This window comes from Adiantum capillus-veneris, chromosome 20, assembly GCF_014529385.1.
Source record: "Adiantum capillus-veneris isolate H3 chromosome 20, ASM1452938v2, whole genome shotgun sequence".
NCBI classification, from domain to species: Eukaryota; Viridiplantae; Streptophyta; class Polypodiopsida; order Polypodiales; family Pteridaceae; genus Adiantum; species Adiantum capillus-veneris.
Genome location: NC_140950.1, coordinates 59891927 through 59964015, shown reverse-complemented (window position 1 = coordinate 59964015; position 72089 = coordinate 59891927).

The following is a 72089-nucleotide window of genomic DNA, read 5'->3' as shown; positions in this document are numbered from 1 at the left end:
GCCTTCGAAAACATAAGTAAGACCGTGCTTCTCAACAGCAGCTTTTTGCCTTTGTTGAGAGATGGATATAGCCTCCTTAATCTTTTGAAAATATTCTTGCAGGTCACGGCTATACTCATCGGCAGCGAAGATCTTCCCATTACTTTGAGTAATAAGGGACTTTTAGGTCTTCCCTCAATGATCTCAAAAGGTACTTTTCCCATAGAAGTATGTACAGTATTGTTGTAGGCATACTCTACAAGAGGTAAGTACTTTTCCCGTTGTGAGAGTTGATCTACTTCTGTAACATAAGTCTGTAGTAGATCGAGTATCGTAAGATTGGCTATCTCGCTTTGGTCATCTGTTTGTGGGTAATAGGCCAAAGAGAAATTCAATCTTGTTACTAGATTTTCAAAGAGACCTTTCTACAAATTACTGGTCATTCTAGGATCTCTATCTGACATGATGGATGTTGGTAATCCATGGTGTTTGAAAATCTATGATATGAAGAGAGTTGCCATTTGGTGTGCCTTAATAGTCTTTTTGGCAGGAATAAAGTGTGCTTGCTCACTAAACCTATGGACTATTGTCCATCTTCCCATATTCCCATGGATAGACTTGAGTAATCCAAAGATGAAATCCATGGATATACTCTCCCATGGTGAATTTGGGATAGACAATGGCTAGAGTAATCCAGGTTGCTTTCCTCTATCATGCTTGGTATTTTGGCATACTACACATTTTGAAACATACTCTTGTATGTCCACTTTCATGGTAGGCCAATAGAAATACGTCTCTACTCCTCGGAGAGTAGGTTGAATGCCTCTATGCCCTACATAGGGAGGAGCAAGGTATTCATACATAACTTTCTCACAAAGGGAATGCGTAACACATAGCCTATTGCCATGGAGAAGATAACCATCCTACAAGGTAAATGGTTACTCTTTCTTCCCCAAAGCAAGGGTTGACATTATGTCTCTAAAGTCAAGGTCAGTATCATACTCATCTATCATAGAACATAGATCATTGTGAGTAGCTATAGACACCACATTAACTTTTGGCCGTCGTGAAAGCGCATCGGCCACTTGATTGTGCTTACCAGCAATGTGAGCAATTTGGAAATTAAATTGTGAAAGAAATTTACCCATGTCATTTTTTTGTCAGAAAGCTTGGTTTGTGTCATGAAATACTTGAGACTTTGGTGGTCGGTTCATAGAATAAATGGTGTCCCCAATAAGTAGTGTTTCCATGTGTCTAGGGTATGTAGAACAGCTAAAAGCTCTTTCATAAATGCCCAAGACTCGTTCATCCGTATTGAGCCTTCGGCTCTCATATACTATGGCATGCCCTTCTTGAAGAAAAACTTCTCCAAGGCAATCACCACAAGAATCACATTGGACCTCAAATGGATTTGAGAGATCCGGAAGCATGAGCACTAGTTGGGAAGTAAGCTTCTCTTTGAGCTTATCAAAAGCATTTTTCTCCTTAGCAGTCCATACATACTTAACGTTATTCTTAGTTAAGTCATGTAGTGGTCCTGCTATTTGAGAGAATTTTGCTCTGAAGCATCTATAATATGCGCACATACCAATAAAGTTTCTTAGCTCATGCAGATTCCTTGGATTAGGCCATGCTTTTATTGCCTCTAACTTTGATGGATCCATATGGATACCATCTTGAGAGATGATATGACCTAGGTGATGAATCTCTTGAAGGAAAAATTCGCTTTTCTTTTGGTTGAGAAAAGGCTTGTTCTCCCTCAATGCTTGAAAAATCACTTGGAGATGTTGCTTATGTTCCTCCAAAGACTTGGACTAGATGATGATATCGTTAAAAAACACTCCAGTGAATTTGCGGTAGGGTCTAAAACTTTTCTCCACTAGACGGTTGAACGTGGCCGGTGCATTAGTCAAGCCAAAAGGCATGACTAGATATTCATAAAGACCAAATGTTGTGGGAAACGCGGTCTTTAGGATATCTTCATCCACCATCCTTATTTGATGATAGCCACTTTTAAGGTCAATCCTACTGAAGTAGGTAGAGCCTTGTAGCTTATCAAACAGATCTTCTACCCGAGGCACGGGAAATCTATTTTTGATAGTGATATGATTTAGTGCTCGATAGTCCACACACATACAGTATGTACAATCTTTCTTTTGCACTAAAAGGATTGAAGAACAAAAGGGAGAGGATCTAGGCATCACCATCCCTTTGTCTACCAGTTCTTGTACTTGCCTCATGATCTCCTCTTGTTGAGCTAGAGAAACTTGATAAGGAGGCTTGTAAGGCGGTGAGCTTCTTGGAAGGAGCTCAATTCAATGGTCATCATCCCCTCGTTTTGGAGGTAAGTCCATAGGGATATCATCGATGAACACATCTTGGAATCCCTTTAGAAAATTAGACAAGTCTAACTCTTCTTGATTCCTACCATTTACATTTGATGAAACATTAGGGTCTTTTAGGGATTCTTTGACAAAAATCATGTACGCAGAAATTGAGCTCTTCATTGATTTATCAAAAGCAGGAGGATTTACAAGTGGTATAGTACGACCACACTCACTAGCATCTATATACATGTTCTTTCCCCTGTAGGTGAAGTACATTCTCCTTTCAGGGAACTTCATATTGGCAGCCATGCGATCAAACCATGGCACCCTTAGGATAGCATCCTCGTGTTGGAGAGGAGAGATGAAAAATTCTTCTTTGTCGATATAGCTTTGGACATGAAGCCTCAACTTCCCAATCAAGGGAGTAACGAAGGCTTGCTGTCCCTTGAAAGGGTGTCATCCATTACAATATCTCCCATCTCGAAAACTTGAATGCCCAACTCCGTTGATATGAAGTTGTGAGTAGAGCCAAGGTCAAACAAGATGAAGGCATCATGCTATCTTACCTTTCCCCAAGCATAGGAGAGTGATGATCCTTTGCAATGAGCATCCTCTTTGGAGCTTTGATGGTGGAAGCCCTTGGAGTCTCATTGCGAGTATTTTTCTTCGGGCAAGAATGATACCCATTTCCTTGCTCCCGACACTTAAAACACTTATGGTCCTTGAGAAAAGATTCAAGATCTTCATGAGAAAGTTTGTTTTTGCCTTTGTAAACTCCCTTCTCCTTGGACCGATGGTTGTTGTTATTGTTGGAAGTGCCTTGGGAAGAATTTTGGGCATTGGTTTTCCCCTTTGCATCATTTTTATCTTTGTTTTCCATGGGCTTGACATTTCTTCTAGACCCTTGTTGCAAATTGATGTGTGAACCAACCATGGTGTGATGGATTACTTCAGTGATAGAACCAGGCCATTGAGAGTTGACATATTTGACCATCTCTTCAGGTAATCCTGCACATAATTGCTGCTCTTGCTCGGTGAAGTCTATCTTTTGGAAGACAGTAGCCTTGAGATGTAAATCCCAAACCTTGTCTACATATTTGTGGATAGACTCATGAGGGAGAAGCTTCAAACTGCACCATTGGGTGAGCACTTTGTGCTTTGCATTTCTTGCAAGGAATTGCTCCATGATGGAAACTCGTAGAGTTTTTCCATGTCTTTAGGGCTTCGCCGTTGCCACCACTAAGGCTAGTCCACCATTGATGAGCTGATTTCTGGAAATGCATAGCTACATGGTGTAGCTTGGAGGACTCCGTAAAGCTCTCTTCTCCAAAGGCCACATCAAATTGTTGAATGAAGGTCAACACTTTGTCGTGGTAGCACCAAAGGTGCCATCGTGAGAAAAGAGATACTCTTTCCTCCCTCTTTGAACTTCTTTAGCTTTTGTGACCTTTGCCATACAGGGTATGATTTATGATGTCCTCCCATCCTGTATTCTCTAGGAGAATAGCCATAGATTTCATCGGAAGAGGAGGAAGGTGAAGAAGAAGGAAAAGAGGGTGACCTCTTTCTTTCCCTTTTCTTCCTTTGTTTCCTCTCTTCCCTTTTGAAGTGACGAGGAGAAGGACTGTGTGTTGATCTTTTCCTCTTGGGAGGAGTTGGCAATTGTCTAGACCGCCGTCTTCGTGGAGCCATATCTTTAGAGGAACTTAAAGTTTCATTGCTTTCTTGATCTTTGGATTCCTCCTCTCGTATGCGAGAGAGTCTTCTTTTGGGGGTCCCTCAAGACGCCTTCTAAGCTCTCTCTCCTCTTGGAGAGGAAGGTAAATCCCATAAGCACAAAGTTGTTGAGTAACTTCGGCTTGCAAAGCAGGGTTGCCCATAGCTTGCTGCAACCTAGTAACGAGATAATTGACAAACATGGGGGCATCATAATTAGCATCTTCATGTGCAGAATCAAAGCTATCAATGTTCATTCTACTCTCTTGGCTATTGTCATCCATGTTAACAAAATTTGTGTACGTACTTAGTGTATGCTTTGGCAATTCAAAAGCTTAGTTGCCACTCCTCTTAGCCTTTGAAAATTGGCTCTTAAGTATCTACACCCACGGATCGAAGTGGTTAATTATAGAGAGTAGTGGAGTGGGTCTAATATTGTAGAATTGCCGAGGGCTAGCTCCTTTTGGACTTCTTATGGCTCAATAGTGGTAAAGCCGTAGGCAAGTCTAAAAAAACTCCATTATTAAGTCCAAATCTCCCGAGGTGTGCACCATATCCCACATAGTGGGCTCAACAAAACTGATAATAGATCCCAGTCCCACTTACCCTAATATAATTAACAAAATCAACCATTTATAGGCTACTTAAGGACCTCTCTTCTTAAGCAAGAAAAGAGAAACCAAATGCTCTGATACCAATGTAATGGAATTGGCCTATTAACTTGAGAGTAGCGGAAATTAGAGAGAGTACTTTTCTGAAATTACTTTGTGAGCATAGTGGGTGAACATAATTGACGATAGCAACACAAACATAGCATTTAGGTAAATTGGAATGAAAAATAATTTTTCAAGAGAGAGAGTTTAGAGAACATGACAGCAGTTGAGGACCTGATTTATGTGGAGCCGGTCCCCCCTCCAATAGCCATTTGTATTATAGCTTCTCCCATCAAGAGAGACTTTTTACAATACAATCTTTGTGTTCATTGTGACCTCGGTGATGCAATGAAGATGGAAAACTTCATGCATCACGAACATAACATAAATTTTTTGGAAAGCATTAACTATCCCAAGCTCATCCCAAGCCTCAGTCCCAAGACCTCAAACACCTTCGAAGGTGGAGAGAGCTAGCAAGGAATGAGGGTAAGGAAGAGGAAGAAGAAACATTTCATACGAGAAAGAATTAGTTCCTCACTTATCATCACTCTTATTGGTAGCATACATAATAGCATAGTAATGAATATAGAGAAGATAGCAAGCTTAAGCGTTGAAGCATGGCTCTTGGTTGGATTTGCTTTCCATAGCCAAGAGTGTTGGTGTAAGCTCTCAACCTCTGTACTTGCTTGGAGAAGGAGAGGGAGCTCTTGCACTTTGCACTTCACACAATGAGAGTGTGTGTGGTAGAGTATACCCCTCAAGCAGGCCCCCTACTTGCTTTGGCCGACCCCCCCTTATAGATCATGCTTGAAGCTCATTGGACCCCTCCAAGCCTAGCCAATCACAAGCAAGATTCATACCATGCAACAAGGGTAGCCTTGGGACAAGTGTACTCCTTTCCCTTTTGAGAGAGAGGGCTTGATAAATGCTAAATCAACCGCTAAATTATCATTGAACCCCTTGGGTGGCCAACCAATAGGCTTTAGGCACACCATGAGGGTAACCTAGCTAGGGGCTTGACATGTGTCCTACTTGCCTCTTGGGCAAGGGGTGCCCTTTGGGAGAGAGAGTGATCAAGAAACAACCCCCCCTTCTTGCATGGTTCGCCCCCTCCTTGTAGGGATTTTCTTTGAGTTTTGTGCCACCTCAAGCCCCTCAACCTTGGGCCTAGTTCTCACCATAAGCTTGGTCCTTAAGCCCCTCAATCTTGGGCTAGGTTCCCACCTCAAGTACAGCCCTAACATCTCAATCATGAAAAGCACCTCAAGCATCTCAATTATCAAGCACTTCAAGCATCTCAGTCATCAGGCATGACAAGCACCTCAAGCTTGGGCCGGGTTCCCACCTCAAGCACATCCCTAGCTTACCTAAGGTCAAAGGACCTTTAACACTAACTATTGGAGGTCCTCAATGAAGCTAACCCTAAGGTCTTTATGCTCCATTGGTTAGCCTTGCTCTTTGATAGACCATCTCTCATTTGGGCCCCTTTACCATTGTCCCCGTGTTGAGATAGATCTATAAGCGCATGTCTATATCCTAACCCTTGTTCCCATTTATTCTCCCACATTAAATGATCAGTTTAATATGAGAAAATAATTTGGGGTGGTTAGATATTAGATTTTATGACACCACTTGAGCATTTTCAATCACCAAAATTTTGAAGTTCTTTGATCAGGTCATGTTACAAATTGACTGATTGTGGTAACACTCATAGCCTTCCATTCTTGTACCATGGCCCCCACATAAAACATTTGAAATATCTGTAAGTCGAATAGACAATCCCATCATGTAAAAAATTATGGATCTAGAGATCCATTTGCTTCCTTAGTCTTTCGTTAAGTATCAGCAACTCAGTAGAATTCATATGATCAAACTCAGAGTCAAATTTTGGAATAACATGCTTTTCTTTTATGTTTGTTTGATGACTTTGAGCCGTCTGATGTGTAGCCAATTGCTAGTTTGTTGGTGGATTCTATTGCTAAGAGTCAACACCTTCATGTGGCATTTGATTTCCATTGTGTCCATCTTTTGCCTTATCTAAGCTCTGGCCTATAGTGGTTTTGTTGAGCTAGTTGAACCTAGATCATCATCATCATCGTCCTTTTGGTGATGATGGCATGCTTATCATCATCATCCTTATCATAATCCTCATATTCATTCTTCTGATTATTCAAAGATTCAAAAATGGCCTCATTGACTAGTGTGGTAGTGTACTCATTGGCTTTATCTTGCAAATTTGACTGGATGGAGTTGATGATTGTTTCTAGATCATTCAGGTTCAAGGTAATATTTCCAACCTTATCTACTAAAATGTTTATTTGTGTAAAAAACCCAGCCCGACACAACCTACATTCTCCTTGCTATCTTTCTCTTAACGAAAACTCTATCCTTACATAGTTAAATTCCGCTGAATTTAAAAGAAAGTATTAGAATCTTTGACATTGGTATCATAGCTACGGTTTCTCTTTTCTTTCCTAAGAAAAGAGGTCCTTGAGACATCTATGAAAGGTTGGAATTGTTCATTTTAATAGGGTAAGTGGGACTAGGATTTATTAACTTGGTTGGTATACTTGTTTACAAGGTATGCAGGATCTATGGTCTTAATAATGGAGTCTTTCGAGACTTGCCTATAGTTTAACCATTATTGAGCTATTACTTTGTCAATAGAAATGGTGCCAACCTCGCATTGTTAAACCCACTCCACTACTCTTTGCAATTAACAAAATTCTAAACCACGGATGTAGTCACTCGAGTGCTAATTTTCAAGGGATAAGAGGAGTGGTAGCCAAACTTTTGGAAGTTCCAAGGAAAGAGTTAGCATACACATATAACAAATTTAATCAAGGACCAACATACTCAAGAGAATGTAATTTATATTGACAACTTAGATCTGGCTCATGGTATAACATTTGATGATGGTTGTAGAGTTGTGAACTACCTTGTTGACAAGTTGCAAGAAGGAATGAAAACCCCTATTTTGCAAGAGGAGGTTCAAAGCCAAATTCAAGCCCTTTGAGGTCAAGTTTCTTCGAGTGTCCAAGAAGAGATAATTTATGTGAGGCATCCAAGTGACAACTCCAAAATAGGAATCTCTTTGGGTAAAGAAGAGGAGATACCAAAAAGGACCTCCATGGAAAATTGTTTGAGAAGAAGAAGTACAACCTAAGCTTTCAAAGGAGAGGTATGAAAGTGACACTCCACCTACCTCTAAAAGTGATGCTGCCCCAAGAGGACGGTGGGCACGATGATCACCTATTCCTCCCAAAAAGAAGAGTATGTCATCAACCAGACCCTCCCATGCTAATTCAAAGAAGGGAGAGAGAAATCCAAGCAAGAGGAAGCGGCAAAAGCGATCACTATCTTTGTCTTCTTCATCCTCTTCCTAATCATCATCATCACCATCTTTTGACACAGAGGACAATGAATTGCCAGCCAAGAGAGAGAAGAGAAGGGATAAATGGAGGAGCTATGCGGCATGGAAGAGATCACATAAGTTGAAGAAGTTCAAAGAGGGAGAGAAGAACATCATCTTTCTTACCTATGATGGAACCTCGGAGAAACTAATAAAGTATTGGCCTTTATCCAACAATTTGATTTGGCTTTTGGAGATGAAGACTTTTTGAAATCTTCAAAGCTCTAAAATGTTTCTATTCATTTATAAAAGTGAGCCCGTCAATGGTGGGCAAGCCTATATAGCCAAGGTGAATCTCCAAAGACTTGGAAAGCTTTGATGAGGATTGCTATTACAAAGCAATTTCTTCCCAAGTTATGCCAAAGATAAAGTCCTCAAAAATGGTGAAGCTTGAATATGGCCCCATACAAGTCTATCCCAAAGTATGTGGATAAGTTTTGGAAGTTACATCTCAAAGCCACTGTCTACAAAAAGATATACTTTGTGGAACAAAAGCAACAATTTTGTGCTAGCCTATCTGAGGAGATGAGTGAGTATGTCAACTCACAAAGACCTAAAAAACTATTATGAAGTTCATACATCAAACTATGATCACTTGAGGATTTGTTTCCACAAGGGACTAAGAAGATCTCCAAGCCAAAGGAAGCCAAGGAATCAACTGAGCCAATGGGGAAGAACAATGCGACATAGAATTCTCCGAAGGCTAACAACAACAACAACAACAAAGGAAAGGCAAAAGAAAAGGGCTACAAAGGCAAAAATAGACCTTCTCTTGAAGAGGTTGAATGTTATTGTAAAGATAACAAGTGTTTCAAGTGTGGAGAGCAAGGTCATGTTTCTCGAGCATGCCCTACGAGAAATGAATGTAATGACCCTCCTAAAGCCACCATGGTGGAAGCTCTAAAAGAGGAAGGTCATTTGCAAAGAAGCACCACTCTCTTATGCTTGGTGGGGAAAAGTAAGAGATCCTAATGCTTTCATATTGCTTAACCCTGGATCTACCCACAACTTCATTTCTATTGAGCTAGCTACCAAGCTAGGAATTCATGACTTTGAGATGGGAGATGTGGTACAAGCAGATGGGGCTTTTAAAGGGCAAGAGGCGTTAGTCACTTTGTTGATTGGGAATCTAAGGCTCCATGTGCAAAGTTATGTTGATAAAGAAAATTTCTTCATATCTCCACTCAAGCATGAAGATGTTATCCTAGGGGCACCATGGTTTGATCACATGGCTGCCACTATGAAGTTTCCAGAGAGAAAAGTGTGGGATGGGTGTCTAACCTCACTCCTATCTTATTGCAAACGTAACGAGAACCACGAATATAATTGTCAATCCATGGGACGAAGCTGATTCGACTAATGCATGGAGGCTACAAGAGGTTGTCAATCTCTTTGAAAACACAAACAACTCGCATCTAACTCAAACTACACTCAAATGACAAAATTCACCAAAGACTAGTCGCTCATCGGCAAACAAATCACATCCGTTACAGCATCAAATGACATCCAAACGTTACAAAACTTCTAGGACATGTTTATGAGACCATAAGCATGTGTGTTGTGCTTATGATCTCATACACATGTCCTAGAAGTTTCGTAACGTTTGGATGTCATTTGATGCTGTAACGGATGTGATTTGTTTGCCGATGAGCGACTAGCCTTTGGTGATTTTTTTCATTTGAGTGTAGTTTCAGTTAGATGGGAGTTGTTTGTTGTTTTCCAAGAGATTGACAACCTTTTGTAGACTCCATGCACTAGTCGAGTCAGCTTCGTCATATGGATTGACAATTATATTCGTAGTTGTTGCTACGTCCGCAATAAGATAGGAGTGAGGTTAGAGACCCATCCCACATTTGGCGCCATTGCCGAGGATCGAAGAGACCTAAACCAGGAAAAAACACGAGTGTCTTGTGAAGTTATCCTTTAACTTTCTCTAGGATCACCTAGAGTCAAAACTTTCTTTTTAAAACAGCATAGCTTAAGATTATCGTCTTTTGCTGTGTAGAAGTAGCTTGGAAGTAAGTTGTACTTGCTAGTACCTTTTAGGATTGTAGGATTATATTAGGATTTTGATAATGATTGATGGACAAGACAAGTCTTAAGATCAAGGCTCAAAAAACCATAAAAAACAAGAAAACAAGTCTTTGTGGACACTTTCCACAACCCCATTGCATAGAACCTAGGAGTAGGATAAGTAGAATCCGAGGTGGGATTTCAGAACATTGCTCTATCCAAAAGAATCAATTGTGAGTTGTTTATGTGAAGTTGTAAAAATTTAGGTCTACGGCTAAAAATAGCACCAGAAGACTGTCAAACACTGAATCCGACTGGAGAGTATGCTTTAAAAAATATATGAACCAGTGGGCAAGCTTAAGGACGCATTCGAGGTAAAATTTCAAGAGTTTGCAAAAACTCAGATTATTTATTTTTTCTTGACATTTTAGGCCAAATTAAGTTTTGACTTGACTTAGAGGCTTAAAATAGGTCATGAAAAGACTGTCCAATGAAAAAGTTCAAAAAAGTGCTCATTTTAGGCCTCAAGTAAATAATCGTGATTATTTACTTTCAGCTCAAAACTGACCAAACCAGAGACTCTATGCATAAGTACAAACATCTTTTGTAAAGGCGTATAGAATTTGGGTCACCAAACTGACCAAAAACTTGGTAAAAACTGAATTCTATACTGAGTTTCGAGAACTCGAGTGTAAAATTGGGAAACTTTTATTCAAACCAAGTGAAACTTAACTCATAGGCTTATATTGAGATGTTAAACAAGTGTACATGCTCAGTTGACCAAAAAGATGCAAAAAATTTCCAGAAGGAAATAATCACGATTATTTACTTTTGTCCTATTTTTCAACTTTTTGACCAACCCAGCATACCACCAGTTTTAGCATGTTATATTTAGCCCACAAACCAAACTTGGTAAGATTTGAATCATTGGGGTGAAAATTGTGGCCAAATTTGCAAAGTCAGTCTACAGACACAAAACTGTTGACCATTTGAACAGGAATTATCCAAACTTGATGAAACGTGGCTAGGGAGCTTAAGTTAAGCTGCTTAACAGATCTATGTCAAGATTGTGACAAAAACTTGTAAAAAAATAGCAGGAGTAAATAATCACAATTATTTACATCTGTGTAAAACTAGACATTTTTGCACATTTGAGTATACCACAAGGTCGGGCGTATCACGTAGACCACACAAATCAATTTTGATGAAATTTGGATCACAAAAGTGAGGCTTAAGCCAGATTCTTGAAAACCGAGTCTGTGAACACGAAACAGTTGATGACTTGAACAAATTTTATTCAAACTTAGTGAAACTTGTCCAGAGACCTTAACAAGTTGCATGCTTGGCAAATCAAGCCAAAAAGTGCAAAAAATTTGATAAAAGTAAATAATTGCGATTATTTAATACTGATACAAAGAGACAGACTTTTGACTGTTGAGCTTGTACAAGTGTTAGACCAACATAATACAAGGTCACCGGGAAATTTTGGGTTCAATCGGATCCAAATTAGTACATATTCGCTCAGTTTGTAGGTTACAAATTAGTCCCTTGGATTTTTGCAAAAGTCGAATCTGAAAGTCTCAATTGCTGACTCACTTAGCTTAAATTGAAGAGATACACATAAACGAGTCACAATAGTTAGCAAGAATTATATAGTCTTCATGAAAGATTAGCTAACTTGATTAAAATTGATACAGGAATCAGGTTGCAAACAAGGAATTGAAAGTTTGACAGAAGTTGACAACAAGTCAATCCGATGATAAGTACTCTATCCAGGGCTTCACAAGTCTATATGAACCTTAGATCTAGTCGTATACTAGCAAATCAAGGCATAATTGGAGAGACTGCTAGTAGAGTATTCACTGAGTGTGAACTAAGGAGATCACTTGGATGTGAACTAAGAAGATCACTTGGACACTATCTTTGTAGAAGTCTCAGACACTTTTTCAAAATCAACATCTGAAATGTCTTCCTATTCGACTCATTCAGAAATCGGAACAACATTGCGATATAAGCACATACTCTCCTTTTATAAGATTAATCACCATGGAGCTCAGCCTTACCTGGATCCTAATGAGGAGTATGCCATTCGCATTGAGATGACCATGACATAGAGTTTGAAGAGGAAATCGGGGCATTGAACAAACAAGGAAAAATGTACATGGATAAAAACCAAACTCATTATTTACAAGTTGAAAAATGTGACGTGATAGACAAATGGGGGTTAGAAGTAAATACCATAATGCTAGATATGGTAGCAAAAGAAGGACCACCGACTTTAGAATTCAAGGGATACGATCAAGTTAATTTGGAGTCTTTGAAACTGCTTAGCACAGATAATCCTAGGATTGGAGTCTATTGTTGGGAGGATAGAAACGTCAAAGATCTTCTATGGACTTCTCATGCCAAATCAGGGCAACTAACACCCATGAAGATCATCTATATCTTCAAAATCAAAGACAAGGGTTCAACAGATCTACCAACCTACTTGTTCAGGGATTGTTATAGTAATAACTTTGTTATGATGACTCCTGAGGAGGTGGAACAAGCCAAATACCAAGGGTACTCTACGAGGGATTGGATATTAGGCCAAGGACCAAAAACTATTCCAAGAGATGAACTCCGGGAGAGATCTTTTGAGAGTAATGTTAAGAAACCAGAAAGTACCTCATCACGAAGAAGATCGGGTGACACTAAAGCCAGTCCAGGGCTACATGAGTCTCTATTTCCAATAGACTGGCTTGAAGGACTAGAAACAGGACCAACTGCCAAGAGACCGGGAGTTGAACCAAATAGACGTGTCAGACCAGCTGATTTTCAAAAATGGGTCAAAAAATACAGTGGATCTGGGGATCCATATGAACACTTAGCAAGTTTTAAGCAAGTGCTAAGAGCAGAACGCATATTTGATTTTCATACTCAATTTGAGAGATTTGGAATGACATTAGAAGGAAAAGCACTGACATGGTTCCAAAACATTCCACCAAGGTCAGTCATGGACTTAAATACATTAGCTCAAGGATTTGTAGTTGCATGCCAAAACAGGGATCAAACATAATACGGTGGCTCAAATCTATAGCTTCAAACAGAAACAAGGTGAGTCTGTTAGGGATTGTGTAACTATAATGAAGCAATACATTGCAAGATGCCCAGAGCTGGAGATACCTACAGAAGAAAGACTAGTATCATTGTTTCTAGAGGGACTGCTAAACAAAGTACTTCAGGCTGTATTATATAGCAAGAAGCACATGACCCTAGAAGAGTGTGTATCAAATGCTATTGACTTAGGAGACAATTGTGATATTTTCAATGAAGAAGATGCCCCTAAGGATAACCTAAGCAAGAAAACAACATCCACCAAACTAGCACAAATGGGAATGGCTGCTGCAACACCGCTTATAGTCATAGAAGACATGCTCAAAAGGATGAATGAAATGATGAATAACATGCAAAAAAAGCACCTATGAGGGGACCAGGGCAAGGGAAACCTCAACAAGGACAACCAATTAGGCCGCAAAAATGGTGTGCAATCGAGGGTAAATGGACCAACCATGATACCAATGAGTGCTATTACTGACCAAAGTATGATGGGAATATTCGATATGTGCCTATGAGGCCACAAGGACAACCCATGTATAGATATTAGCCTAATATGGCCCTAGCTCAAAGACCACTGATGGGTATGGAAAGACCTCAACCTGTGTTGGGTCAAAAACCTCTATATCCTAAACATGATGCAGTACCTATAAAGTACATGCATTCAGAGGGAGTCATAGATGAACAAGCACTAGTGCATGTTATACCCTATGATGAACCTAGTCCATCTACAGTAATGGTAGAAGGAGATTGGTATAATTCACATCCACCACCAATGGAAGAACCTGTGACTTATGCTACACCCGAGCTTGCACCAATGTACTATGTAGCTAATCAAGATGTTAGACCTCCGATGGTAAGACCCATGATTAAGCCAAGAACTGGAAATTGTCATAATTGTGGTGCAGATGATCATTAGAAAAATGAATGCCCAGAGCCTGACAAGAACCTTAAGCCAGCTGAAGCTTATTGCATACAATGTTGCAAAAAGGAAGGACTCTTCTCTGAAGATTGTCCAAAAAATCCTTTAAACAAGGGTAACAGTAGTGAACGTAGTCCAAGTGATACCTAGTAGCTCATCTGAGACTGAACCGATTGTTCCAATCAAGGTAATCACCAGAGCCGTGGCTGAGAAAAAGAAACATAAATCCTCTGATGATTTGGAGAATACTAAAATTTCCTCTCAAAAGACCAAGAGAAGTAGAAGCAAAAGGTATGAGATGAGAAAACAGAAACAAAGGGCTGAAATCAAGGAGAAAGCAAAGAAACTCTTCTAGGAAAAAGTAAAAGAAACTGGAAGCGAAATCAAGGAAACCACTATGAAATCTCGAGGATCAATTTTGGTACACAAAATTTTTGAGCCAATTAATGCAGCCTTGGAAGCTTACCAAGCAGAACTTAAAGCAGGCCAAAACATGGAAAACAAATGTAAAAACTATCATTTTTCAGATATGGAAGCAGCTAAGCTTAAAGCTTATCAAAATTTGGTAAGAATTACTCAAGAGATGCTGGAAAAACAAAAACCCAAGCTCGAGAGTATGGAAAAACCTGAGGAGCTTCTGGTAGGAACCAGTAAAGAGAAATAAAAAGTGGTGGCAAAAACCCACCTTCAAACAAAAGAGCTAGAACTCATAGTGCCTGACAGTGAAGATGCCTTGGATGGAATTCCATTCATAGAAGAAGACTGGCCAGGACACTTATGGAAAAAAGTTAGAGAGATTAATGATGAGAGCCTAACTTTGTCAGCTCCTATAGAGAAAGTTTGGTTAGACGATCTACCTCTTGATATGGACATGGATGTACAATCCTTGTACGGGGATTGCAGCTCTGAAGCTTCAGGAATGTCTAAACTAATGACTCTGAAAACATTACCCTTGTACTTGGGAGATAACAAAGATGAATCCATAGTGTGTAAAATCACTCAGGTAAAGAGAGAAAAACAGACCCTAGAGATAGACAACATTCATTCAATCATGTCTACACCCATTCAATGCTCTCTTACTTTAGGAGAACTGTTGAAAATCGGACCATATTTATGGTCTACAGAAAACTCTAGAGAAGGTGGGGATAACAGGGCTAATTGTGAAAAATTTGGAAAAGTTGAAACTCGAAATAGATAACAAAGAGATTGGATCCGTTCCAATGAACAAAGTCGGAGAATACTACGAAGGGGAAGAAGGAAACACAACCCTTCTAGTGAGATATAATGATATAGAAACCATGGCAATACTGGATAGTGGGGCAGGCATAGCCATAGCAACAAAATCAATATGGGAATCATGGGAAAAACCAGCCATTAGACAAACTCGAATGAAATTGCAATTGGTTGATGGACATATTGAGAAACCCTTAGGACTGCTTGAAAAGGTGATAGTTAGTTCCTGTGGGATTGATTATCAACATACCTTTGTAATAGTAGACTTTGAAAAGAAACTCAATTATGAAATCATCTTGGGAAGACCTTTCATGCGACAAGTACAACTTATCCAGGATTGGGGAAACAATTATCTGTACTTGAAGCAAGTGGGATCCATAACAAGGGTCAATCTAAAAGATCACACTTATAGAGATGTCATGAAAACACTCATGCAAGAATTTGATTCAATCTCTTCGGTTGAAACTAAGTTTCCATTATGGTTGAATAAAGACACACCTATTTGGATGTGCGGAGCCTTAGGAAACGGGAGCTTAAAACGAGAAGAATGTATCTTAGAAAGGGATTGCACAGACGAAGCCTATGTACCTGAACCCTTTCCAGAACATTTGTTTGAGCCATTGGAGTGGACTCAAATTTTAGCAACAATGGATGTATGTGTAAATACGTCTATGCCTACTCAATTTTGCAATGAGGATGGCTATGACATAATTCCCATTCAAATGATCTCAACCCTTTACATTGAAGATGAAATTCAAGAATCCAAGGACTTAATGAAAGCTTAACAAGTCTTTTCAGACCTCTACTCTAATGCAACAGATGAGTTAGAAGAACATTCAACTATCTCAGATGATTCGAGGTCGGAAAAGGAACATGCGAGAGCTAAACTACTCATAAAAGGAGGGGAGGAAAAGTTTTTTGACTTTCCAAATCAAAAACCAAGAAGACAAACATGGTATAGAAGAAAAAGAGACACGAGAAACTTGAAAGTTAGACCTATGCCATCAGTCTCGAGTAGAACACAGTTTTTGATGCAAATAGATGCACATGATTGTGCCAAAGACAAAATCACTTCTAGATATCCTTTAAACAAAAAGCAGGAAATATCAAAAATATCGAGAAAAACAAGAAAGGAAACTCAAGAAAAACCTAAATACCATGACAAATATTCAACCATGACACGAGTTGAACGGAGAAAGAAGTATCAAGAGTTGAAGAAAGCTCTAGAGGAGATATATACAATGGAAATGGAAACCGCCGAGGAAGAAGGTAAAGATGTAATGAGTGTTCCATCCCATTACAAGAAATATACTCTCCAATACTGAAAAATCATAGTCAAACAACCTGTCAGGGAACTACAAAAACAAGGTGAGTCCTACGAAGGACCTAAAAATGCAAAAAAGATAGATCTTGCCAAACCAGGAGAAGAGCCTAGACCTACCTACATTGCAAACGACCTGACAAAAGAAAAAGAGGAGATTTTGTTAAGCTTACTGGAAGAATATCGAGATATCTTTGCTTGGTCTTATAAGGATCTCAAGGGTGTTGATCCAGAAATCTGTCAACATACCATAGCTATGAGAGATGATGTGAAACCAAGCAGACAAAGGTCATACACTTATAATGAGACATTTGTCAAAAAAATGTTGATCCAGAAATCTGTCAACATACCATAACTATGAGAGATAATGCGAAACCAAGCAGACAAAGGCCATACACTTATAATGAGACATTTGTCAAAAAGATCAAAGAAGAGATAAAAAAGATAAAGGAAGCTGAATTCATTTATGAAATTGAACACACTGATTGGGTGTCTCCAATTGTGGTAGTACCCAAGAAAAATGAAAAATTACGAGTGTGTGTCAATCTCAAGAAAGTGAATGCAGCTACCATTAGAGACAACTTTCCTCTTCCAGTCACTGAGCATGTTTAAAAACGAGTTGCAGGAAAAGAATCTTACAGCTTTTTAGATGGATTTTTGGGATACAATCAGCTTTTGGTTGACCCCAAAGATCAGCATAAAACTGTCTTTGCAATTGAATGGGGTATTTTTGCCTATCGGGTTATGCCTTTTGGGTTAACTAATGCTCCGGCCACCTTTCAAAGATTGATGAGCCATGCTTTTAAAGAATACCTTTGTAATTTCTCGGAAGTATATATGGATAATCTATGTGTACATTCCTCAATCCCTGCTGATCATTTTGAAAACCTCAAAAAGGTATTCGAAAAATGTAGACTTTATAGGATTTGCTTAAATCCTAAAAAGTGCACATTTATGGGTAGACAAGGAAAAATTCTTGGACATATAGTGTCTAAAAATGGCATAGCTACTGACATGGACAAAATTCACGTTATTTCTGATTTGCCTAGACCGACAACAATCAAAGGGGTTCAAGCTTTCATGGGACTTTGTGAATATTACAGACGATTCATTTACATGTACACTATAATTGCAAAACCCATGTATAGCTTGATTACACACTTTGGATTGATGAGTGTGAAGAATCCTTCATGAAGCTTAAGCAAGCTCTTACTTCAGCTCCAATATTGAAAGCACCAGATTGGAATAAGATGTTCCACATACATATAGATGCTTCTAATTTTGCCATTGGGTGTATCCTAGCTCAACAAGGAGATGGGAAAATTGATTTTCCTATTTCTTATGCTAGTCGATATTTGAATATGGCAGAGAAAAACTATACAACCACCTAAAGGGAAGGATTAGGAATGATCTATGCCATAAAAAAGTATAGACATTACCTATTAGCTAACAAATTTGTGTTCTTTGTGGACCACCAAGCCTTGTTGTACTTGGTCAACAAGCCATGCAACACATGAAGAATAGTGAGATGGTTCATCATTCTTTTGGAATTTGATTTCACTGTAGTTGTGAAAAAGGGCACCACTCATCAAAGAGTAGATCATTTGTCAAGGATTGTTTCAAGAGAACCACCCAAGGGAGTAGACAATGATCTACCATATACATATCTGTTCTCCGTGGAAATGATACCTCGTTGGTCGGAAAATATGGTATTATTGATGACCATAGCTCAAGTGGATTCGCAAATATCACTTACTATTACAATCGGATTAATTGAGCAATTGGCTATGTATCAATTACTAGATAGAAGGTTGTACACAAGAAATCGAGATGAATATTGCTTTTATACATAATCCTGAGGAGAAAACCCGATACCTAAGTCAAGCACATAGTACCATAGTAGGACTTCACTTTGCATAAGACCAAACTATGCAAGGGATCTTGAGACTTGGTGTATTTTGGCCAACTATGAGGAGAGATATTCACTCATTTGTGAAAAATTGTCCTCAATGCCAGAAACAAGCACCAATACCTCATGTGACATTGTTCCAAATATCACTTATTCCTAAGTGGGGTAACTATCTAGTTACTTATCGAGTCAAAGACTTCCTGAGGATATGAGTAAATGCCGCCAAAGAGCAATTGAAGCAAGGGACTATGCTCTTATTGGAAACCAATTGTATCGGAGAGGTAAAGATCAACATTTGCATCTTTATGCAAATGAAGACGAATATATTCCCATTATAGAAGAAGCACATGTTGGATTAGCTGGAGGTTACTTTTCTAGTGAGACCACCACAAGAGCAATCTTAATGGCAGGTATATGGTGGCCAACACTTTTTGCATATACCAAAGAATATGTTCGAAGGTGTGATGCATGCCAACGAGCAAAAATACCAACCTATGTTGATAGCATACCCTTACGACCAATGATGGGGGCTAGAGCTTTTGCAAAATGGGGTATAGACTTTGTTGGGCCAATACAGCCACCTGCTTATAGAACCCAAGCTCAATATATTATTGTAGCTACGAACTATTTGACCAAATGGGCCGAGGCTAAAGCAACTCAAAAGAATGATGTCAGAACTACAACCATATTCTTATATGAGAATGTGTTCACAAGATATGGACTACCAATAGAAATTGTCAGTGATAGGGGAACTCATTTCTTCAATGAGGTAATTGAGTATCTACTTACTGAATTTATGGTCATTCATAACAAATCGGCTCCCTATCACCCACAAGAAAAGGGACAAGCTGAGCATACGAATAAAATTCGTAGCTCGGAACTAACTAAAGTAGTTAGTTCAAGACGAACAGATTAGGAAATGAATCTCCATGCCACTCTATAGGCTTATAGAGTTTCATTCAAAACTGCTTTAGATGCTACACCCTTTAACCTTGTTTATGGTCTTGATGCCATGCTGCCGATAGAATTTCTATTGCCGACACTAAGGGTAGCAAAGGATCTTGAGTGGACTGGACATGAATTGTCAGAGAGGCTTGAAGATCTATAAAATCTTGATGAGCAAAATCTAACAGTTGTAGCTCACATCTATGCACAAAAGCGGAAACAAAAACAGTTTTTTGATTCCCATCTAGTTACAAAAATATTCAAAAAAGGAGACTTAGTTTTAGTCTATTTCCTTAAGAAACACATTCCCAAGTTTAAGAAAAGAGAAAGGGACCTTTTATCATTGAAGATGTATCTTCAAGTGGAGCAGTTAAGTTGTCCACCCTAGATGGTGAACCAATGGCTAATTGGATTAGTGAGAAGTACAATTTGCCGCTAACCAATGAATTGCTAGAAAAGATGCATGCAACAAAAAGCAAAGAAACATAAAACGACAGCAGGTTATTGATGAAGCCCAAGAGGAAGCTCGGCTTCGGGTACTCAAAGGGAAAGCTGCTCTCAAAAATTAACAAATACCTATTCCCATCAACACTTTGAAACTAGATGACTGACTATGGGAATTACAGAAATATGCAATGTCAACAGATGATGAATGGTTAGATGGAATGGAACTTCGTATCAAAGTACAGTTGAACACTCATAGCACAAATGCATTGGTTGATACATGAGCTTGGGTAAATGTAGTCAAGTATTCCACGTACAAGAAAGAAACAAGTTAGTCCTTGACAACAGGAATATCTACTATTAAGGGATGCAACAAGAACCCAACACCGACATTGGGAGTAGTGAACTTAAATGTGATAGTACATGGATGTTCATGCCCTCATCAATTTGTATGCTTACCGGATGAACACATGAATGAAACAATGATTCTTGGAATCTCATGGATGCGCATGTACAAGGCAGTACCAGATTGGAATACCAATCAGCTCAAGCTATCACCTAAAGGTGGACAACTCATTGTTCCAATTGCACCAAGCAAAGAGGAATGGAAAGAAGGTTACCAGCAGAGCAAACCACAAAGTAATCAATCTTCTCTATCGTATAGACAAGCAAATGCTACAAGTAGCATGCAAGGAGTCAGGCAAATTTGGGTACCAAAAGCACAACTTAAGGACAAACCGATTCAAATTTGGGTGCCCAAAACATCATGTACTATACCAAAGAAGGTTCCAAAGTTCAAAACACAAAGAGGAGCATCTTCGAGCAGGGAACCTAAAACAAAATGGATTTGGAAGAAAAAAGAGCAGTTATCTATTCGGACCAAAGCAAACCAAGATACCAATGGCGGGTAAAAGCTCGACAACCACTCAAGAAAGCAGTGTGCCAATGCATCCTGATGGTACAATAAAGCAAAGAGCACACAAGCTACAAGATTTGCTCTTTGGAAGACAGCAAAAGAAAACCTCGACGTCAAAACCCTTGAGTTAATAACTCAAGACCCAACTCTTGCATAGCATAATGGTTTGAATTGCATTGATCTTAAAAAGAATGGTAGAGCCAACCAAGGCTATGCATAGACACGATTGTTCAACCCATGCACACAGTCGTCCTAGAGTACGCCATCTAGGAGGGTTGGAAGGAAACTAAGTGATTAAGGGCAATGTTTGAAGAGGGAGGAAAAAATTTGATGTTAACATGTGATGTTTTATAAAATTACCTAATAATTCCCTTAATAAGTCATCAACATGGAAAATTTAACTGATAACATCTCCCCGATGAGTGTGAATAGTGTATATACTATTAAATCATTAAAAAAATGTTTTTTTAATCATTTTTCTTGATTTTGGACTTAAAAATGGAGAAATCCACCCAAAAAAAAGCTGTGTTTTTTCAATGGATTTTCTTAATTATTGGATTTCACTTTGCTTTTTTAGCGCATTTTTTATTTTCTTTTACTTTTTCAATAAATAGGTCAAAAATTAATAATAAATAGCAAATGAGCTCAGATGGAGAAACTGAAGATACGCTGATGATCAGAAGGACAAGGCGACATGCACAAAAAATTTCAATCAAATCGACAGATGGAAGCGGGAAGCCTAAATTGAGCTACCAAGGCCTACTTTCGCAAATTCTTGCAAAATGAGCTACCGGAATCCGATTGAAGAAATTTTTGAGTCTAATATAGATTTCACGACCTAATAGGACTAATAGGGAAATTTGGGGGAAAATAGTTTGGGAAGTCCGAGTATAGATATCCAAGGTAGCCCAAAATCACCTCATTTCCACTAGTCACCTTTGGAGAAGAGAACTCTCTACCTTCTTCGTGCGCGATTTTCGAAGTCTATAGTCGCCCATTTATAGCGCCATCTCACACGAGACATGAGGGTATGTTCTAAGCTTATCAATGATCAATTCTATATGGCCGGTAGCAAGTCTAGAGGCTCAAGGAAAAAAACCTAGAAACCCAGTAGTGCACGAAGTCCTACGACCTAAATTTGACCATAGCGACCTGTCAACTCAACCAAATTGGACAAGACTTGAACTGTAGCATGCCCCTATATAATAGAATACCTCTCTATCACCAGAAGACCATTCGGCAGGGGTCAAGGGGGGTCCCAAGTAGAAAATCTAGATTTTTGCCAGATGCCAGAATTGGATTCTGACTCCATAGACAGCTTATAGACTTGGTCTATACACAATGTACATGGATGGTTTCATGAAAACAATCAAGGCAAGCTCTCAAACAATAGAAAATAGCTCGAAGGCTACAAAGCGTCAAATTTGACATATGAAGTCAAATTGACTCCAAAAGGGCCAAAACTAGATGGGTAGCATCAGGACTATGTAGCGGACAAGTCCATAACCTCAGAAGTGACTAACCAACTCCACAGGCCATCTAGAAAATCGGTGATTTCAAAGTCGACAAAGCACGAAGTGATACCGACATGACAAAACTTTACCAAATTCAATTTAGGACTTGTTTTAGATATATTGAATATGTTTAGGTCAAAAAATTGTCGAGTTTTGCAAAAAGAGTGACTGCTGTAAATAATCACAATTATTTACTTTTGTACTATTTTGGCTTGAAAATGGTACCTTCACTTCATCTATCACTTGTACATATCTAATACATGCCACATTTTAAGTATGAGCCAAATGAAAAAAACTTGAAAAGTGTCAAAAAACGCAAAGAAGTCTTTCCAATCCAAATTTTGAGTTATCTGTCACATTTTTTGATCCAAATCACCCCATATCTCATACACAGAGTCTACATCATGTCTAGAATCAAGTTGCACCAAAAAGTATATATTTTGATGAAAAAATTAATAATCACGATTATTTAGTTTCTTGCCAAAATGGGGGGAAATTGCAACTTTGACCTTATGGGACCAAAGCACATGATGTCCCAAGTCTACTGACCAAATTTGAATCTCAAAATCCCTTTATATCTATTGTTTCAGAGACTGAAAGCCTAAATCTGGCACCATTTTCACCCAGTGCACTCAATTAAACCCACACTTCACTCAAAGCACCTAAATGCCATATGTTTCAAGCCTATCATGTCAAAAATGCAGAAAGTTGGAAAAAATCCCCCGCTGTAAATAATCGCGATTATTTACTTTTGTTGTAAATTTTGATTGAAATTTATGATTTTGATCTTTACATGTTTTTATGCATCTATGCATGCTCCAAAATTGATTTGAAGCAAATTGGACTCAATTTGTCAGCAATTCAGACTCAAGGGCATTTCAGAGCAGAATTTGTAGAATTTTCTAACTTTGGCATTGTATTCCCCTAGACACTATCCATAAGTATCATGAATTTTGTGGGCGCATTGGTTAACCCAAAGGGCATCACCAAAAACTCGTAGTGTCCAAACAAGAGCAATTCAAGCTGCCAAGAAGGCCAAGAAAAGGATGTCCCAGAAGAAAAAGTTGCAAGAGCTGCCACCCTACCAGCCAGACCCAATTTCAGTGAAGACGGCCAAGGCAACATACTTGTCAAGAGAACAGCTTGAAGAAAACAACACCAAGGTTTTCACAGGTAGGTTCAAGAGCAAGGAAGGAAATATATGATGTAGCTGCCAAGCCAGACACGAAAGAAGCCAACAGAAGGCTGGGCCTCAGAGACTTCTACGACCAGGAACCATGTAGAGTAGATTTCGAGAAAGCCCATGAGTTATTATCTACTATCAAAGAGAATGGATCATCCCAAATCACCGACCAACAAGGGCAGAAAGTTCAAGTAGTGATCACAAAAGAGATTGTGGCCGAGGCATTGAAGCTGCTGAGACTGAAGGGATGACAATGCGGGGCCGAGACAAAAAGACAACACACATTCACCAAGGAGACTGCTGCTGCAACTTTTGTTGACCTCATCCAAAGGCAAGTGGAAGAACCAGCTCGTCTATATCATCAGCAAAGACACCGTCACGGTACACCACCCCAAACCATGCGGTTGCGACTACCTTCACCCAAGTGTTGAAGTTGACAACCAGGCAGCCAATTGATCATGCGCAGTATGTGCTGACAACGCTAGAGGGCACCAAGAAAGAAGGTAAAATCACATATATGGGCGCGCATGAAGTACTGACGAGAATAGCATATCATGCTATTGGCATGGCTGACAATTTGTCGCCAGCCCCAGATCAGAACACATGGATTGTATCTGCACAACCTTCTCCCAAAACCACACGTTCGTCAAAGAGAGTTTATAAATCAGATGAAGAATCGGTAGAAAGCTCTCTTAGCAGTGAAAGCTCAAACAATCAGGAGAGGAGGGCCAGAATTGAAGAGATGAAGAAGAAAGCTATAGCTGCACATCAAGAAGAACCTCAACAAAAGAAGGCGAGGTTTGAAAGGGAAAACCAAACTTATGAAAGAAGCCGCCAAGCTGCAGGTGAGGACTTGGAAAGATGGGTTCCAAGAGAGATAAGGGAACCCAGAACCAAAAACCCTGCAAGGAAAGAAGCGAGGACCCCACAAACTTTCTTGAACGCATGTATGCAGAGACATAAGCCCTAAAGTTAAAAGAAGCTCAAGAAACTAAGAGGAAAGCAAGGGAAGAAGCGATCGAGTGACAGAGACAAGCAGAGACTACAGAACAAAGCGAGACACAGCACTACCAGGAGGATATGTCTCCAAACCCCACCTCACCCGCTATGAAGCAGGCAGACCATCCAATGCCAAGCCATAGCCCATCAACCACAGCTAAACCCAATGAGGGAGAGGAAACCAAAGAAAAGGAGCCTGAACAACAGGCAGCAGCAATTTTTGAACAACCAAAGCCAACAAAACAAACAGAGGCCACACCTTCTACGACCACCCAACAAGAAACATTCAATGCATCCATGAAGCCTCAAGAAGCAAAAGCAACGGAGGCAACCGCAACGCCTCAAGGAGAAGTAGAACCCTCACCGCAACCATAAGCAGCCACCACCGCACCACCCAAAGATCCACACATTGAGACGGTCGAAACCTCTAGACAATCTACAAAGTCTGAATAATGGGAGACAAACGACGAAGTCATCATGCAAGTAAATGAATATGCCAAGAAGATGCAGCAGATGACAGAAAACATACGAATAGCAGCGCTTAGCCTTAGCACCTAACCGCAGTGCTAAGGCTAGGGAGTTGGAATTCGTTATTGATGCTCTACAAGGAGAGTTAGATGACAAGATGAATATCATTTCAGATCTACAAAGATAGATCAAAGAGCTAAAAGATGAAGCAGAACAGCATCAACGGGCCAAAGAGAAGCAACACAAAGAAATGGAGGAGCTGGGAGAGCTTCTAACCAAGTTATCCGACGCCTGCAAGACTAAAGATCAACAGTTGATAGAGGTAACAAATGAACTCCTAACCATGACTCTGTCAGTACAAAAGATCCAAGTGCAGTTTCATGTAGCAAATGCATCTCTGCAATACTCTGAGCAAAGGATAAATGATGATCAGGTAGCATTTTTGAGACAGATAAGGGAAAATCCTGTTGTCGCTTCAATAAAATGTACATATGAAGTCTATAAGACTTTGGAAAAGAAAAATAAGGAACTCGAGCTAGAGCTTAAGCTAGAGCAATCATAGAGAAGAGACCTTGCACTAATGTGGGTACAACAAGAAGAACAATTACTTAAAGAGATAGCTGAACTAAAGAGAGTCAATCAGCTGCTGTCTGCGAGAGGGACAACCAGAGACACTGGAAGAAGTAGGTCCCTTAGATCAACCAACTACTGACATTTCATCAGTCTCTTTTGCTGAGATGGAAACACACCAAACACAAGAGCTAGGAGGAGAAGAAGATTTTCAAGTACCACTGGCTGATGTTGAGCAAGTGCCCATGGTCCAGTTGTCTAAAGCTGAGGAAGATGCACTAAAGGAACAGGTTGCCTAGGAGACAGATGTTGAATGGAAAGCACTGATGGATTGGGAGTTGAGAGTTCTCCACTCAATCAATGTCACTCAACTCACTCCCAACCAAATCAATGCACAATGGCATTAGCAATCATTTCCATACCCTTTGATCAAAGTAGAGCTATTACAGGTAAAATAAAGACTATACAAGGATATACAGGTAGAAGGCACAAAGGATGTCCACCCCAAGTGGAGAAATAGTTGGTTGAACAAGAATCAAAGATATCTGATTCTGTTCACAAGAGCACCTGCCGCACTATAGAGAGACCCAACCTTTTGTCATGTACCACGGGTAAGGACATGGCAAGCATTTGAGGCACTAAAAAGAAGAGGCTGACATGGTTGAACTACCCACGATTTCCAGCTCCACAGCATGGACCGGCAAAACAGAGGAATACATGGTGAAAACCCTAACGGGCGCCATGACTTTCTTCAAAAGCCTTCCTGACCTCTCATGTGCCATATTATATAAGATTTGCAAAATGTTGCTCACATGTATTCAAGATTTTCATGAGCTAGAGCAAGCAGGATCACCATGGATGTCTTTCCTCGAAGGCAATAAGGCCCTCTGTTTTGACTTAAGTGGCCAGCCTTCCGAAGAAGTCGTTTACAGCTTCTACGCCAGATGCATGTTTTTGTCCCTAGTAATATGTTGGCATTTGAGGAAGCATTCTATACAGGTTTCTTCACGTGGAGAATAAAGATATTTGGGCCAGTGTGATAAGAAACCTTACACCTAGATTTATCGGCTATTCAGCCATTGAGCTTAAAAACAGAGTCACCATGTAGTTCTTGCAAGTTCTTGACAACGAGAGAAGAATCAGATATGAGAAAGCATTAAATGCGCTTAAGTATTGCCTTGCCAGCCGTCAACTCGAAGACTACTTCAGCCCATGAAGTTGTGTCAAGGGACGACACAGGCGAGGAGGGGGGAATATTAGCAGCAAGCTAACTCGGATAACATTTTTTGGAGCTTTCATTGTAAAAACACTTATTATTTTGATGAATTGAGAATATTGTAACTCCTACTTTCCAGATAAACAGTGTAATTGATGAGCCAGGGCTACAAGCTTCTAGATTATATCAACTTGTCTTTAGTTACAGCTCCCAGATTATTAGTTTTGACCACAAAAACCTTGGCTAAGGTATAAAAGCCAATTTTTGTAAGTTTTTGATAAGTTTTGGATAATAGAAATACAGCGTGAGCTAACGACGCTCACTTCTCTCCTTCTCGTGCTTCCTACTCCCTTTTCGATTGTCACATTGTAGTGCAGTCTGTTGCGTTGCAACCACAGGTAAGAGCTCTACGCATTGGCGTAAGCATTTCATGGTAATCCGTAGCTTTTGGCATCGCCGACCGGCGGCCTAATTTCATCATAAGTATGAATTTAAGCTTTAAAATCAAAAACTAAGTATAGGTGGAGTATTGGGGCATCATTGCTAAGCATTTAGATGCATTCTGGGTTGAAAACAACTAGGACAAAAACTCACTGCTGTTAATAATCGTGATTTTTGCACTTGACCTAAAGTAAGATTTGAGACCATAAGCATGTGTACTTAGATCTTATAAACATGTCCTAGAAGTTTCGTAACATTTGGATGTCATTTGATGCTATAACGGATGTGATTTGCTTGCCAATGAGCGATTAGCTTTTGGTGATTTCGGTCATTTGAGTGTAGCTTGAGTTAGATGCGAGTTGTTTTGTTGTTTTCCAAGAGATTGACAACCTCTTGTAGCCTCTATGCACTAGTCGAGTCAGCTTCGTCCCATGGATTGATGATTATATCCGTGGTTCTCGCTTCGCAATAAGATAGAAGTGAGGTTAGACACCCGTCTCACATTTGGCGCCATTGCCAGAAATCACCAAAAGCTAGTTGCTCATCGGTAAACAAATCACATCCGTTATAGCATCAAATGACATCAAACGTTACAAAACTTCTAGGACATGTTTATAAGACCTAAGCACACATGCTTATGGTCTCAAATCTCACTTTAGGTCAAGTGTAAAAATCATAATTATTAACAGCAGTGAGTTTTGACCTAGTTGTTTTCGACCTAGAATGCATCTAAATGCTTAGGAATGGTGCCGCAATACCCCGTCTATACCTAGTTTATGATTTTAAAGCTTAAATTCCTACGTATGATGAAATTTGGCCGCAGGTCGACGATGCCAAAAGCTATGTATTACCATGAATTGCTTACATCAATGCGTAGAGCTCTTACCTGCGGTTGCAACGCAACAGATTGCACTGTAATGTGACAACCGAGAAGGGAATAGGAAGCGCGAGAAGGAGAGAAGTGAGCGTTGTTAGCTCACACTGTGTTTCTATTATCCAAAACTTACAAAAACTGGCTTTTATACTTTAGCCAAGGTTTTTGTGGTCAAAACTAATCATCTGGGAGCTCTAACTAAAGACAGGTTGATACAATCTAGAAGCTTGTAGCCCTTGCTCATCAATTACATTGTTTATCTGGAAAGTAGGAGTTACAATATTCACGATTCATCAGAATAATAAGTGTTTTTACAATGAAAGCTCCGAAAAATGTTATCCGAGTTAGCTTGCTGCTAACAAAAAGTCCTCTTTTCCTATCGAGGTAAGGATGTTGCAGTGGATGTTAATAGTGAAGGCAACACTATACCTCTTGTATAGACTCAAACTTTCGACAAAGTAATGAAAAATTAACTTTCTTGTTACGTGATTTTTGTTAAGGAGTCTAAGAAAGATGCATGTGTTCCTAATGAAGTCAAAAAATGAAATTAAAAAGTAATTAGAACTTTCTAGTTTCCTAAATGAGTTCAAGATGTGTTTATGGATGACATTACTAGGGAGCTACCTCCCAAAAGGGGACAAGATGACCATTCCATAGAACTTCTACCTATTAATTGATGATCAAGTTGCTTGGGAATATATTTGCTGCTCATGAGTATAGCTAAGATCTTAAAGAATCTTTTCAAAAGATCAAAGGTCACCTGAATTATTATGCTAAGCTATCAAAGAGATATTATGGCCCATTCCAAATTCTTGAGTCTATCAATGAAGCAGCGTATAAGTTAAGGTAACCAAGTACTTGGCTCACTCATAATGCTTTTCATGGGAGCCTCTTGGAACCTTATAAGGTTGATCCACCCAAAGAACTAGTAATTGAAGAACCACTTATGTTTGAGAATCAAGAAGATATTTTGCAACCAGAGATCATTCTATGACATGAAGACAAGGTTTTAAGAAGTGGTAAGACTATCCGACATATCTTGTCAAATTTAAAAATTCTCCTTTTGAAGTTGCAAAGTGGATGCAAGACATCCAACTAAATAATAATGTAAACCTTGTAAATACTTACAATGACTTCTATCAAAGGTAAGAATCAGGTATGAACAAAGCATATTTCATAAAGAATTTTGTCGTGTTTTGACTCTAAGATTTTCTTTAAATGTTCATAATTTTTAAGTGTATGCATACCATGAATCAAGCTTGTGGCAGCTCAGTCTCTCAAGCATCTAGTAGACCTTGCTAATCTAATATCAAAGATGATTAGGGGTAAGTAAAGACATGCTTGCAATAGCTAAGACTTCCAAGCACCAAGCGGAGTTAGTCACACTGTGGAAGAATTTCAACAGGTAAAAAGGGATCCTCTACCCAAAGCAACAGGACTAGCTATGACTTTATTTTCCCTACCCCATACTCTAGAACAACTATGATTTCAAAGGAGATGTAATTTCATGAATATTAATTTTTGACCTCTAAAGGTATTTTCCAACTTAAATTGGCCACTCAAGTCTAGGAAAATAAAAAGAGAGCAAGTGAAATTGATTAAGTATGCTAATGGACCAACCGGTTAAGGCTTGGGAGCAAAAGGAAAAAAGTTCTTAAAGAGCAAGGGTAATTGTTAACTAATTATCTCAGTCATAGGTATAAGTCAAGGAAGGATAAATGTATCCTGGGTAACCTTGATCAAAGATATAGGACAAAGAAGATGACCGAGAGTAATTATAGTTGTCTAAAATAAAAAAGTGATTGTTCTAAGCTCAAGCCCTTAGAATATCTTTAGACTCCAAGTATGACTTCCAGGAATCCTTGGGGTGAAATGTTCACTTTCCACAAATTGTGAAAATTTAGCAGGTCTAAATTTAGCAAGTTTTGGGAGCAGCTTGGCAGCACCTCCAAAGCATTGTGCTAAGATTTTTTATAGGAGGTGAAAGTTTGAAAGCCCAAAGGATGAGTTTTATTTTTACCAAAGTTTATCTTAATTTAGCAAGTCCTAAATTAGCTGGTAGGATGTAGCCCCCGGTCAACTTCGTAAGCCTCCAAGATTTTTGCAAAGGTCTTGCACCCAAGCTAGTTAATAAAAAGGTAAGTTTATGTTTTCTATTAAATGAAAGAGAAAAGCTAAGGAATAAGGTTAGATCAATAAGTTGGCTCTAGTCTTTGTTTACTAAGTTTGACTAGGCCACATGTAAAAAGTAGCACACACTTGCTTTGAGTGAACTTAACAAGTGTATGTGAGTATGTGTGGTATTTCCACTTGGCAAGATGAGTCCCAAGAAGGGGGGGGGCAATTTCTATCATGCAAGGCAAGCTAGGACAAGTGTGTGGCATGCTTGCGTTGCATTATGAGGTGTTCCCACCTCATTGCTCAAGTGTGAAGTATTCTAATTCAAGTCTAGTTGCATAGTTGCACAGGCATATAAGGAGAGGCTCGTGGGGATTTTTGGCTCTGCTTACTCCTCTCACACACTCTCTCAGGTGTCCAAGTTGGCAAAGAAATCTCTCTCTCTCTCTCTCTCTCTCTCTCTCTCTCTCTCTCTCTCTCTGTGGCTTGCTCGTTTTCTCATGGGAGCTCTAAAGACAAACTCCAAGCTCAAGCTCTTGGCTATGGATGCCCATCCAAGCCAATAAAAGTTTCTTCTTCTCCATCTCTATTACTCTATTACCAAGCTATGCTAAGAGCTTACCCATGAGCAAGCGTATACAAAGAATCCATTCTCTTGCTTAAAAAATACTTATTTTCACCCTCATCTTCCTCTTTTTCCATAGTTTCTTTCTCCCCGCTCGGGTGTTTAGGGTTTGGAAAGGAGGGTTGTACCATTGAAGAACACCATCTTCTTGATTCAAGCAAGGCTCTACAAGAGCACAAACATGTATTGTAACAAAGATCTCTTTTGAGAGGATTACAATACAAGTCCTTTTGAAGGGGGGAGTGCTTCCAAGAAAATCCAATCCTCATCAAGTTTTCAATCTTCCTTGGGTATTCTATTTGAATTATGTGCATGATTATTGTGTTTTAATGTGTATTTGTGTAAAGAAATCAGCCCATCACAACCTATAATCTCCTTGCTATTTTTCTCTTAAGGAGATCTCTCTCCTTTCATAGTTAAATTTTGTTGAATCTAAAAGTAAGTATTAGATTAAATGACATAGCCGGTAGTGCAAAGGTGGCAGCAAGAGATGATTAAAGGTTTATGGCTGCAAAGTGATTACTAAGTCGGGAGGTGTGACCCTTGCTGGAGTGTATATGCTTTGTTCTTTGATGAAATAGCCTTGGACTAGGGGTTGTGCAGTGGAAAGAAAACTCCTTGAGATGCCGATTGCTTGAGTTGGGGGCTAGTGACACAAGAGGCAAGGGGTTTTGCAAAGGCTTGATCGATTGAAGGTGGTCAAAGATCTTTAGCATGTAGCTCAGTAGAGTTGGATGGCATGGCCATATTTAGTGGCCTTGACGTTCAAAAGATCTTTTTCTCCCCAAAAAAATTTTGTTGAGCCTTTTAAATTGGGTGCACATCCTTGAGATTGAGGAAGCCAAGTACTCCTTTTTGTGCCAAAACTAAGGAAATGCTCATCACGTGGAATATTAAGGAGGGGTATTTGCACATTCTAGGTACATGTCCGAGCATTAATAAAAAGGCTCATTGGGTGCTTATGCCATGAGGTATGTCATCAAGGATTTACATCATCAAGTAGGTCATTTGTCCTAGGTGTAAATTAGCACATGGATAATCACATGGGTGTATGCCACATGGGCATCTAATATACTAGAGGTTTTTCCCATAGGTTCTTATCATGAGAGAGGAATTAGTGTGGTACCTATGGTGTAAGGCCAAGGGATGTGAAGCATGGCTTTCCCCCCAGCTATATGCCTACTTATAGGAAACCCTCAAGCCACTTCACATTGGCCCTTGGCCTCACATTACTCCCCACTTGGAGAAGTGTTTTTGTCTTTGAAAACAAAAGTGGGATATTTCTTTCCCAAGTGGCACCTTCTTTAGGTTGGTCTTTCCACTTAACTAATGCTTGACAATGCACATGATGATGACTAAATCATGAAGAATATGCGTTTAGGTTCATGCGGTTGGGTTAGAGGTTCAATGAAATCAACCAAAACCTGTTGGTCAATGACATTGTTGTCCATATGCAATCATTTAATTAAACAACTTACATGAAAAAGTGGATGAATAAGAGAGTATGCTGGTTAACATTTTGAGCCATATCCCCAACTTGCTTGGGTATTTTAAAAGGCCCACAATATCTAGGAGATACAAACTTTCTAAATATTCCAGCTCACATAAAAATACCTCTTCTCCTTACATGAAGGTTACTTACCGACGTTTCTCATCAGCGTACATTTTATGCTTGTCAAATATTTTGATGAGAAATTTTTAGCATATCCATAAGATCTTGGATAAAGTCCTTTACTTGTTGAAGTTTTTCAAACGCCAATCCCACCGTAACTAGTGATCTAGTTTGAATACCATACATAAGCATGAAAGGCCTAAGTCCAGTCCTAACATACTTTGCACTATTGTAAACAAACTCTAAATTAGGAAGATAATCTTTCCAATTGGATTACTTTTTGCTAATGCATGCTCTGAGCATATCTTCTAGCACTTGATTAACACGTTTAGTCTAGCCATCTGTCTTTGGATGATCCGCAATATTGAGGTTGAGTTGTGTTCCCAATCGTTTAGACACAACCCTCTAAAAATGACTGTTAAACTTGGGGTCACAATCACTCACAAGATTGTTATAAATCCATATTGCAGATTTTCAACAAATAAATTTTCTGGCTCTGGAGATTTAATAGTGAACTTGGTCAAAATAAACTTACAAAGTTTAGTCAACCAATCGACCACCACCCATACCGAGCCATGACCTCGTACTATGGTTGGTAAACCCACAATAAAGTCCATAGAGATACTCTTCCATTTACCATTGGGAGTGTCCAAAGGGATGCAAGAGAATTCCTACCTTCAGGTGCTCTGCTTTATTAACTTGGCATTTTTGTCAATGCAAGACATATCATGTAAGCAGGGCCAGTAAAATTGTTGTCATGTGAGTGCATAAGTTTTTTAATGCTTGGGTGCCACTGGATATGGAGGAAATAGACACACTGCTAGCATTGGAGTGAGAAGGATCCCTCATTTTGACATGGCTCCACACTTTGGAGTACGCATCATCATGCTCACATTTACCTTTTAGAGATTCCAAAAACACACTTTGAAGTTCTGCGAAGAGAAGAGAGTTGATTTTGGGCATGCAACTAAGAGTATCAACTACCACATTGTATCATCCTTTATGATATCGGAGCTTGGCATTATACTCCTGAAGAATCTCAGCCCACCAAGCCTTGTGGTCCTTCAAATAAGCCTATTGTGTAAACCATTTTTATACTTACATGGTCAAACACAATTTCAAATTGAGCACCATACAAATAATGTCTCTATGTTTTCAAAGGGGACACTATTACATAAAGCTCTCTTTCGTAAGTATAATAGTTCTGCTATGCAGAATCAAGTTTCTTGCTTTCAAATACAATTGGTCTTTCTTCCTGCAGATGGACCGCTCCAATAGCATGATTACTAGCATCTGTTTTGAGCACAAAAGGTTTCATGGAGTCCACAATAGCTAAAATGGGTACAATAGCTAGAGTAACCTTGAATGCATCAAAACTTTGTTGTTGAGCTTTTCCCCAACGAAAGATTTTTGCTTGGATTCCAGTTGGGTTGTCATAGGAACAACAATTTGCATATAGTTTTAAACGAACCTATGGTAAAAACTTAAAATCTTGAGCTCTTCTAGATTTTTTTAGAGAAGGTCATTTACAAATGGCATGGTGCATCCATATGAAGGCCGATGGCGACCAAAATTACATGTCCCAAATAGTGAATCTCACCTATTAGAAAATTGTACTTGGCTTCTTTGGCATATAATTTGTGTTGTTGTAGTAAATCAAACACTTGTTTAAATTTTGTAAGTGCTCTTCCTCAAAGGAACTGTAGAATGTCTATTGGGAGAAGAGGGGGAGATCGATCGCTTAAGCTATTCAACACATGCTCCAAACATCACCATCAACCTGTCCACCTCTTCTTCCAATTTCCAAGCACACACACACACACACACACACACACACACACAGAGTGAACATAGAATTGACATAGACATGCTTGTAAGAGAGTATAAGTGATGTGTAAGAGATGGAGACCAGATTAGAGAGTACACAGCAAATAGAGCATAGCATAAGAGAGAAGAGAAGAGAATCTGCAAGAGAAATGCCTAAATCTAGCCCCAAACTCCATGACACCCCTCTTGTGGAGTTGGTATTTAATATATTATATTTGAGTTTAAGGTGCCAAAAATTGAGGGCCCTCTTTTTACAACCACTTCACTTTTGTAAATAAGTGAAGCTCATTAGTTCTTGCATGACCCGTAAGGGGAGTTCCCACTACATCTATTTACAGAGCCATAGTGGCTTATTGAAATGATATTCTAAAATACTGTGCAAATATAAAATCGCTAAGAGTAATTGCCGGTGCCTCTTCATCAACTCCCCGTATTCCACTATACATAGTCATCATCAACTCAATTAGAAAATAAATAGACAGCACATAATTAACCATTACGCCAGCTATCCCAATTGCAGCTGACCACTACAACAGTAGGGTGCCCAGTCTCGTAACATCCCTCCCACCAGGGATAGCAACTGTCCTCAGTTGCTCAATAGAGAACTCAACTGGTCCGTGAGTGGAAACTGTGGAGAAGGTCGGGGAAGTTGCGGAAAAACTTTTAGGCATCCATTTGGCATCCTCTCTAGGGTGGCCCTTGAAAGTCAAAAGATAACGGTTATAAACCATGCCAGTGCGTGTAGTGGTGGTCTCGTGGTCAACTATGTTGTCAGGGATGAGTTGCTCTTCTTGGTCTACAAGTGAAGGTGGGTCTTCATAAATGTGGTGTGTAGGTAGGGGTCCTCTGAGCGGGCGTAAAAGACTAATGTGAAAGGCATTGTAAATGTGCCAATGTGCAAGTAAGTCTAAACAAAAAGAAACATCATTAGTGACAGCTGAAATTTTTAAAAGGTCCATAAAAACGAGGAGCAAGCTTAACAAAGACATTGGTATCAACACTTTTGATCCTTCGTTTTTCGATGAGAAGTAAAACATGATCACCTTCTTTCAATTAGTGTGCACCTTGCGGTGCTTGTTGGTATGCTTGGTGTAAAGTTTTCATGAGTGTTTAATGGCAGAATGCACACTTGCATAAATATCATGAAAGTCAGTAGTGAAATTATCAGCGGCAACATTAGAAAGACGTGAAGCAGGAGTAGGAAGAGAGTGACCATATACAACTTCAAATGGAGATTTACCCGTGGCAGTGTGAGTGGTGTTTTTGTATGCAAATTGTAGAATATGCAGGTAATCATCCCATTTCTTAGGTTGAGAAGAAACATAAGCCTTTAACAAGTCAATAATAGTGCGGTTGGTGACTTCAGTTTGACCATTAGATTCAAGATGAAATGTAGAAGTGAAGTCAAGTGCAGTGCCAAGATTTTCAAACACAGTAGTCCAAAAAGCACTACAAAATTTTGAATCTCAATCAGAAATAATCACTTTAGGCAAACCATGATGTAGGAAAACAGTCTTAAGAAACAAAAGTGCAGCTTGATGTGATGTGAGTGTTTTCTTACAAGGAATGAAATACGCTTGTTTAGAAAAACAGTCAATAATAGTCCAAATCATGTCATGTTTATGCATTGTGATTGGGAAACCAGTAACAAAATCCATTGAAATGTGTTCCCAAGGTCTTCAGGAATGGGAAGAGGGTGTAAAAGTCCCAATTTCTTACCTTTTAGCAAATCAAACAAGTTGAAACATACTGTTTAACATCCATTCTCATAGTAGACCAATAGAAATCACGACATAACTTGTGAAAAGTTGCAACAAATCCTCTATGTCTAGCATAGGGTGGTTTGTGCAATTCTTCAATAATTAATGTACGGAAAGGTTGAGTCACACACAATTTGTTTGAAATAAAGGAAGTTTTTTTGAATAGTGTATTCGAGGAATGTGTGCACAGAATTATCAAGCATATGCAACCATGTCATTTTGAAGTCATCATCATGCGCATTAGTGTCAGGCATAGTGTCAAATGAAGTTCCCGTAATGGTTGATAGATGATTAAGTGAGGGTCTTCTACTCAAAGCATCAGCTACAACGTTTTCTTTACCAGGTTGGTATTAAATGCTGAGCTGAAAACTTTGAATAAAAGCGACCCACTTAATATGTTTATCATCTATTAAGGGCTGAGAAAGTAAATATTTGATACTTTGTTGATCAGTTTTAATGATCAAGTTAGTACCCATTACATAGTGTTTCCAAATTTTCAATGCATGTACCACAGTAGTCAACTCTTTATCATAAGTACTGAACTTTGTTTCAGACGGTTTGAATTTATGACTTTCAAAAGCAATTGGATGGTTATCTTGCATAAGGACTGCACCGATACCTTTTCCACTAGCATCAGTGACTACCACAAAGAATGGTCTTTCAAAATCAAGCAATTGCAATACAGGTGCATTAGTCAAAGCATGTTTAAGTGCATTAAAAGAGCTTTCTTGCAAATCAGTCCATTCATAAGGCGTGTTTTTCTTCAACAGGAGAGTCAAATAATGTGATTTGTAAGCAAAATTACGAACAAATTTTCTGTAATAGCTACAAAGACCAATAAAAGAACGTAGCTCATGCAAGTTCTTGGGTTTAGGCCATGACTAAATGGCTTCAATTTTCTTTGGATCGATATGTATTCCCTTACCCGATACAATGTGTCCCAAATATTCAATTTCAGATTGGAAAGATGAACTCTTTTCAGGATTCAAATACAAGTGATTTTGTGCAAGCAAATCAAATACACGTGTTAAATGTTGTTTATGCTCTTCTTCAGATTTACTGCATACCAAAATGTCATCAAAAAATACAATCACAAAATCTTGATGGTCAATAAAAATTCTATTCATCATGCGTGTGAAGGTGGCTAGTGCATTTGTCAAACCAAATGGCATGACAAGGAATTCATAGTGTCCAGTTTGTGTTCTAAAAGCAGTTTTGTAGACATCATGTTCAAACATTTTAACTTGATGGTACCGTGATTAGAGGTCAATTTTGCTAAAGATGTTTACCCCTTTTAGTTTGTCTAATAGATCATCCACTCTAGGAATAGGAAACCTATTCTTAATGGTGATCTTGCTTAAAAACCCTGTAGTCGATACACATACGAAAGATTCCATTTTTCTTCTTGACAAGAAGTACCGGAGCTCCGTATGGTGAACTACTAGGTCGGATTAGGCCTCGATCAAGTAAATCAGTGATTTGAGTTTATATGTCCCTGTGTGCGGTAGGATTTTACATGATAGGATGCTCTACAAGGAGGTTCACTACCCGGTATAATGTCGATTTTGTGGTCTTCTGGGGGGGATGGTGGAATTCCAGGTGGCAGATCATGCATGAAACAATCTTTAAATTGTGAGAGAAATTCATCATGTGTGGAGTTACGTGAAGTTTCAGTTTCAGCAAAAATTTGATTTACCAATACTAGATATATTTTCCCCTGTTTTTAAATTGCTCTTTTGGCTTGAGTGTGAGAGAGGTGTGGATATTTTTGATGTGCTAGTGTTGCTTGGATGGAGATATTTTTATTATTATGAGTGAGAGACATTGTACTTGTTTTATAATTAATCAACGGTTCAAATTCATGACGAAATGGCATTCCCAAAATCATATCAAGACCATGCAATGGTGCTACCAGAAATGTACGTGCTTGTGTAAATTCACCAATGCAAACTTCAACAGTGACTTGGGTTTTACAATTAAAATGTTGATTATTAAAAATAGTTTTGACCTTGTGAGGTGATGAAATTTCAGAGAGAGATAGTTGTTGTGCCAAACGTGTGGAAATGAAATCATGGCTACTACCATCATCTAACAGAATGGTGACACTTTCACCCTTAACAGTGCCTTGCAGTTTAAACAAAGTGTGAGGAGATATAAGAGTACCTGAAGATGGGTTGTCATCGTTATCATAATCAGGATCATATCCCTCACCGTAGTTAGCTTCCACTTCATTGTCGTCGGGTGTAGCATCTTCGATGAGGTTAAGAGTAGCTCCGTTGGGACGGTTGTTGTTGAAGGGTTTTTGACTTGAATTTTTGTTGATTCCATTGGAATGGCCATTGGATTGACCATTTCCCTTAGCATGACCATTTGGGCACTTATCTGCATAGTGACCATACTGAAAGCATTTTAAAAACTTCACCTTTTTGTTACCATTAGAATTTGGAGGAGAACGTTGGTTGAAAGAATTTTGGTTGCCTCATTGCTGGGTGTTGTTGTTGTTGTTGCTTGTATGAGGTTGAGCAGTTGTAGGAGAATTTTCGAATCTACGTCTCTTGAAAAAAGTACGGCTTTGGTATTTGTTTCTGTCAAAGTTAGTAGAGAAAGGAGGTCTCTTGTTGCGGTTAGTGTTAGCAGGTTGATCAGTGTGAGAGGGTTGTCCACCTTTCTTCTTTTCTGCGTCGAGAGCCAAATTAATAGCCTTTGACAGAGAATCTGGTTCAAACATATCTACCTCAACACCAATTTGTAGTGCCAAACCTGATATGTACTTATGCTTCAATTTCTTGCGACTAACATGTTTAATAGCTTGCAATTGAATTAAACAATTCCAAAAACGGTCAGTGTAATTCTGTACATCTTCATTTTGACCCTATCGAATTAAATCCCATTGACATCGTGCTTTAGCTTTGTACTGTGTGGACAAAAATTGGGGTAAAAACACTTTTTTAAATGCATGCCAGGTGTGTGGTCTTCTCCCATGCTGTTTGGTGGCGTTCCACCACAATGCAGCGCTGCTAGTGAGATGATTTGATGCACATTTTACCATTTCACGCTCGGGAAAGTCTTCATCATGAAAATAGTCATCTAGTTGATTAAACCTATGCTAGAACCGTGCTAGCGTCTTTAGTGCCATCAAAATCCTTGAAAGTGAAGGCTTTTTTGCTAATTTTGTTTTTCTTGGGTGCCGGTGCAGATTCGGTGCGTGCAGAATGCAATAATTTATCTTCAAGTTCTTGCCTTCGCATGCGTTCATATGTGAGTGACTGTTGCAAATTTTGAAGTTATTCCGCAATCGTGGGTGCCTGAGGAAGGTGTGCCATGATTGCGTGCTTTTATTAATATATATTTCTCTTTTTTTAAAGAATAATGCTTTTAAAAAAACTATTTACTGATATTTAGAGGTACAATATGTGGAATAAAAGAGTTAAAAAAATTAAAAAAATGTAATGTACTTAGCTGAAAAATTTCGATGGCGTCCAGTCCGGAATGGCGACGCACTAGGGAATTGCAAGAAAAGTGGACGGTCCGACGGTGCGTCTGCGAGTCGAGTCAAATTGCATGGCGTCTGATCTCCGTTATCCTCCCAAAAGAAGCCACCAATATCAGTTGTAGAAGAGGAATCCGCAGGTTATTCAAGTGAAATTTTTTTTTAATTTGAGATCGTCGGTGTAAGTTGGAGAAGCTGATAATTTTTGTTGCAAAAATATTTGGCAACTGCGGGAATCTCCCGTGCCAGTACCAATCCGTTGACTTGTAAGAGGGGAAAGTCGAGCTTCTTGGACTTACTTCGATGCTTATCCTTCCATTTCTTGATGGCACTCTACGAGTTCGATACCTCTTGGAAAATAGTGACCGAATGGGGAAGACCCGATTGAGTTGGAAAGTGGAGGAAGGGGTGTAGCTCACTTGGTAGCGAACTTGAGCAGTAGGGTGTGACTCGAGGTTAAGCAAGGGCCCCTTTTGTTTTAAAAAAAAGACAAGGTTGGAATTTTGGGCGGCCGGCCAAAAAATATTAAGCCACTATTTTTTTTAAAGTGTGTAAAGGTTTTATAAATCCTTGCATGATGGCGTGCGAGCTGCTACAGACAGTGCGATGCAGAGGAAGGGACTCAAAGCTGTGCAGCCTCATTTTCAGCCCTCGGGGCAGGAGAAGAAAGGTTTTAATTTGCCATGGCGATTCCTGCCATGTTGAATCGGCCCCGTTTTGCAGAAGTTGATGGCGAGGCTTTCTTATTTGCAAGAGGTGTTTCCCCCAGTTTGCAAACTCGAGCTTTTAACTCAAGAAGGATCGGGCCGAGTGCAGTATTTGAAGTACCCCGTTGAATTTTCAGAAGCTTATAATTCTGTCGTGGCTTCACAATTCCTCAAAATCCTTCGAAGCTTCAATCTTTCCCGAGTCGCATGTCGATCATATCACGTCGTCGTCAATTAAACTAGGCAATTAACTCCTTCTTTCTGTCCTCTCTTTCTCGCCTTCACAATCCGCACTAATTAGGCATTAAATTTGAAAATTGAGACTCTTCCTACTGTATCGGAACATCATGAAGCCGAAACTGAAAGCCGCTTGCCGATTAGTTGCCGATGCGTCGCCGATTAGAGACCAAGCAAAATTTGTTTTGCAAATTGGACCGATTAAGCTTTGAATTTCCACGAATCCTTGAGTCTTTGTATTGCAAATTTAATAAATTGCAATTTCGAGGTTGTCGATTCGAGAAATTTCCTTCTTGAAATCGAAATCTGATGCCAATTAACTCGAACGTGCTAGTTATGATACCACTGTTGGGAGAAGAGAGGGAGATCGACCGCTTAAGCTATTCAGCACATGCTCCAAACATCACCATCAACCTGTCCACCTCTTCTTCCAATTTCCAAGCGTGCGCGCACACACACACACACACACACACCTACACTATGACACACACACACACACACACATAGTGAACATAGAATTGACATAGACATGCTTGTAAGAGAGTGTAAGAGATGTGTAAGAGATGGAGACTAGATTAGAGAGTACACAACAAATAGAGCATAGCATAAGAGAGAAAAGAAAAGAATCTGCAAGAGAAAAGCCTAAATCTAGCCCTAAACTCCACTGCACATCTCTTGTGGAGTTGGTATTTAATATATTATTTTTGAGTTTAAGGTGTGAAAAATTGTGGCTCCTCTTTTTACAACCACTTCACTTTTGTAAATGAGTGAAGCTCATTAGTTCTTGCATCTATAATAAAAATAAAAGGGCTAAGGATCCCGACACCCCCCTCTGACGCGTGGCGATAGCTCCTTCATCCGGCCAGGTTTCGGTGGTGTGCCCTGCAGCCCAGTGCGCTCAGCGAGAGGACTACACGCATAGAGAGAGAGAGAGAGAGGCTCACGCCCACTCAATAGAGACAAAGAGAGAGCGAGAGAGAGCCTCATGCCTCGAGTTGCGGGCAGAGCTTGGGACTCCTCACCAACAGCCGAGCTACACGCATAGAGAGAGAGAGAGAGAGAGAGAGAGAGAGAGAGAGAGCCTCATGCCTCGAGTTGTGGACTCCTCACCAACAACCGATTGATTATTTGGAGCCCTTCAAAAACCCCCAAAATACAATTTCTGCGTGGCCCTTCAAATTGTCAAAATGCCCTTCAAATACCCCCAAAGACAATTTCTACATGGCTCTTCATAAGAAGAGTGATTATCTATCAATACAAGATGCTAAAGCTTGAATTTGGAGATGAATTGCTTCATTAGTTTTAGACATAATTGCCCTTTTTTGTGAGCTAAGCACTAAAAAAACCAATCTCAATTGCCAAAAAGAAATAAAAATTAGAAAATCTTGAACAATCCAACCAAAATAAATACAAGGGTATTTTGGGAATTTTTTAAATTAGAGGGGTATTTTGGGGATTTCCACAAATTAGAGCGGACAGCTTGGCGTCTTGAGAGACTTGATGTCAATAGAAGGAAGCTACTCACGCGCATAGCCACTTTGTCGCCACACACACACACACACGGGGGGGGGGAGGGGGGGGGGGGGGGGGGGAGAGGGGGGTAGATCAGCTGCGGTGCTTATGTGTGTGTCTCCATCGGCAGAGCTTGACCTGTAGGCTTTGAGAGAGAGAGAGAGAGAGAGAGAGAGTATTGTGTGTATATTGTGTTAGTATATATATATGTGTGTAAGAGAGAGAGAGGGGGAGAGGAACCCTAACGTCGTGGGCTCTCCGTTGCAATGCTTAATTAATAGAGAGAGAGAGAGAGAGAGAGAGAGAGAGAGAGAGAGAGAGAGAGAGAGAGAGAGAGAGAGAGAGCACTCCGCAATACAGCTGGAATCTTTGTGTGACGACCCCTGCCGGAGCATCACCGCTTCGCATCCGGGGGGGGGGAGGGTTGCGAGACTCCACCTGGATTTCCCTGGGCCTATCATGCAAAGAGACAAGCGATAGAGAGAGGGAGTCAAAATGATGGCTATGGCTGCTTGCAGAGGGCATGGCTGCCTGGCACCTAAAATGAAAAAGTGGCCAGGTCCCTCAACAAATAGATTCAAATCCCCATAAAATGGATCAGAGCCCTATGTGGGCTAAGCACTGCACAACAGGCCAAATAAATTAAAGTGTACCTCATTCGCAAAGTGGAACAGCTACCACCGGACACTAGGTGACACTCTTAGGACAATAGGTGTCACTCTTAACAATTGAGGATTTGAGATATGGCAGCGGATATCACCCTGAAAGACCTCTTGGTGGTGTGAGCTACACTCGGTCCTACTCGGTCCTTTCGGTATGTATTAGACGGAATCTTCAGAAGATGCCAAAATTTAAAGTCTTGCTACATACTGGCTCCCCCTCCCCTCCCTGTACTGCACCCTCCTAGGTGGGTAGATTTGCAACGTGTATGCCCTGTCGCCACCTTGTCCCTGCACTGCATTTGGCATCCTCACCAATGAGGCCAAGTGTTGTGTGTTGCTCAGCAAGATGCATGCGCGATTTCTAAGCGGCTCCTCTCCCTCTTGCTCCCAGCGGACACCCCGGTGTCCTACCGCACACTACCCACCTCCTCCCCTTCTCACCAGATTTCGTTGTTGCTGTACACAGAGAGAGAGAGAGAGAGAGAGAGAGAGAGAGAGAGAGAGAGAGAGAGACACACAAAAGGTTCCCCAAAAATCTCCTCTGCCGCTTCTCACGTAGGCAATTCACGAAAAAGAAAAAATCCGGCTTTCTCTCTCCCCATGCACGCTCTTCCTTCAACACCCCGCTCTCCCTTTGCTTCAACTTTAGCTTGCCAGTTGCGTTAGCACCTCATGCCTGCACTCTCTCTGCGTGCCTCTGTCATTGTGCGCCACATGCCAACCCGTATGATCGCCACCCACCAAAAAAAAAAAACTTTTTCTTTCTCTCTCTCTCTCTCCACGTACCCACTTCCCTTTTCCTTCTTTTCAGCCGAAAAAGAATCCACCAAGATCTTTCAGGGAAAATTACCAAAATAGCCTTCAGATTTCAAAAATTCCTAAAATGTCCTTCAAATTTTCCAAAATTCCCAAAACACGAGAGTAAACATCTAGAAAGATTAAAAACCATTCATTCAAAGCTCATATGAGCATTTTCTTTTTCTGAAAGCTTTTTGTTTAAAATGCCCTTTCCTTTTCCATTTCACCCCAAGCCAGAGGATCTTTGTAGATTCCCCTCTCTTTGATCCAGCCTGTGTACACTGCAGCTACAACTACAAAGAGACACACCGTGCAAAGATCGAACTGAGAATGAGAGAGAGACAGAGAGAGAGAGAGAGAGAGAGAGATCCAGGAGCCGGGTGTCCGCGTATAGAGCAGGTACAGTCGAGATCTCAGACCGAGCTGAGTTAGAGGGAGAAAGAGATGGAGCCCTTGACGACCTTAGCGTGACACGCAGGCAACGCCCGAGAGAGAGAAAGAGAGAGAGAGAGAGAGAGAGAGAGAGAGGGAGGGAGGGAGGGAGCGAGACTCCTTTCTCTGTAGGCAGTGCCTACGAACGTTGTGTGTGTGTGTGTGTGTGTGTGTGTGTGTGTGTGAGAGAGAGAGAGAGAGAGAGAGAGAGAGTCGGTGGCATCCTTGGCTTCATCACGAGTGGGTCGAGGTCGATCAAATACTTTCCGACATGCTTATGGCCATGCACATCACACCCAATAAAGTCATCCAAGGCAGTATAACCTTTACTACCTTTAGCATACCGCCTTCTACGTGTTGAAAGAGCCCGTCGAAGGCAACTGGAGAAGACGAGGAGGCCCACATTGGCATCGCACAGAACCGAGAGTTCACCTAGCCCCATGCGCCCGCTTGCAGAGAGAGCCTTAATATTCGTCGGCGACCAGTTTTTGGGAAAAATGTGTCTCGGCTTAATATCGTGTCGTTTTCAATATAAAAAATGTCGTTTATAAGCAAGGAGAAAAGGAGAAATTCCCCTCCAAAATAGAGAAAAATAATACTCTCTATACATCCCTATGTACGCCTGCAGTGGTGGCTACTCATGGAGCAACTGCCAAATGGCTAAAAGCAAAATCTCAAAAAAATAACCTAATTTTTGAAAATTTCCTCTTGGCAAATTCAAGGAAAGGAATTTTGTATGTTTTAAAAAAATGATTTTTTTTTAACATTGTCGGCGACTGTCCAGCACAAATGGTGTGTGTGTGTGTGTGTGTGTGTGTGTGTGTGTGTGTGTGTGTGTGTGTGTGTGTGTGTGTGTGTGTGTGATGGAGATGGTTAGGCGTAGGGGGTGGGACAATCGCGTCAAAAGTGTGGCCGCCACAGAGAGGAAGCGAGACAAAGAGCCTGTCAGACTTGGAGAAGACGATGAGGCCCACATTGGCATCACACAAAACTGAGAGTTCACGTGCCTTTTTCACCTGCCCCACATCGGGAGGAGAGAGAGAGAGAGAGAGAGAGAGAGAGAGAGAGAGAGAGAGAGAGAGAGAGAGAGAGAGAGAGATGAAGAAGAAGAAAATTTTAACATCGCAGGAAACTGTCCCAAGAGACCTTAAAGATCTATCCAACAAGGCCCACATTGGGGGGGGGGGGGGGGGGGGAGAGAGAGGGAGAGATGAAACAAAATGAAGTATAGCCATGCCTCCAAAAGGCCATTATGATCCAACGGAGAGAGAGAGAGAGAGAGAGAGAGAGAGAGAGAGAGAGAGAATACTTTTCTTGATTTGTTGTATGAAATTTGGGATGAGCAAGGAGTTTGAGGGTAAGAGGGGCCATGCCGCCGCCGAAGGCGGCGCCGTTTTACTAGTGACCCATAAGGGGAGTCCCCACTACAACTATTTACAGAGCCATAGTGGCTTATTGAAATGATATTCTAAAATACTGTGCAAATATAAAATGACCAAGAGTAATTGCCGGCGCCTCTTCATCAACTCCCCGCTTTCCACTCTACAAAATCATCATCAACTCAATTAGAAAATAAATAGACAGCACATAATTAACCATTACGCCAGCTATCCCAATTGCAGCTGACCACTACAAGAGGAGGGTGCGCAGTCTCGTAACAATGTCATCGAGAAAACAATGACAAATTTTCCCAGATATGGTTTCAAGATAAAAGACAAGCATGGGTGAGTTTATCAACAACTCATCCACCACCCATGGCAATGGACACTTATTCTTAATAGTAACCGTGTTTAAAAATCTATGCACATGCGCATACTACTGTTCTTTTTCTTCACCAATAGAATGGGAGATGTCCATGGTGAAGAACTAGGTTGAATAAACCCTCTCTTGAGGTAGTTAGAAGTTGACGTTCCCCCTTAAACCCCTCCAAATGACTCGTTCTATAGGGTGGTTTACTAATGGGCTTACTACCTGCAACCACATCTATGCCGTGTTGCACAAAATGTGTTGACAATAACCCTGGTACTAAGTCTTCTAGAAACACATCTTTGTATTCCATTAATAGTTCTTTTGATTTATTAGCAATATTTGTTTTTTCTAGTGATAAAGGAGTAGCAAGAGGTGGAAGACAAGAGAGAGACGAATGTGGCATTGAGGAATCTTCAATGATTATTGAGCTATTATCAAAATTGACAAGAAATGACACAAGAGAGTAACACGAAAGGAGGTCTTCTATTTCATCTTTGGGAGAGAGCTTCATAAGCTCCGCTATAACCAAATAACTTGAAAATCCAAGGATCTATGATACCCTTAAATCTCCAAAGGTACACCCTTTACTTGTGTATCCCACACTTTAACATCATGACCATTAATCATGGCTACCTTGTAGGGGTAGAAACTAGGTATCAGGGGAAAATTAAGCCCCTTCAATAACTTATAGTTAATGAGATTGTGCAAGGCACCATCATCTCCCAGGATTCTCACCTTGTGACCTTGGATAAACCCATGCATATGCACCAGCTCATGAGGACCAAAATTTGGTTGCCACATAGAGGCCATAAGACAATACTCATGAACCGCTTCGATATGTGTTACTTCCCCATTGGAAAAATAAAAATAAGATTCAAGGGGAAGCAATTGCACCATGTTGACAAGTTTCTCCCTACCCTGGGCAGCAGATTTCCCCTTGGGACAATCCTTTTTGTCGTGTCCACTTCGTAAGCAATTAAAACATAGCTTATTCTTCTTTGCTTTTTTAAAATCCTCAGTAGACAAATGGCCCCTAATCCCTTTGGACTTTTTGGATGCGTCAGGTGTAGCTACATAATATTTCCTCTTATTAGGAACATGAGATGCACCTGCATTTGAAGTCTTAAGCATGTGTGTGCTATGCAATGCTTCTTCATGTGGATCATCATGGATCTGAACCTGCACTATAGCTTCCTCAAGCTTCTTGGGATCCTGGGTTTTAATGTGACTCTTAAGCTAGAAGGTGTCTAGACCCTCCACCTTGAGGATCACATCACGATAGTGTGAGATATACTCAAGCAGTGTCTTATGCTGACGCATAGAGAAATTATCCCATGCAAATCCATCTCACCACTCCCACTTGATTGAGCTTTCTTGGCACGCTAGGCAGTGAGAGACAATGCCTTGTAATGGAAATGGCCTATGAACTTTGAGAGTAGCGGAATTAGGAAATTAGATGAAGCACTTTTGTGAGATTACTTTGTGAGCATAGCGGGTGAACTTAATTGATGGTAGAAACATAAACATGGTACTTAGTTAACTTGGCATGAACGATACTTTTTCAAGAGAGAGAGTTTAGAGAACATGACAATAGTTGACGACCGGATTCATACGGAGCCGGCAGTCCCCCCCTCCAATAGGCATTTGTATTATAGTTTCTCCCATCAAGAGAGACTTGGTACAATACAATCTTTGTGTTCATTGTGACCTAGGTGATGCAATGAAGATGGAAAGCTTCATGCATCACAAACATAACATAAACTTTGTAGAAAGCATCAACTATCCCAAGCCTCAGTCCCAAGACCTCAAACACCTTCGAAGGTGGAGAAAGCTAGCGTGGAATGAGAGTAGGGAAGAGGAAGAAGAAACATTCCATAGGAGAAAGAAATAGTTCCTCATTTATCATCACTCTTCTTACTAGCATACATAATAGCATAGTAATGAAGATGGATAAGATGGCAAGCTTAAGCATTGAAGCATGCCTCTTGATTGGATTTTCATTCCATAGCCAAAAGTGTTGGTGAAGGCTCTCACTTCTCACAAGCTTGGAGAAGGAGGTGGAGTTCCTCAACTTTCACCAAGTGATAATGATCCACAAAATGAGAGTGTGTGTGTGGTGTATACCCCCCCAGAACCCCCCTTGCTTGCTTGGGGTGAGTTCTAGCCTTTCCACATGCTTCAAGCTCATTGGACCCTTCTCCCCCTAGCCAATCACATGCAGCATGCATTCAAGTACATGGGTAGTCTTTGAACAAGTGTCCTCCTAACCCCTTAGAGAGAGAGAGAGCTTGAACATATCTAGATATTTGTTGGATGGAACTAGAAGCTCATTGGACCCCTCTTTAGCCCAACCAATAGCATTCAAGCACACCATGTGGCTAGGAATAGGGAGAGTCTGACATGTGTCCCATGTGCCCCTTGACAAAAGGGGTGCCCTTTGGGTCAGTGGGAGGTTAAGTCAAAGATTCCCCTAACTTTTGTACTTTCCCCCTCCTTTGTAGGGTCTCTTTTTGATTTAAGCACCTTACCCCTCATGCATGAGAAGCTTCTCAAGCACCTTCCTCATTAAGTTTGTAGGGTCTCTTTTTGACTCAAGCACCTTACCCCCCATGCATGGGAAGCTTCTCAACCACCTTCCTCATTAAGTATGACAAGCACATCAAGTACCTTAGTCATCAAGCATGACAAGCACCTCAAGCACCTTAGTCATCAAGCACGACAAGCACCTCAAGATTAGGTCGGGTTCCTACCTCAAGCTCAGCCCTAGCTTACGTAAGGTCAAAGGAATTTTAACACTATCTATTGGAGGTCTTTAATGAAGCTAACCCTAAGGTCTTTTAAGCTCCATTAGATGCACGTTGCTCTTTGATAGACTACCTCCTTTTGGACCCGTATTGAAATGTAACCATCTCTCCTCTTGGTCCCCTGCTCTGCTGACATAAGTCTAGAAGCACTTATTGCACATTGCTCTTTGGTAGACCATCTCCTTTTGGACCCATATTGAGATGCAACCATCTCTCCTTTTGGTCCCCTACTGAGATAGGTCTAGAAGCACATGTCTCAATTCTAACTCTTGTTCCCATTTATTCTCCCACATTAAATGATTAGTTTAATATGAGAAAATTATTTGGGTAAGCTAAATATTAGATTGTATGACATTACCTCTCTCTTGAAATCATAATCTTCCTCGACCATGAGGTAGAGAAAATTAAGCCTAGTTATTAGTCCATGTTACTTAGTGAGTAGAGGATCCCTTTTGACCCTTCAACATCATTCCAAGATGGATGACTAATCCATTTGGTGCTTGGGAGACGTAGCTTCCGCAAGCATGTCTGCTCTTTAGTCCATATCATACTTCCAAAGTAGAGTGACAAGCTCTACTTGGTGTTTGGGAGACGTCGTCACCACAAACATGATTCTAAGCATGCATACTATTTAAAGTTGTACACAATAAAAAGAGAACTAGTCTTATAAGACAAAAACATTGTTCATTTAAAATGCATTTTCATATGCCTATTTTAAGGTATCATTGTAAGCCTTGACAAGGTTCATATTGTCCTTAAGCTAGGTTCTTTGCATCCATCTAGCATCTTTAAAAGAATAATTAAACTTAATAAGATATCGCCATATAATCTTACTGTTTCTTAATACCTTGTCTTCATATCGTAGGATAGACTCAGATTGAAGTACTTCTTCTTTATCTTTGATTTTTGGAGGGTCTGCAACTATTGCTTCTTTTGATGGTTGCTCCTTGGTAAGGCTTACGTAGGCTCTCATGGAAAGCTTTGTGTATGAGCCAATGGTTGGGCAACTTTAATTGATAAGCCATCTCATTGATTGGCATAGGAATTTAAAAAGGACCATAGTATCTTTTTGCTAGTTTAGCATAATACTCTTGCTTGCCTAAGGATTCTTGCCCATAGTATACCTTAGATGAGCCTTGAGAAACTTTAGCAAGACCCAATCATTTTTCTTAAAGGCTAAGGCTCGTCTATGCTTATTAGTAGTAGCCCTTTTTGCCTTTGCTTTGAGATGGATATAACCTCTTTAATCTTTGGAAAAGATTCTTGTGAGTCTCGGCTATATTCATCAACAGTGAAGATCTTTCCATGTACTTTAAGTAGTAAGGGACTTTTGGATCTTCCCTCTTTACCCTCGAAAGGTGCTTTCCCTCTAGAAGTATGTACAATGTCGTTGTACGCATACTCCATAAGGGGTAGGTATTTCTCTCATTGAGAATATTGATCCACTTCCATGACATAGGCTTTTAGTAGATCAAGAATTGTTAGATTATTTATTTCACTTTGGTCATCCATTTGTGGATGATAGACCGAAAGAGAAATTTAATCTACTTCTTAGATTCTCAAAGAGACCCTTCTAGAAATTACTGGTCATTCTAGAATCTTTGTCCGAAACTATGGATGTTGGAAAGCCATGATGCTTGAAAATTTGAGATCTGAAGGGGGTTGCCATTTGATTTGCCTTAATAGTCTTTTTGACAGGCATAGAGTGTGTTTTCTTGTTAAGCCTATCGGCTAAAACAATCCAAGTTGCTTCCCTCGATCAAATTTCAACTTTTGGTATACCACGCATTTTGAGACATACTCTTGTATGTTACTTTTCATGGTAGACCAACAAAAATACATTTCTATTCCTCGAAGAGTAGACTATGGAATCCCTCTTTGCCCCACAGAAGGAGAAGTATGGGATTCATACATGACTTTCGTATTGTATGGGTGATTAACACATAGCTTATTGCCGTTTGGAAGATAACCATCCTTCAAGGTGAATGGTTCTTTTTTCTTCCCTATAGCAAAGGCTATTATTACATATTTAAAGTCTCAGCCAGTAGCATACTCATCTATCCTAAAATATAGATCATTGTGAGTGGCTATAGACACCACATTTACCCTTGGTCATTTTGTGAAAGTGCATCGACCACTTGATTATGCTTGCTAGCAATGTGAGCAATATGAAATTTAAATTGCAAAAGAAAATTTTCCCACCTCATTTGTTTGTCAAAGAACTAGGTTTACATCATGAAGTTCTTGAGGCTTTGTGATCCATTTGTAGGATGAATGGAGTCCCCAAGAGATAGTGTTTCCATGTGTTTAGGGCATATAGAATAGCTAGTAGTTCTTTTTCGTATTTGCCCAATACTCACTTATCGAAGTTGAGTCTTTGATTCGCATATGCTATGGCATGCCTTCTTGAAGCAAAATAGCTCCAAGGCAATTACCACAAGCATCACATTGGACCTCAAATGGCTTTGAGAGATCTAATAGTGTGAGCACACATTGAGAGATAAGATTCTCCTTAAGCTTCTTCAAAAGCTTCTTGCACTTTTGCAGTCCATGAATACTTGACCTTCTTTTCTGTTAAGTCATGTAATGGGCTTTGCTATAAGCGATATTTTTTTTAATGAAGCATCTATAGTATGCACACATACCTATGAAGCTTCGTACCTCCTCTAGATTCCTTGGATTAGGCCAGTCTTTTATTATCTCTAACTTTGTTGGGTCCATACGAGTGCCATCTTTAGAGATAATGTGACCTAAATATTGAATCTCTTGTAGGAAAAATTCAATTTTCTTTTGATTAATGAAAAGCTTATTCTCTCTCACAACTTGAACGATTACCTGGAGGTGTTGCTTGTACTCCTCAAGAGAATTTGAATGGCCTGAAGATTTTTGTCCATCATGAGTTTGAATGCGTCTGGAGCATTTGTCAGGCCAAAACTTGTAAATTATCAAATAGATCTTCTACCCGCGGCACGGAAAATCTATTTTTGATAGTAATAGTCAACACACATGTGATATGTGTCGTCTTTCTTTTGCACTAAAAGCAATGGTAAACAAAATGGAGAGGAGTTAGACCTCACCATACATTTTTCCACCAATTCATGCACTTGCCTCATGATCTCCTCTTGTTGAGCTTGTGAAACTCGATAAGGAGGCTTGTTAGTAGGCAGTGAGATCCCTGGTAGGAGCTCAATTGCATGGTCATCATCCCTCATTTTAGAGGTAGCTCACTAGGGATGTCATCAATGAAAAACATCTTGGGATCCATTTAGGAAATTAGACAACTCTAATTCCTCTTGATTCCCTTTATTGCAAGAACTCATTAGCATCTATGTACATGCTCTCTTCCCTGTAGGTGAACTAGATTCTCCTTTCAGGGAACTTCATGTTGGAAGCCATGCAGTTAAACCACGGTGCCCCAACAATAACATTCTCATGTTTGAGAGGGGAGATGAAGAAATCCTTTTTGTCCACATAGCTTTGGACATGAAGCCTTAATTTTCCAATTAAGGAAGTAACTGAGACGTCTTGTCCCTTGATAGCTCCACTGGCTTTCAATGCATCTCCCATCTCGTGGGCTTGTATGCCTAGCTTAGTGGTCAACTCCATGGATATGAAGTTGCGAGTTAAACCAGGGTCAAACAAAATAAATGCATCATGCTCTTCCATCTTTCCCCAAGCATAGGAAATGAGAAATCCTTGGCAATGAGCATCCTCTTTTGGAGCTTCAACATATAGGCTCTAGGAGTCTCATTGCGGGCAATTCTCTTGGGGAAAGGATGATAACCATGGCCTTGCTCCCCACGCTTAAAAAAATTTGTGGTCCTTACAAAAAGCTTCTAGCTCTTTAGGAGAGAGTTTATATTTACCTTTGTAAACTCCCTTCTCCGTGGACCGATTGTTGTTGTTGTTGGAATAGCCTTGGTAAGAATTTTGGGCATTGGTTTTCCCCTTGGCGTCACTTTTGTCTTTATTTTCCATGGGCTTGAAATTCCGTCTAGCCCATTGTTGGAAATTCATTTGCAAAGCAACCATGGTGTGGTGGATTACTTTGGTGAGAGAACCAGGCTGTTGAGATATTCGGCCATCTCTTTGGGTAATCCCGCACAGAATTGTTGTTTTTTGCTCGGCAAAGTCTACCTTTTGAAAGATAGTAAGTAGCCTTGAGATGTAAATCCGAAAACTTGTCCACATATTTGTGGATAGACTTATGAGAGAGAAGCTTTAAACTTCACCATTTGGTAAGCACTTTGTCCTTTGCATCACTTGCAAGGAATTGTTTCATGATGGAAACTCGTAGAGTTTTCCATGTCTTTGGGGCTTCACCGTTGCCACGAAGACTAGCCCATTGACGAGCCGATTTTTGGAAGTGCATAGCTACATGGTGTAGCTTGGAGGACTCCGTGAAGCCCTCGTCTCCAAAGGCCGCATCAAATTGTTGGATAAAGACCAATATTTTGTCAGTAACACCAAAGGTGCCATCATAGGTGAGAAAAGAGATACTCTTTCCTCCCTGTTTGAACTTCTTGAGCTTTTGTGACCTTCGCCATGCAAGATAAGATTTGTGATGTCCTCCCCTCTTATATTCTCTAGGAGAATAACTATTGCTTTGGTCGGAAGAGGAGGAAGGTGAAGAAGAAGGACTCTTTCTTGTACTTTTCTTCCTTTGTTTCCTCTATTCCCTTTTTGAAGTGATGAGGAGAAGGACTATGGGTTAACCGTTTCCTCTTGGGAGGAGTTGGCGATCATATAGTCCGCCATCTTCATGGAGCCACATCTTCAAAGGAACTTAGGGATTCATTACTTTCTTGTTCTTTGGATTCCCCCTCTCGTATGGGAGAGAGTCTTCTTTTGGGGGTCTCATCAAGAGGCCTCCTAAGCTCTCTCTCCTCTTGGAGAGGAAAGGAAATTCCATAAGCACGAAGTTCTTGCATAACTTTGGCTTGCTAAGCAGGGTTGCCCATAGCTTGTTGCAACCTAGTAACAAGATAATAAACAAACATGGGGGCATCATCATTAGCACCTTCATGTGCAAAATCAAAATTATCAATATTCATTCTACTCTCTTGGTTATTGTCAGCCATATTAATTAAACTTATGTGTTTACTTAGTGTATGCTTTGGCAATTCAAAACCTTAGTTGCTACTCCTCTTATACTTTAAAAATAGGCACTTAAGTATCTACACCCACGGGTCAAATTGGTTGATTATAGAGAGTAGTGAGGTGAGTCTAACATAGCGAAGTTTCCGAGGGATAGCTTCTTTTGGACTTCTTATGGCTCAATAATGGTAAAGCCATAGGCAAGTCTAAAAAGACTCCATTATTAAGAACAAAGCTCCCGAGGTTTGCACCGTATCCCACATAGTGGGCTCAATAAAAGCAATAATAGATCCCATTCCCACTTATCCTAATATAATTAACAGAATTAACCATTAATACGCTACTTAAGGACCTCTCTTCTTAAGCAAGAAAAGAGAAACCAAATGCTTTTATACCAGTGTAATGGAAATGGCCTATGAACTTTGAGAGTAGTGGAATTAGGAAATTAGATGAAGCACTTTTGTGAGATTACTTTGTGAGCATAGCGGGTGAACTTAATTGATGGTAGCAACATAAACATGGTACTTAGTTAACTTGGCATGAACGATACTTTTGTAAGAGAGAGAGTTTAGAGAACATGACAATAGTTGAGGACCGGATTCATATGGAGCCGATCCCACCTCCAATAGGCATTTGTATTATAGTTTCTCCCATCAAGAGAGACTTGGTACAATACAATCTTTGTGTTCCTTGTGACCTAGTTGATGCAATGAAGATGGAAAGTTGCATGCATCACAAACAGAACATAAACTTTTAGAAAGCATTAACTATCCCAAGCCTCAGTCCCAAGACCTCAAACACCTTCGAAGGTGGAGAGAGCTAGCGTGGAATGAGGGTAGGGAAGAGGAAGAAAAAACATTCCATAGGAGAAAGAAATAGTTCCTCATTTATCATCACTCTTCTTGCTAGCATACATAATAGCATAGTAATGAAGATCGAGAAGATGGAAAGCTTAAGTATTGAAGCATGGCTTTTTATTGGATTTTCATTCCATAGCCAAGAGTGTTGGTGTAGGCTCTCACTTCTCACAAGCTTGGAGAAGGAGGTGGAGTTCCTTTCACCAAGTGAGAATGATCCACAAAATGAGTGTGTGTGTGTGTGATGTATACCCCCCCAGAACCCCCCTTGCTTGTTTGGGGTGATTTCTAGCCTTTCCACATGCTTCAAGCTCATTGGACCCCTCTCCCCCTAGCCAATCACATGCAACATGCATTCAAGTACATGGGTAGTCTTTGGACAAGTGTCCTCCTAACCCCTTAGAGAGAGAGAGCTTGAAAATATCTAGATATTTTTTGGATGGAACTAGAAGCTCATTGGACCTTTCTTTAGCCCAACCAATATCATTCAAGCACACCATGTGGCTAAGCATAGGGAGAGTATGACATGTGTCCCATGTGCCCCTTGAGAAAAGGGGTGCCCTTTGGGTCAGTGGGAGGTTAAGTCAAAGATTCCCCAAACTTTGGGACTTTCCCCCTCCTTTGTAGGGTCTCTTTTTGACTCAAGCACCTTGCCCCCCATGCATGGGAAGCTTCTCAAGCACCTTCCTCATTAAGTTTGTAGAGTCTCTTTTTGACTCAAGCACCTTACCCCCCCGTGCATGGGAAGCTTCTCAAGCACCTTCCTCATTAAGTATGACAAGCACCTCAAGTACCTTAGTCATCAAGCATGACATGCACCTCAAGCACCTTAGTCATCAAGCACGACAAGCACTTCAAGCACCTTAGTCATCAAGCACGACAAGCACCTCAAGCTTAGGTCGGGTTCCCACCTCAAGCTCAGCCCTAGCTTGCCTAAGGTTAAAGGACTTTTAACACTAACTATTGGAGGTCTTTAATGAAGCTAACCCTAAGGTCTTTTAAGCTCCATTAGATGCACATTGCTCTTTGATAGACTACCTCTTTTGGACCCGTATTGAGATGTAACCATCTCTCCTCTTGGTCCCTTGCTGAGATAAGTCTAGAAGCACTTATTGCACATTGCTCTGTGGTAGACCATCTCCTTTTGGACCCGTATTGAGATGCAACCATCCCCTTTTGGTCCCCAGCTGAGATAGGTCTAGAAGCACATGTCTCAATTCTAACTCTTGTTCCCGATTATTCTCCCACACTAAATGATTAGTTTAATATGAGAAAATCATTTGGGTAAGCTAGATATTAGATTTAATGACAGCCTAGTTGGGGTAGAGGAATAGAAGCACTCCAATTACTCATGGCATTGAAAAGAGGCTCAATCTTGAAATAATGTTATGGATAGGATTCTCATGAGTTCAATGATGTAGCAGTTGAGTTAGTTAGACTTTGATTTTCTAGACCATGACCATAATAGTTCAACTTGATGGTTTACCAATGATGAGATTTTCTCTCCTGGAGTTTTATGCTACAAGCATGGCCCAAGTTCCATCTTAGATGTCTCATATTGCATACGAGGAGGACTCTAAAACCCTTGTCCCTAAAGTCAGCATGGCACTTTCAACCGCAGTGACATGTTGCATCATAAGTATTTAGTTGAGTACAAGAACACACCCTCCAAGGGGGATGCTAGAGAGGCTTTCCTACTCTCACCCTAATATCCTAGGCATATCCAAATTCTACGAGCTAAAGTATTTTGTAGTGAAAATTGATAATTAGTCATTTATTATAGCTGATAGGTGGCAAAAGTTATGGACTATAACCAAGGATAGCAAAACTATGTGTATCTTGTAATTATAGTGCTCTCTATGAGCTACGGTCACTTTATGTTTGGGTGGGCAATGTATAATCATTTTTTAGCATTGCTTTGCTTTATCGCTGATTGGGAGAAACCAAATAGAACTCTCCAGAGCAAGACTAGTTATTTCATATTGTAGCCATGCACTTGCTTGTCTATCTTGTCACGCTTCTTATCCTTATCTTTTTGTTTTTCCTCCTTTCAAGATATGATGATGTACGATAGAAAATCCTTGCCGATTCTTTTACTAATTGAGCTTATATTTTTATGAGATCCACCTCTTTTCAATACACATTTTGAAGGATAACAACTTCCTTCTTCTTCCACAACTAAGGATAATGGCTTTTCTATCAAATGCGGTGTACAATTTTGTACATTTATTTTGACTATCTTTAAAGATTTTGGGCATTTTTACTATTCCAAACATGCAATTTTTATTTTAATAACAGAGTCTGTGCAAAAAGCAACTCAACTTCTAAGACAGTTTCTAATTCAAGAATGATTTACATAGGTTAGTGCACGAAGAAGCTCTTGAAGTTGGGCCATTGCTTATGCTCATATACTTTTTCATGCAGGAAACACGAATTTCCTTTTGAGGCCACCTTAGTGGTTAGAAGCTTCATCATGATAGTAACTTAAATTTTCTACTTTGGGACATTCTATTGCTCTATTACAAGAACTAGTACAAAAGGCACCACCTCCGGCAATGCTATGTGAATGAGGGCATACACACTTGCATGTGCCTATATGCAGATTTAACAGCACCATGGATTACTCAGGCACTAGTGCTACCAAAGTCCATGTCATTAACACCACCTAGTCCGCCTGAGACAGTAGTAATGTAGGGCATAATATCTCTGCACCCTAGCTTCCCAACCTAAACTTGGCTGGCTCTCCCAACCTGGAAAGCGGCTTGTGGTCCCCTTGCCTTGCTAGAGAGAGAGAGAGAGAGAGAGAGGATTTTTCTTGAAAAGCAACGCCTAAGATGTTGTGAGAGGTAATTGAGAGCAATGTAGAGTGCACAATACACACATCTGCTGGGATAAAAAAAGATAGCGAATGTTGAAAAAACAGCGGAGGTTGCATTTATTGATGCGTGCCTCCTTCACTCCTTTTGTGGTAGCAACACCTATCCTCTCTCTCTCTCTCTCTCTCTCTCTCTCTCTCTCTCTCTCTCTCTCTCTCTCTCTCTCTCTCTCTCTCTCTCACTGACTCGTCGAGCGACCAAAGTTCGGAGGTTGGATTTTCTTCCCTTATCCGTGCCTTCATTGTGGCCCTTATTTTGAGTTTTGGGGCTCACATCAATGCACCCTCTCTCTCTCTCTCTCTCTCTCTCTCTCTCTCTCTCTCTCTCTCTCTCTCTCTCTCTCTCTCTCTCTGCCTCGTGGAGCGACCAAAGTTCGGAGGTTGGATTTTCTTCCCTTATCCATGCCTGCATTGTGGCCATTATTTTGAGTTTTGGGGCTCACATCAGTGCACCGTCTCTCTCTCTCTCTCTCTCTCTCTCTCTCTCTCTCTCTCTCTCTCTCTCTCTATTCCCCTTCCACGGGCTGCTCATCTATCTGCAAACTCTTTCGTTGTTTGGATTGTTGTTTTGGTTTGCGCTAGACTTCTACCGTTCTTATGCAACATTAATTTGTTCATTTGATTGTGTTTTGAGAGGTACATATATATTATTGGACGTGTTTGGGAAAGAGCCAAGAAGCCAACACTACCATGACTTTCGTAATATACACTATAAACGTTCCTTCATCAATAGTTGCATTGAGCCAAGAAGCCAAGACTACCATTACATTTTTATGTACACTATAAATGTTTCTTCATCAATAGTCACATTGAGCACCTTCTTTGCATAGAATAAAAGGCAATAAAAGTGATATCATCCAACATGTTTAGAAAATCACTGTATGTTTTGATTCTCAACTTTGTCATTTTTTGGGTAGGCCATCCAAGGTTGCATCATGTAGGGCTATTGTGGCCTTTGAAAAAGCTTAACGACAGGGGTGAGCTATGCTCAACTGTTGCTTGTGTGAAGCCAACCTATGGACCATGCCACATGCAGGCAGGCAATATAAGGACTTCGATGGCATGAGCAAGTGAGAGTGAGCACCTCTCATGTAGCTAGTCTTACACAACGAACACTTATCAAAAGCTCACAACTAAGTCCTCTAAGAATATAAATGACCTCCGCTAGTCAAGCACTAGCTCATGCCATCATTGATGGCTTGCACTAGCATGCATGCGCAAGCTTTTAAGGACAATGTGCAATGAATGTCTACACCACCATGCATGAGCAACCATTTAAGGTTAGTATGCAATGCTTGTCCGCATTGTGTGCTTAGCCTAGATAGATAGTCACGACTATGAGAAAAAGTCACATGTTTGTTGATCAATGCTCTCTGATATGGAGGGGAATATGTTTTTAGCAAGTAGCCTCCGTGCATGATATCCTTGCCATATGAAGCTATGCGTTTGTGACATTGTTTAGAGCTATTTTGGACATTATTAGCATATATTCACTACCTAAAGTGTTAGTGGTGAACCTTACTTTGGTGAGGTGGTTCAATCACCCCCATCTTATTGATGCAAGGCAACCAAACAAAGTCTTTAAGGGCGCAACCGGAGGCCAAAGAAAGGAAAAAAATATTAGTCCTATGTGGTGAGCTTCTAAGGGTCTACTCTTGTGCCCAATTTGTTCACAATCAACCAACTAAGAGCTCCCTATTCACATGAAGCAAGCCATGGGGGCTATTAGGCACAAGGTCACCACAATGAAATTAGATCACCAAGAAGGAGCCCTTTTCCCCTCTTCCAATTGATTGTGGAATGAGATGGGCATATCGCTTCTCCTCCCTAGACTAAAACATGCATATGACTTGTTGAGAACTTATTTGCAACCTTTTTAGGGCATAAAAGCCAATAAAGAGACGCTAAAATTGACAGACAGGACAAAGCTATGGAAAAATTTGAGGTGTCAAAGAGGCAAAAAAAGCTATGAAGCTTTTAGACCCCAACTCAGCTCTTCAAGTTGTAGGGCATGGCCAATGACTGATTTGAAACACTAAGATGTCAATTTTCAATTGGTTTCCTGATTTTAACCCTAGAGGACCCAAATCTTCTAAAGTTCCTATATGGGTTGATTTCACAAACCTGCCCATTGAATCTTATCCTTGGCTGAAAGACATTGGAGGATGGTTAGGTAAAGTGCTTGGGCAGAGAGCTAGGGGCAATATAAACCCTAAATGGGATCCTGAACTCCTTATTGACATTGACATAAGCAAAGAATTGAAATTTGAAATTCCCATCAGAGACTCATTGGGATGTTCAAAGGGTTGCTTATTACAGAAATTTGCCCAATGCCTGTTTTCATTGCCATAAACAGGGTCATTTTATAAAAGAGTATCCTGATCTTAAACCTGTTGCCCAAGACTCTACCCCCAAGGACATGGAAGAAGGATTTCAACCTATTGCCAAGAAAAACTCTGCTAAAGGGCGAAAAAATAATAGAGCCAACCAGTCAAGAAACAGAAACACATTTAGCCCCCTCTTGGCTAATGTTTTTGACCCTTTCAGCTAGGATGTAGATGAAGCAGAATCTGACTCAGAAGAAGAAGAAATGAGTCCTCCTTTTGCTAAACCAAATGTTTTCCCTAAAAATTTAACAGGGAAATTCCACCCCTCTCAAACGCTAGGCCAAAATTTTGTCTCCAAAGAGCCTTCAACTCTTAAGTCTAATGATGACTCTAGAATGAAGGATGTTGATCTTACAAGCCCTTCTACCTCATATTCAAAGGACGAAACTATTCCCAGTACTCCAGTTCCTAACCCTTAGGTAAGATCCAACCCCACCTTTGAGGATCAACTGGAAGAGCAGGACAAACTCTTTGAGGATCAAGCAGATCCCCCCCCCCTCCCTCTCAGTCGACATCCTCATGACTCAGAGAGAAGAAGAAAGGCTCCCAATTCCTCCTTCCTCCAAAGAAAAAAGGAAAAAGGATATTTCCAAAGATCCAAACAGAGCCTCTGTCTCTCTAGAAAAACCCAAAAAAGCAAATAAAAATGAAGTGCCCTCCATTCAAAGGTGTCACTCTCAATTGGAAGGGGCTAATTGATCCTTGTAGGTCCTATGTAATCAAGCAATGACTTCTTGACTGTCTGCAAGAATTAAAAGTAGCAAGGGATCCTCTCTCAACATCAATCTTCATAGGATAGGATCAAGTTACAAATGGTTCCATACTCAACATCCAAGTGGAAAAGGAGGAGCCGCCATTGCTATACCTGAAAAATATGCTAGCTTTGTTTCCATTGTCCATAGATCCTCAATTACCTATTGGATTGCCCTAACTTTAAAGGCACCCTTCAACTTTACAATTGTATCTCTATATGCTCCTAACTCTATTTCAGACAGGTCCTTCCTCTAGTCAGCAGTGGAGCAGCTTCCTCAGCCTTGTCTGATAGCTGGAGATTTCAATATGGTGGAGAATATTGAGGATAGATGGAATAAAATGGGACAAATCATAGGGGGTTTGAGTTAACTAAGTGGAATGCAATGAGGGACGCTCTAAAGCACATGGACATCTCTCAAGATACATGCTACACTTGGACCAACAAACAACAAGGTAACAACTATCGTGTTGTGAGGCTAGACAACAAGGTAACAACTACCGTGCTACAAGGCTAGACAAATTCTATTTATAGTCAAACATTGTTCATGATTTTTGGCACATTAACTGCTAGAAGGATGACTCCCTTCTGCTGTCAGACCACTCCCCTGTTCTATTTGATTTGCATAAGGAAGTTTTCTCATATAGGGAAGGCTAGCCCCACATAGATCACACTCTTTGTCAAAGAAAAAGTTAAGGTTACTTTTTGTCAAGCTTTCTCATCTTGCCCATGTGCATTTAAAGCTTGGGACAGAGCTATCAAAGACACTCAGAAGTTGACTGACTTTAAAGCTAGGTCTAGGGCCATAAGGAAAAGCAAAAGAATGATGATCTAGAACAAGATTTATAACCTAGAGAACTCTCTCTCCTGATAGTCCTCCTCCTCCTAAACCTTCTGACCTAAAAGACCAGTTAAAAAGAGAAGAGCTCCTCTCTGCAAGGGACTCAATGGCCTGGACCATAGAACATTGAGCTGGCAAGATTGATACTCCAGATCAAAGTATGTTCAAATTGTTAAAAATCAAGAAAGCTATGGACATGCTCCCTTTCTTGAAAGATAAAGATGGTCAAGTTGCTAAGTCTCACATACATAACATGATTGTGGCTAAAACCTATTATGCTCATATTTTCTCAGCTCCCCCTAGAAGAGGGGTTGGTCTAACTCAAGCTAGGGCCCACATAGCCAGAATCAGGAAGAAATTTGTGTCCATTGAATTGGCTAAGCAAATCGACCAGCCTCTCAGAGAAGGGGAGCTAAGAAGCACAATTGAAGTAATGAAAAAGGAAATCTCTTGGTCTTGATGGCTACCTAATGAATTATTTCAGCATTGTAAGGACTTTGTTGTGAAATACCTGATGATGGTTTGGGCAGAGGCCTTGAGGTTAGGATCTCTTCCCACCTCTTTAAATATTGGTGTTATAAAACTCATCCATAAAAAAGGAGTAAAGGAGGACTTAGGAAATTAGAGACCCGTTACTTGTTTGACTTCTTCTCATAAAAGTTTTGCCCTGGCCGTAGCTAGGAGACTAAACCCTATCCTGCACAACATTATTCTTCCTAAACAGAAGGTTTTATCAAGGGTAGATTCATTCTGGATTCCATCATCACTTTGTGGGAATCTTTTGAGTATGCAGAGGAGTCAGATCATCCTTTTTGTTTTTTCAGAATTGACTTTGACAAAACCTATGGCAGGATTGAATGGGATTTCATCTTTCAATTTTTATTTGATATAGGGTTTGGTAAAAGCTTTATCAAGTTTGTACATGTATTGTTTGGCAATGCTTTTGCAAGACTAGCAATCAATGGTGATTTGACAGATCCTATTCTCCTTCAAAGATCTATTAGACAAGGGTGCCCCATTGCTCCTTTGTTGTATGCAATTTGCTCAAATTCCCTAGGATAGCTTGTCAAATAAGCTATGGACCAGGTTCAGCTTAAAGGCAATGAAATTCTTGGAGCCAACCACAATCTTTGTCTACAACAGTCTGTTGATGATACAAATTCTCTCATCCACAATGATCAACCCTCAATTGAGTGCTTCTGGCAATGCCTAGATACATTCTGCCTGGCAAGTGGTTCTGTAACATTTAATGGTCTAGCAACTTGTGTGTAGCGGAAAATAGCATGAACATAGTGAGCATTTCATTGGAATAGCTTCCTAATGAGGATAACAAGAGTGCTTGGGTCGAGAGAGCAACAAAAAGTATAATACCTAGTTAGATAGCATGAACAATACTTCAAAAGAGAGAGAAATTAAGCAATTGACAACAGTTGAGGACCGGATTTGCATGGAGCCGGTCCCCCTCCAAAAGGCTTTGTATTATGGTTTCTCCCATCAAGAGAGACATTTTACAATACAATTCTTTGTGTTCCTTCAATAGTTGGTGCAATGAAGATGGAAACTTCATGCACTAAGCAAAACACTTATCAAACACAACATCAATTCCCTCACGGTTTGAGACCCAGACCTCACACACCTTCGAAGATGGTGAGAGCTAGCGGGGTATGAGAGTAGATTGAGAGGAAGAAGGAGTATTCTTACGAGAAAGATGTACATCTCCTCACATAATCACTCATATTAGCATATCTTAGCTTAGTAATTAGCATGGTAGAGAAGATGAGCATACATTGAAGCTTGGCTCTTGGTTGGATTTGCATCACAAAGCCAAGAGTTGTTGGTGTAGGCCTCCCTTCTCACAAACCTGGAGTAGGTGGTAAGCTTTCCTTTAAAGCTTGAGAAGGAGAGAGAGTCTTCTTTGCTTCACACATGAGATTGTGTGAGTGTGTGTGTGATAATGCCTTGCAAAAATCAGCCCCCTCTCTCTCTCTTGGTCGACCCCCCTTGCTAAATGCTCATGCTACAGCCCTATTGGACCTCCCCAGGCCTAGCCAATGGAAATTAAGCAGCATAAGTGATAGCCTTCTGTCATGTGTCCCCCTTTCCCCTTTTGTGAGAGCTTTAGGTAATTATTTAATTCAACTAAACTCTCATTGGACCCCTTTGCCTCCTGGCCAATAGGAATCAGGCAAGCCATTGGGCTGTTGAATGCTCATTGGACGCCTTGGGAGACTATCCAATAGTCTTCTAGAGAGATTAATTCTTATTGGTTCTTTTATTAAGTGTTTTTAAATTAATTAAACTAGATTTACTCTAGCTTAATTCTCATTGGTCCACCTCCAAGGTCATCCAATAGGAATTGAGTACACCTTGTGGGCATCTGAGCTAGGGAGCTAACATGTGTCCCTCATTCCCTTTGTGTAAAGGAAGCTTGTGTGTGTGTGTGTGTGTGTGTGTGTGTGTGTGTGTGTGTGTGTGTGTGTGTGTGTGTGTGTGTGTGTGTGTGTGTGTGTGTGTGTGTGTGTGTGTGTGTGTGTGTGTGTGTGTGTGAGAGCTTCTCTCTCATCTCCTACTTCTAGGGCTCGCCCCCTCGTATGTAGGGATGGTTGAAGACGTTTGGGACAGACACAAAGAATCCAAATTTCCTAAGCTTTGACCTTTAGACTCAACCTTTGAATTTTGGAACTTTAGCATTTTGGAAGTCTTAATGGGCTGAACCTTAGGGTCTTTTAAGCCCATTGTTGCACATTGCTCTTTTGCAGATGGCCCCCTGTTTGGATCCCTACTATGGATGGTCTGCTAGCTTAACCAATATTCTAGCTTTTTCTCCCCTGGTACTTCCCATATTAAATGATCAGCTTAACATGAAAAAATAATTTAGGAGAATTAGATATTGATTATTATGACAGGTTTTGTCACTAATCACACAAAAACTGGTGTTAAGTCATCTACCGGTTGTCTCCCTCAATGTATCACAGAAGCTGGTTGCAATCCTATTGTGAATGGCACACTGCTTTGTATTCCTATGGGTTTCAAAGTCTCCTTCAAGCAAAGGTGGGATTGGGTTATTGAGAGGATCAGAGATAAGATTAGCAAATGGCAGGGTCATTCTTCTTCATTAGCTAGCAGAGCTTTTGTGTTAAATCACTACATAATGACATCTCTCATTTATTTTATGGCATGCTAGTCCCCAACTAAATATCAACTTCAAGTTGTCTTCTCCCTGTTTAGAAATTTCCTTTGGGGAGGAGACCTTCAACTCACCAAGCTTGCCAAAGTATTTTGGGATGTTTGGTGCACTCCGAATAAGGAAAATGGTGGTTTAGGGCTTCTGAATGTGCAACTAATCTCAAACAAATTAGCTGCAAAGTGGATATTGAGAAGCATTAACTCTAAGGACTTCTGGGCAATTCTCCTCAAGAGAAACATTGCTAAAGTCAAACTGAGGAACTGCAAATCTTGGACTAACCTAACCTTTAGAGATCTAATAATGTCCTTTGCTGATTTTATCCCTTATGGCTCCAAACTAACCTGCAGATTTTGGCAAGCTTGGCAATCCTTAAGGGAAAGATGGAGGCCAGCCAAACAGATTAACTTCAAGAATATCCTTGGTTTGGTTATTTTTCAGGTACTCAAGGGCTCCCTCTCACAAGGAAGTTCCATAAATGCTACAAGGCGGGTATCTTCCAGTGGGGTGATTTGTTCAAAACCCATCAACCACTCTCAATAGTAGACCTTCAAGGGAAATTTCCTATCTCCCAACAAGATGCAACAAGGTGTATCAGCAGCAGGCTGCAGTCTATTTTTTCTAAGCTGCACGTGCCCCCAATATCTAACAAGTATTGTCATAATAATCAATATCTAATTCTCCTAAATGATTTTCTCATGTTAAACTGATCATTTAAGATGGGGAAGTGCCAGGGGAGAAAAGGCTAGAATATTGGTTAAGCTAGCAGACTGGCCACAGTAGGGATCCAAAGGAGGGAAAATAGGGATCCAAAGGGGGGGCCATCTGCAAAAGAGCCATTTGAAACAATGGGCTAAAAAGACCCTAAGGTTCAGCCCATTAAGACTTCGAAAATGCTAAGGTTCCAAAATTCAAAGGTTATGTCCAAAGGTCAACCTTAAGGAATTGGATGCTTTTTGTGTGACCAAAAAAAGTCTTGCATATCCCTACATAGGAGGGGGCGAGCCTAGCAAGTAGGGGATGAGAGAGAAAGCCACACACACACACACACACACACACACACACACACACACACACACACACAAGCCCCCTTTACACAAAGGGAATGAAGGACACATGTCAGATGCCTAAGCTAGTTTCTCCCAAAGTGTGCTCAATTCCTATTGGATGACCCTTGAAGTGGACCAATGAGAATTAGGCTAGAGTAAACTTAGCCTAATTAATTTTAAAACACTTAATAAAAAGAACCAATGAAAATTAAGTCTCCTGGATGATTATTGGACAGCTCGTGAAGGGGTCCAATAGGAATTGAGCAGCCCAATGGGCTACTTAATTCCTATTGGTCAGAATGAGGAAAGGTCCAATGGGGATTTAATTCATTTAAATCAATTAAGTTTAATTGATTAAGCTGTCACAAAAGGGGAAAGGGGGACACATGTCAGAAGGCTATCACTTATGCTGCTTAATAGCCATTGGCTTGACATGGGGAGGTCCAATGGGGGAAAAGCAAGAGCAAATAGCAAGAGGGCTCGCCCAAGAGAGAGAGGGGGCTGATTTTTGCAAGGCATTATCACACACACACTCACACAATCTCATGTGTGAAGAAAGAGAAGACTATCTCTTCCCAAGCTTTAATGGAGAGCTCATCACCTACTCCAAGCTTGTGAGATAGAAGCCTACATCGACACACTCTTGGCATGTGGATGCAAATCCAACCAAGAGCCAAGCTTCAATGCATGCTCATCTCCTCTACCAAGCTAATTACTAAGCTAAGCTATGCTAATATGAGTGATTATGTGAGGAGATGTACATCTTTCTCGTAAGATACTCCTTCTTCCTCTCAATCTACTCTCATACCCTGCTAGCTCTCACCATCTTCGAAGGTGTGTGAGGTCTTGGGTCTGAGAACGGGGATAATTAAAGTTGTGTTTGCTAAGTGTTTTGCTTAGTGCATGAATCTTTCATCTTCATTGCACTAGCTAGTCTTGAAGGAACACAAAGAATTGTATTGTACAATGTCTCTCTTGATGGGAGAAACCATAATACAAAGCCTTTTGGAGGGGGGACCGGCTCCATGCAAATCCGGTCCTCAACTATTGTCTATAGCTTAATTTCCCTCTCTTTTGAAAGTATTGTTGATGCTATTTAACTAGTTGTTATGCTTTTTGTTGCTCTCTCCACCCAAGCACTCTTGTAATTCTCATTAGGAATCTATTCTAATGAAATGCCCACTATGTTCATGCTAATTTCCGATACACATAAGTTTTTAGACCATTAAATGTTACATTGGTATCAGAGCACAAGGTTTCTCTTTTCTTGCTCAAGAAGGGAGGTCCTCAAGCTAGCTATAAATGGTTGGTATTATTAATTGCCTGTGAGTAAGTAGAATAGGGAATTTTCAGCCTTGCAATGCGCATGCCTTTGTGCAGTTAACAGGGCATCACCATCGAGAGCTATGGTCTTAATAGTGGAGTCCTACGGGGCTTGCCTACTGCTTAACCACTATTGAGCTATTAGAAGCTTGACAGGAGCCGGTGCTGTTTTGGTGTTGAAAGACCCTCTCTTCTATTCCTTTCAATTAATGGTATTCGAGCCGCGGGTACAGTAGCTTGAGTGCTTTTTCTAAAGGGGTAAAGAGGAGTAGAAACTAGGGCTTGAAGTGCCAAAGTACACCTAAAAAGTTTACACCTAAAAGTTGTTAGAATGGCTGACAATAGTAAAGAGAGTGAAATTAATGTTGATAACTTTGATTTTGCTAATGAGCAAGCTACTAATGATGCTCCGATGCTTGTTTCTAGGCTTCAACAAGCCATGGGCAATCCATCTCTCCAAAGCGAAGTGCAACGGCAGCTCCGTGCTCATGGGATTCTCCAAGCTCATCACCATGACGAGAGAACACCTAGGAAGCCTCCTTGTGAGACTCCCAAAAGAGGTCTCTCTCCGATTCGGGAAGAAGAAGAGAATCCGTATGAAGGGCTCAAGAATTTACTGCTTGATGATGCATCTCCTTTCCAAAGGAGAACTCAAGAGCCTCCACCGAAGGAATGAGAAAGAAGTGAGTCTCCCGCCACCTTGGCGGAGATGGCTCCACGAAGACAGCGGGCTAAACGCTCTCCATCACCACCAAAGCGGAGAAGACCATCACACTCTTCTCCACACCATAATTCAAAGAGGGATGATAAAAAGCAAGAGAAGAAAAAGGCGAGAAAGAGGACACCCACTTCTCCATCTTCTTCATCCTCTTCCTCTTATGAAAGTGATGGTAAAGACGACGAAGATCAAGACAAGAAAAAGGCGAGAAAGAGGTCACCCTCTTCTCCACCTTCTTCAAATTCTTCACCTTCTGAAGAAAGTGATGGTGCAACCTTTGAACCATCAAAAAGAAGAGGCCATAGGAAATCCTATGCCACATGGAAGAGGTCGTCCAAGTTGAAGAAATTCAAAGAGGGAGGGAAGAGCATCTCTTTCCTTACCTATGATGGCACCTTTGGTGCTACGGACAAAGTCTTGGCTTTTATCTAGCAATTTGATGCGGCGTTTGGAGATGAGGGCTTCACGGAGTCCTCTAAGCTACGCCATGTAGCTATGCACTTTCAAAAGTCCACCAGACAATGGTGGTCTATCCTACGAGCCAACGGTGAAGCTCCACGAACATGGAAAGCTTTAAGATCTTCCATTATGAAGCAGTTTTTGGCCACCGATGCCAAAGACAAAGTACTCACCGAATGGCGAAGCTTAAAGCTCTCTCCCTATGAGTCCATCCACAAATATGTAGACAAGTTTTGGGACCTACAACTCAAAGCCACTATCTTCAAAAAGTTGGATTTTGGAGAGAAAAAGCAACAATTTTGTGCGGGCTTAACCGAAGAAATGGCGGAGTATGTCAATTCCCAAAGGCCACGTACCATATCGACGGTAATACACCATACTATGGTGGCCTCTCGAATCAATTTCCAAACGGGGGCTAAAAGAAATAATAAGCCCCTGGAAAACAAGGGTTTCAATGAGCCTAAGGGGAAGGACAATGTCCAACAGTCTCCTAAGGACAACTCCAACAAAGCTAAAGAGAAGGGAGTTTACAAAGGTAAGAACAAACTCTCTCCTGAAGAGCTTGAACGTTATCGCAAGGATAACCGGTGTTTCAAGTGTGGCGAACAAGGGCATGCGTACCGTGCTTGTCCCCAAAAGAACAACCGCCAAGATCCTCCTAAAGCCTCCTTGGTTGAAATCCAAGAGGAGGAGACTCACCAAACTCATCACAAAGGATCTCCTCTATGCCATGCTTGGGGAAAGGTAAGAGAACATGATGCTTTTATTCTCTTTGACCCTGGTTCTACTCACAATTTTATATCTATAGAGTTGGCCACCAAGCTAGGCATACAATCCTACGAGATGGGAGATGTCCTACCCGCAGACAGTGCCTTCAAGGGGCAAGAAGCTTCAGTCACTCCCTTAATCGGGAAATTGAGGCTTCATGTCCAAGGCTATGTGGACAAAGAGGACTTCTTTATCTCTCCTCTCAAGCATGAGGATGTAATCCTAGGGGCACCATGGTTTGACCACCTCGCTGTTGATGTTAAATTTCCTGAAAGGAGAATCTCCTTTAAGTTCAGGGAAAAAGACATGTATATAGATGCTAAGGAAATGGGTAACACTATCCCCATTGTACATACACCAGCTTTCAACAAGTCAATAAAGAGCTCTATTTCCGTGTACATGATTTTTGTTAAAGATTCTCAAAATGAACCTAATGCTTTAGCAAAAGAAAATAAAATCAACCAAAAGGAATTAGAGTTATCCAATTTTCTCAAGGGGTTTCAAGATGTTTTTATTGACGACATCCCTTGTGAGCTACCTCCTAAACGAGGTAATGATGACCATGCAATTGAACTTCTTCCAGGAATTTCACCGCCTAACAAACCTCCTTATAGAGTTTCTCAAGCTCAACAAGAGGAGATTATGCGGCAAGTGCATGAGTTAGTTGAGAAGGGCATGGTTAGGCCTAGCTCATCTCCATTTTGCTCACCTGTGCTATAAGTGCAAAAGAAAGACGGCACATATCGTATGTGTGTCGACTATAGAGCACTAAATAGGATCACTATCAAGAATAGGTTTCCCGTTCCACGGGTAGAAGACCTATTTGATAAGCTACAAGGATCGACCTACTTCAGTAGGATTGACCTAAAAAGTGGCTATCATCAAATAAGGATAGTTGATCAAGACATTGTAAAGACCGCATTTCGCACCACATTTGGTCTTTACGAATACATTGTCATGCCTTTTAGCTTGACCAATGCACCAACCACATTCAACCGCTTGATGGAGAAGCTATTCAGGCCTCATCGAACCTTCACTGGAGTGTTCTTTGATGATATTATCATCTACTCTAATTCATTAGACGAACACAAGCAACACCTCCAGGTAATATTTCAAGTTTTAAGAGAGAATAAACTTTATGTTAATCGAAAAGAAAAGTGAATTTTTCTTGCAAGAGATTCAGTATTTAGGTCACATTATCTCTCAAGATGGCATCCAAATGGATCCATCAAAGTTAGAGGTAATAAAAGGATAGCCTAAACCAAGGAATCTTCATGAACTAAGAAGCTTTATAGGTATGTGTGCATACTATAGACGCTTCATAGAAAAGTTCTCACAAATTGCGGGACCATTACATGACCTAACAAAGAAAAGCGTTAGGTATACATGGTCTGCTAAGGAGAACAATGCTTTCGAAAAGCTTAAAGAAAAGCTTATCTCTCAACCTGTGCTTACACTACCGGATCTCTCAAAACCATTTGAGGTCCAATGTGATGCTTGTGGTGATTGCCTTGGAGATGTTTTGCTCCAAGAAGGGCACGCCATAGGCTATGAGAGTCAAAGGGTCGACCCTGTTGAGCAAGCTCTAGGCATATATGAAAAGGAACTCCTTGCAGTTCTACATGCCTTAGACTCATGGAAGCACTATTTATTGGGGACTCCTTTCATTCTGTGAACGGATCACCAAAGTCTTAAGTACTTCATGACGCAGACCAAGCTCTCCGACAAACAAATGAGGTGGGCAAATTTCCTTTCACAATTTCATTTTCATATTGCTCACATTGCTGGCAAGCATAATCAAGTAGCTGATGCACTCTCAAGACGGCCGAGAGTGAATGCGGTTTCCAAAGCAACTCACAATGATCTATCTGCAATGATAGATGAGTATGCTATTGATCCCGACTTTAGAGATGTGATTTCAGCCCTTGCATTAGGGAAGAAAGAAGAGCCATTTATTTTACAAGATGGTTATCTTCTCTATGGCAATAGACTATGCGTTACTAACTCACTACGTGAGAAAGTAGTGTATGAATCTCATGCTCCACCTTATGCGGGGCATAGAGGGATTCAGTCTACCTTAAAGGGAATTGAAACATATTTCTATTGGCCTACCATGAAAGTGAACATACAAGAGTATGTTTTTAAATGTGTGGTATGCCAAAAGACAAAATTTGATAGAGAGAAGCAACTTGGATTGCTTCAACCCTTGCCAATCCCTAATTCACCATGGGAGAGCATATCCATGGATTTTATCTTTGGATTGCCTAAGTCTATCCATTGGAATACGGGAATATGGACGATAGTAGACAGATTCAGTAAACAAGCTCATTTTATACCTGTCAAAAAGACTATCAAAGCCCATCAAATGGCAACCCTCTTCATTTCACAAATTTTCAAGTACCATGGTGTGCGCTCCTTGCCGCACTGTCGAAGCAAGGGCCTTGCCTAACACTGTGTGCGAGCCATAGACGGCTCCAAGCACACAACTAGCTTAACTAGTAAGCTCAAAAGAGGGCAATGGTGTGTCACTCACCGCTTTATGCTCCTGCCGTGAAGGATTCCTTGCCGCGAAGAAAAAGGAGACGCCGCTACGTCGCGCTCAACCGCTTCACCGCCATCGTGCCGCCGCAATGCTCGATCGCACTCTCTCTCTCTCTCTCTCTCTCTCTCTCTCTCTCTCTCTCTCTCTCTCTCTCTCTCACACACACACACACACACACACACACACACACACACATACACACACACACACGAGGAGGTGAAGAAGAAGAAGATGGAGATGGAGATGGAGAAAGAGCACTCTTCTATTGCACAAATGAGAGAATGAGTGAATTTTAGGTTTAGTTGGCTTTTATATGAGCTCACCCCATTCACACTTGGGCGCCCATGCTTAGCCAACTAATCCCTTGAATGTCCCAATTAGAGTGCGCCTCTCATCGGCGATCACTCTTACCCTTTTCCTATTGGTCCGACAAGCCCGGTACCTGACTCTACCAAATACATAATACACGTCCGTCGTAGGTGATGGGGTGTCCATGAGCCGTGAGGGTTAACATGCCCCCCTTCCTGATGTAGATTCCGTCCTCGGAAGCTATTGAGTTGAAGCTCGTTCATCGAGGTGGAAGAGCATTTGAGACGAATGTCCTTAGCCTTCTTCAGTCACTGCAAAATCAAACAACATTGGCACAGTAATTGCATTTTCATAAGTGATTAAAAAGCATATGCAGTTTTAGGTAGACAAATTGATTGGTAAAAGAATTTCAAACAATTTGTCAGCAATGAACATTAAATTGCAA